Genomic DNA, 60,948 nt, shown 5'->3' with positions numbered 1-60,948 from the left:
ATTGTCAGGAGTGTAACACCATTTTAAGGTTAAGCCTACATTCCTGACAACATAACAACGCCAATGGGTTGTACAACAAATACTTTTTGACATTAGAAAATAATAAAACTAAATGTTTATAACATTAAATAGTCTATAGTAGTAACATGCATGACTAAAAGAAGCATGCCTTAAAAACTATGATGTTGGGATTTAGTGTCACATTCCGGCATTTTCGATCTTGATTCCAAGTGTGCTCAAATTAATCCGTCGCGACTTTCGGGACCGCACACCGATGCTGCAGCTTCTGTAACTGGTTTGATATGTTTCTCAACCGCCTGGGTGTGGCATGGATAATGAGCTAATTCCAGTATCTGTGTCTAATCTTCCCGGGTTATAGTTAACAGAGTGTCGTCATCAATATCGAATGTGACAGGTTCGAATTCTGTGATTGGTGTGTTCTACAAATCGATGATCTTTATGTGGTAGCTTCAAAGTTGAGCACTGGCACACTGAATGATCTCACTGTGTTGGTACCGTGCCACTTTCTTGTTTTAATGATGTGTCGCATAGCTAACTCGCGTAAACTGCTCTTTCATCAGTGAGCATCGCTAACAGTAAGTTTTCTGGATGGCTAAAGAAAGCGTTGCATTGAATTACAGGATCCACAACTTTCTTCAGCTCGTCTGTGAGGTAGCGTGAATTCTGAATTACACTGTAGACATGTCGAGAACCATCCTTACACGACGGAGCATTCTTTTGCAACATACAAGCGTAAGATACGAATTTGGTCGTTATCCATGCCACACCCAGGCGGTTGAGAGACATATCGAACTACTTACAGAAGCTTCAGCATCGAGCACTTTTGGTGTTACACTCCTGACAATCAACTTCATGCACAGTGAAGCAGACACATGTAACATAGCATGTCTGTTTCCATCATTATTAGTTTATTTGCACTAGATACAACAACAGAAAAATATGATTGCTCAATTTCATCTGCAATAACAAATCAAAATTTACGGTACAACCCATATAACCCTTCCCAACAATGGTCCAGGCAGTGTTGCGTTTTTATCCATTTTCGGACACTACTCCCTTATAATTGGTACATGGTAAACTGTCTGTGATTACATCTTTAGAATTAGCAGTGCAAGGTGGCCATATATACCAAATTTCAAAGTTCTAGGGTATGTACTTATGAATATAATAGCATCTCAACATGTGCTTTCGTGCCACGAACCACCCACATAATGGTTCAGGCAGGGTTTTCATCTATTTTTGGACACTTATCATTTACAGTTGGTACATGCTACACTGCCGCTGATTACAGCAATGGATTAAGCAGTTAAAGGTAGCCATATATACCAAATGTCATAGTTTTAGGGGGTGTACTTACGAATATATTAACATCTCACCATGCGCTTTCGTGCCGGGATGCGTAAATTTGGGTAATTTCGGTCATTTTTTCACATTTTCAGGTGCTTTGTGGAACCTCAAGATATGCTTCAAATTTTCCACTTTTTGCCAGGTTACTTATTTCATATGTAAGCAAGTTTTTATAACTATCCAAAAAAATTATCTCAATTTTTTGTTTTTTCACTCCACCCTAATGCACAAAGAAACAGCAAACCAAACAACTCCTATAACTTCCTGTCAATTAATTACTCCAAATTGTGTCTTTTTGTCTTTTTGTCTTTTCTGCCTTTTAGGCTACCCTTAGCTCATTATTAATATAAAGAAATGCAGTTTTTAGTTAATTGGCTAAAAACTGCCATCCTACTTGCCTTATACATGCACATTAATTTTATATTCATTCGCAATTTATACTTAATAATAATATAGCACATTATAAAATGTATAAAGACTGATATTGTTCAATTATAATAGGCCTACATGTATATAAATTATACCCATATCAAAAATAGGCCCTGAAATTGCATCGAATTTTTCCCGTTGAAAAGACAAAACTGATGTTTAAGATATAAATTATTTCATAAATGACATTTTGAGTCATTTTATCCATAAAACGATACAGATTATAGGATATTTTTACTTTGACTTTTACGTCCATAAAGGTTTTAATCATGTTATCAATACACTCACATCTCATGCTGTGCTGATCTCCAGGAGGTCTGCGAATGTAAATCTAAGAACGCCTGATAACAAGGATTCTATAATTTTCTTTCGTTGATATGCTGTGGAAACTATTATAGGCCTGGCATGAACTTTTAATGTCATATTTCCTTCAAACCATAACTTTTGAAATTCTCACTCGTTTTCATTCGTTGAAACGGCAAAACATACTTTCTTTTTTTACAAATCCAATAACAGGTCTATTATATATTTTCACCATAAAAAGTTCCGCAAAGTAATTCAAACCAATGCTAGTACCCCGTAATCTCTTTAGCAAACAAAGACGATCTCCGAATTAGATCATAGCCAGCTAACGCTGGCGAAAAAGCTCAATTTTGCGAAAGAAACAACGTCTTGAGTATACAGCCGCGTTAAATGTTCCTTTTTGCCCATACTATGAGACTGGTAAATCGTAAATAATTTAAATAAGATTTGTGTAATACCCATATTTTTCGGACATATATGTACAGGGCTTGAAAAAATGTTAATTTATCGGGAAGCAAGCTAAATTTCCCTCAATTTATAGCATGTTTTTATAAACAAAAAGACACAATTTCAATTTCCCTCCAAATATCAGAATTTCCCTCTAAACACCAACATTTCCCGGGAAGGAGTTTCCCAAATTCCCCACTTTTTCGAGCCATGTAGGCCCCTACATGTATTTTGCTACAATGTAGGCCGGGTAAAGTGGAACACGGGGCAAAACGAAACCCCCATTAACTTCTTTATATGCTGCCCTCAATCTCCAAGCTCATGTATTTAGAACACGGCATGGATCCAGCATTGTTTGTGATGGGGGGGGGGGCGTCAAGTGAGTCAGGTACGTGTTATTTTTACAGAAAATGTCTGTTTTTCATATGTTTAACCCGATAATTTATATATAGATATATTATTATCTGCCGAAGAACCATGCCATTGCATGGTAACAGGGCTAGCCGGCTCACATTAGCGTACAAGGTAGTGATGCATGTCGGGAGAAATCTCATATGGTCGGGGCAACGTGGACCGGGGCAAAGTGGAACACAGGAAACAGACTCCACTCAGAACTATGCAATAGAAATTTATCCGGCCATTGTATACTGATATACCAGGAGGTATAGCCCAGAGTGGTGTTGACAATGAAGACACACCTGAAGGGGATGCCCCGGGGGCAGCCCGGGGGGATGCATTTCTGTAATGCCCCTCCACGTTAAACTCTACCCCGGCCCAGATGAACATGGGGCAAACGACTCTTTTCAAGTCACACCATTTAATAAAACTGTATGTTTGAATTTGATCAACTTTATTAATGTCACTTGTTAGCTGCAGTTCTAAGGTAAGATTATAAACCTTTTTAAGTTTTGCCTTGCCTTGCTTCGTAATCCTGTTTGGGCTGGACAAAAAAAATTTTGGTCCACTTTGCCCCGGTTCCAGGCTACTATAGAGATGAATGCCTTTTCTAAGAGTTTCTTGTTTGTTGCAACACACACAGTATTTGATCATAGATTTTATGTAATAATTCATGAATTATCGTGACCTCGACCTAACTAAAAATAAACAAAGTTTGCCATTCATTCTGTTCACACAGCGTGTGCTGGCCGTGGTAAATATTAAGTGTGCATTACCGGATCTGTGATACGGTGACGACAGTGTTCCGACGTGAAATTCCGTGATTGTACTGAATTACCAAAGAATTTACAACCAGGTTTGCTTTCGACGCGGAACCACAAGTTGAATTAACATTTATCGATTTACTCTTTCCCCGGCCTCTTTCTGATTTGGTAAGTAGGCCTATCTTTAAAAACCTAATTTAGGCCTACTGGTATGGTGTCTGTGACAATAGGCCTATAATTAATATCAGCTATCACGATATAGGCCTATATGTAGTAGGCCCATGTTTTCCAGTGGCGGATCATAGGCCTAGTCTAGAACTTCTAGAGCAGTCAGGGCTTTGGGGCAATTTTAGAAACAAAAAATAGGCCTAAAGTGTGAAAATTGGGAGCGCCCATCGCGTCGCGCTTGCACGCCGCGGGGGCACACCCCCCTCAGAAATAAGAAACATTTGCAAAAAACGAAAACCCATTTTGTCACTGTTATTGTTTAAAATTTTAGTATGAAAAAGCCGACAATTTGCGAAATGGTCGACAGCCCAATTCCCGGGCTCAATTCAAGCCATTCGTGGACAAGTTTTGTATAAATTATTGCTTTAAACATTAAAGCATGGATCGATGTTGAAGTCAGCATGGGTATATTAATACTTGTTGTGTAAGTTTCTAGTAAACAAGTTGCATAAACATTCACACTTGTGAAGTATACTGCGCGCGCCAAAAAAGTATCCTTACACTTGGAAAAATAATCACAATTTCAAAACTGAACAATATTGGGGTAAATTTGTTTTTTCACTATCTAATCCGGTACATGACACCCCCATTGAATGTGACATAGACCCTGGAAGTCTATTTCCATGGTTTATGATTAGACGAAGTATTAAGGTGCAGTTTTAAAAGTGACAAACTGGTCTATTCAAAACTCCACGGGCTAGACATCTGGTTTCAAGTTGAGAGTGGTGAATGGCTAATTTGTTCATTCATGCCTTGATTTAAAACAAAAGGAACAAAAGAAAACTAAAACAAAAGAGCTGACAAATAAAATGAAAGATATGAAAAGTACAGAGAAGTAAACACTGAAATAAAAACTGCTTTAAATAACGCTTCATTGAAGAAACGGTGTTGTCTCTTTGTTGCCCTTGTTGGAATCTTTTTGCGCTTTGTATACAGTATAGGCCAGTTTGTCACTTTTAAAACTGGACCTTCGTCTATTTAATTGCTTGTATTGTAACTTTACTTCTTGAGGTCATATTCACTGTGGGTCACATTGGATTCAATGTGGTGTCATTATGATATAAAATTGGATCGATTGAGCCAATATTTATTGGTCGAGCTATGAGTTTTGAAATATTGGACTCGACATCCAATTTTATCATTATTAATTATGTGTTGGATCCAATATTTTCACACACTTGGATTCATCAAAACATAATAATGTGCAGGATTGGATAGTGCATCTATAAAAAAAAAATTTACCCCCGATGATGGTTCAGTTTTGAAATTGTGAGTATTTTTCCAAGTGTAAGGATACTTTTTTTGGTGCAGTATATAATTCCGGCCAGAAGTATTCAACATGTTCAAAATCATGTTGTATAGGCCTACTGGTGTGCAATGTAGGCCTACCGAAATTATTCTGGTATGGTACACTCTACACTTTAAAAAAAAACCGCAGATTCCATAATACCATTATTACAAAAATTTTATTGTGGTTTATCATTGGGGTGGGTTTGTCCAACAGGGAGTGAAATTGGCCAAAGGGGGTAATTACTAGTAATTGGTCCTGGGGGCTATAGGCCTACTGGTCAGTTTATATTACTATTTCCACATCTGTTATTTTTATGTGCGCCTTTAAGCCTTGTCCATGGTATAAGTGTCACAATATTAAGGTCAAAGTTTTAAAACCTGCAAAACAATTTATGGCGTGCACAATGTACTGGTGTTATTTTTATAAAATAAAATCGTGTATTGTATTGGGTCATTCCGTGTCAAATCACTCAATAAATGGAAGTTTACACCTGACCGCCTTCAAATTGTTGGGTCAGTCCAAGAGTCAGTCCAATGCCAAATCACCTGATGGTCCCTGTCTCATAGAGCGTGTTTTAGTGGCTGTATACGGAGGGATTATACTTGATTTAGAACTGAACTGAAACTGAAACTGATTTCGCAGTAATCAGGTAATTATACGGTACGCTAATATTAGCTGGCTCACTATAAACAGGCTCAAAGTCTTAGGCTAATTTTGGATATTAGGTGGGGATTTATAATGCCTTATTTTTGCGTGGCTCCTAAAAACAATAAAAAACAAAAGAAAAATGGGCTTGGTGGCCATTTTGTCATTAAAATAAAATTTGACCTTGTTACAGAGATATTGTCGTTTGGATATTGACGGGCACGCTCGTTTTGGCCAAAATTGCCCAAAAGATGTACCGAAGCGCGAAAACCGGTTTTTTTTTTGGGGAGGCTTAGAATATAACCCAGTTCGAGGTATGCACCTTTAAATTCCATTTCTTTCTTTTCTTAATAGGTTAACGTTAACGCCATGACAAGACCAAGGAGGTTCGGAAATTTTTTGTTAGCTCCAACATGCAAGTATTGTCATCAATGGTTTGGAAGTATTTCTTACTTTTTGTCTCACAAACGCAGACATGAACTACACATCAAACCATATTGGTACAGGAAGAATAAAAATTCCTTTAAAAGGGAGGAGCTTGGCAAAAAATTACAGCAACACACTGCGTTTCTTGCATCGAACTGTCATGACTACCCAGGAGCAGGACTTTGTTATAGAAACACATCATTTAGTCAACTGGGTACCAAGAAACGCGGCGAACTGACTCACACAGAGGACAAACCAGACGTCAAATCATCCACTAGTCCGTACAACCAAAACCTGCATCAAGTGACACACACAAGAGAAAACCCTCACAAGTGTAGCTTATCATTTACCCGACTTGGTAATAAGAAAGAGCATGAACTGACACACAGAGGGGAAACACCTCACAAGTGTTGCTACTGTGACAGATCATTTACCCAACTTGGTAACAAGAAAGAGCATGAAATGAAACACACAGGGGAAACATCATTTACCCAACTTGGTGACAAGAAAGAGCATGAAATGACACATACAATGGAAAGACCCCACAAGTGTTGCTACTGTAGCAAAACTTTCATTCTGCTGAGTAACAAGAAACAACATGAACTGACACACACAGGAGAAACACCTCACCAGTGTAGCTACTGTGACAGATCATTTACCCGACTTGGTGACAAGAAAGAGCACGAAATGACACACACAGGGGAAACACACCACAAGTGTTTCTACTGTAGCAAAACTTTCATTCTGCTGGGTGACAAGAAACAACATGAACTGACACACACAGGAGAAACACCTCACCAGTGTAGCTACTGTGACAGATCATTTACCCGACTTGGTGACAAGAAAGAGCATGAAATGACACACACAGGGGAAGCATCACACAAGTGTTTCTACTGCAGCAAAACTTTTATTCTGCTGGGAGACAAGAAACAACATGAACTAACGCACACAGGAGAAACACCTCACAAGTGTAGCTACTGTGACAGATCATTTACCCGACTTGGTAACAAGAAAAATCATGAAATGACACACACAAGGGAAAGACCCCACAAGTGTTACTACTGTGACAAATCATTTACCCAACTTGGTGACAAGAAACAACATGAAATGCCACACACAGGAGAAACACCTCACAAGTGTAGCTATTGTAACGAAACATTCAACCATCAAGCTAGCAAAAAAATACACGAACGGACACACACAGGAACGAAACCATATATGTGTGGCTACTGTAACGAGACGTTCATTCTACGAGCTAACAGGAAACAACATGAGCTGACGCATGCAGGAGAAACGCCTTACCAGTGTAGCTACTGTAGTAAATATTTCAGTCGACTTGATACCAAGAAACAGCATGAGCTAATACACACAGGTGAAAGACCCCACAAGTGTTTCTACTGTAGCAAAGCTTTCATTCAATTGGGTAATAAGAAACAACATGAATTGACGCATATAAAAGAAAAACCTTACAAGTGTAGCTACTGTACTAAAACATTCAGTCATCAGGTTGGGAAGAAACGTCATGAACGAACGCACACAGGAGATGCACCATACCAGTGTAGCTATTGTAGCAAAACATTCTTTCAATTGGGTAACAAGAAACACCATGAACTTACGCATACAGGGGAAAAGCCTCACAAGTGTTGCTACTGTGAGAGATCATTTACCCAACTTGGTAACAAGAAAAATCATGAAATGACACACACTGGAGAAAAACCTCACAAATGTTGCTACTGTGACAAAGCATTCAATCGTCAAAGTAGCAAGAGAGAACATGAAATGACACACACTAAACAAAACCTGCCGAAATGTTGCTTCTGTAGCAAAACATTCAACCATCAGGGTAGCAAGAGAGTACACGAACGGATGCACACAGGAACGAAACCATATACGTGTGGCTACTGTGACAAAACGTTTATTTTACTGAGTAACAAGAAACGTCATGAACGGGCGCACACAGGAGAAACACCTCACCAGTGTAGCTATTGTAGCAAATTGTTTACTCGAATGGATGCCAAGAGACACCATGAACTAACACACACCGGGGAAACACCCTATAAGTGTTGCTATTGTAGCAAAACTTTCATTCTATTGTGTAACAAGAAACAGCATGAGCTGACGCACACAGGGATAAAACCGTACAAGTGTTCTTACTGTGATAAATCATTCAACCATCAAGGCAGAAAGAAACGTCATGAACGAACACACACAGGAGAAAAACCTTACCAATGTAGCTACTGTAGCAAATTGTTCAGTCGGCTGGATACCAAGAAACATCACGAACTAACACATGCAGTGGAAACACCGATAAAACATTCAACCATAGAAAGAAACGTCATGAACGAACACACACAGGAGAAAAACCTTACCAATGTAGCTACTGTAGCAAATTGTTCAGTCGGCTGGATACCAAGAAACAGCACGAACTAACACATGCAGTGGAAACACCGATAAAACATTCAACCATAGAAAGAAACGCCATGAACGAACACACACAGGAGAAAAACCTTACCAATGTAGCTACTGTAGCAAATTGTTCAGTCGGCTGGATACCAAGAAACAGCACGAACTAACACATGCAGTGGAAACACCGATAAAACATTCAACCATAGAAAGAAACGCCATGAACGAACGCACACAGGAGAACACCCTCACTAGTCATGCCAGTGTAGCTGTAGCAAATTGCTCAGTCGGTTGGATACCAAGAAACAGCACGAACACATGCAGTGGAAACACCCCACAAGTGTTGCTACTTTAGCAAAACTTTCATTGTACTGGGTAACTAAAAACTACATGAAATGACACACATTGGAGAAAATCCTCATAGTATAATTGAAGACCGAATTAAAAAGACTAGTTTGCGTCTGACGTCAGGGCAACGGCGCGTTGTGATTGGTTGCTGTCCTGCGCAGTACGGCATTTTTGGTCTGGTTGACAGGACGTCAGACGCAAACTAGTCTTTTTAATTCGGTCTTCAATAATAGTACTGACTGCAACAAAACATTCAATCGTCAGAAAAGAAAGAAAGGGCATGAAATGACACATATAGGGGAAAACTTCACAAATGATAAATGTTGCTATTGTAATAAAGCATTCAACCGTCAGGGTAGCATACATGAACTGAAACGAAACCACAATATTTATATATACTGCTCCAAAAAACTATCATTACACTTGGAAAAATTTTAACACTCCCATATTTGGGTTTTTAAAAAAAATTGCATTGATCATTACATATCGAGTGTGTAGAAGAATTAAAATATCACAGATATACTTTTGTAGGTCCTGTGGTTCTTGAGTTTATACGTTGTCGAGGCTGAAACAACAACACTTTTGTAAAACGTACGTACATAACTCATTAACAACAATAAATTAAGCAAGTTTTCAAAGTATATGATTTGTAGAATGAACGTTTGCAAAAGATATAATGAAAATCGATTTTTTTTGTAGGATGACGTGGCACAAGGTGGTTTTTTATCACACAGCGGTAATTTGTTCGACGAACGCATTTTCAAAGAGTTTCTTGTTTGTTGTAAGCAATTGTAATGTGATACATCTTGACCGTGGTCGACCCAGACATTCTGCACCGACCTTGCTTCTTCACCATGTTCACTGCAGTCGGGACTGCAGTCTATGGTCCTACTCTGGGTCCTACATATGTAAATGCGTACTTGTGTATAAGAACGGTAGCTGGTACAGAGAAATACGTTCTGATAATATTTTGTATAGGCCTACAGAATTTTCATCCATTATAGATCTACAAATTGGTTTATTATTCTCCGATCTGGTAAGTTCTATTATATCATATTATTATTTAATAACTTGTTATAGGTCTTTTCACTCTTTTGATTACTTTGGTTTTTGCAGTTGCACTAAAACATCTGACCCCATCTCCTTCATCCTGTGTAGGCCTATTACATAGCAAGTTCGTTTTGCCAGTGTTCCAATACTAATAGTATCTGAGGTTTTGCATGCCTTCATACTGAATATTTTTAGAGTTTCTTAGTGGCGAGTTATAAGCATGAAATGTTGCAGAGTTTAACACAGCCCCAAATTTTTTGGGCCCCCAAAATTGCCCTGTGCAGTGTGCATCTTCCAATTTAGCCAAAAAACACCATGTTTTGGGCCAAAGTAGGGTACACAAATTGCACATCACGATTCACGCACAAATGTCCTAGTCAAATCTAAAAACTTGGCGACTTGAGTGCACATGCCTTCCTCATGGTGCGTTTGGGGGCCTCCAAATTTTAGCCTGGCCCAGGGCCCCCAAAAAGGTAAATCCGGCCCTGAGTGTTTTAGAGATGTGGCAGTGGCGTAGCCAGTGGGGGGCAGGGGGCTAGTCCCCCCGCTCATGATGGCCGTCGGTTCATGTGAGGCCGTCGGTGGACGGTGTTGGCCGGTGGAAAAAAAATGGGTGATCAACATACTATTTTTTTACTTTGCTTATACACAGTGGCGAAAGAAAAAGGGGAAAATTGTAAAAATGTGTTAATTGAATTATACATCCAATTACTAGTTTTTGGTTGCTAATGCCTGTTATCTTTTTTTTTTTTTTTTTTTTTTTTGTTCTTCACTTTTTCAAACCATCAAAAAAAGTTTGGGCCAACAATTCACAACTTCCGTCGGCAAAAAATATTTATATCCTAATCCATAATCCCCTCGAAGTTGTAAAAAATACGCTTAAGCTCACTTTGGACCCCTACATTTCACCCTGACCCCAACCCTACAATAAATTTAGTAACTCTCCAGAAGAGAATGAATGCTCTGTATACTCTTGCTAAATGTTTGTATTGAATATGTAATGTTTTAACCTTTTTTTTTATTTAGGGTGATCTTACCCAACCATATGGGCGAACCTGCCCCAACATGGGGCAAGGTCGCCACTTTGCAAAAAAAAAAAAAAATTGTTTGCTCTATCCTGTCCCAGTGGGCACAGGTTAGTATTTCGACGTTGTATCAACGTTGATACGTCGAAATCTAACCTAACCAGATTTCAACCTGATTTCAACCTAGAGATTGGTTGAAATCAGGTTGAAATTTCAACGTCGATACAACGTTGAAATTTCAACCTGATTTCAACCAATTTTCAATGCAAAAAATTAAGAAGGTTGAAATCAGGTTGAACTTCAACGTTGATACAACGTTGAAATTTCAACCTGATTTCAACCAATGTTTCAACACACAACTTAATGGCCTTTTTAATACATAGGGGGCCTAAAATATTATTAGGACGAAATAGGCCTATGCTTAGTATATTAATATGATTAAAGTAAATTATATCCATGCCGCATGATCTCCCGATTTATACCGTACTTCCGTTTCTCTTCTTCAAAAGTGGCCCGCCGCGGCGTTCACTGCCTCCAACAAGCATCTAATGACTTACGCGAAAACACCGGGTGGTATGGGGTATGCTATACGGCCCCGTCGCCGTTCAATTGGCGGGCTGATGTTGATATGGGAATTTCTACAACTTGGTGGAAGCTGGTGCGACAAACACTTGTTGGGGGATGCAAAAAACAGGGGGGGGTGGGGGCTTAAAAGTTTTGACCCTTCTGGGGGGGGGGGTGGCCTTGAAAAAATAAACTAAAAATGTTCCTGTGAACATTGAGTTTACATGATTTTCGATGGGATTGACCCATAATTTTTATGTCAAAAAGGGGACCCTGAACTATTTGAGAACTGTTAATTTTTTTTTTTTTTTTTTACCCCTAACAAGTGTTTTTGAACGGTCCCTAATAGGCCTATTGTTATTTTGCATAATCTTTTAACCATTTTACTAACACGTGATATCGCCCCGGGGTAATACCCCGGGTATCGCCGCCGGAGTAGCCGGCGTCAGAGGTGCAGAGGTCGGCACCCATACGCGGGAGGTAACCGGGTGTGGAGTGAGTGGGCCGTACGCAGCGGTCATGTAGTCGGGCCCCTAGCCCCTGATTGGAGCCGGCCGCATCATAGGCCTCTATGTTGTCGATCATAGTCGGCGAAAGCAGGGGGGGGAACGCACTCTCTCAATTTTTTTCATGGGACGGCAAGTGTTTATAGGTAGGCCTATACATGCACGTTTGGCAAGCTATTGTAGGTGGGTGCACCCCGGGGGTGCACATTGCCGGTAGGCCCTACACACACGCGTTCGCAAGTGTTGGTGAGTACGCACGCGGGTTCGCAAATGTTTGTGAACACGCACTCACGTTTGCAAGTTTTCATGCGTACGCTTGCGAACATTGCCGGTATGCACACACGTTCGCAAGTGTTTGCAAGTACGCACGCGCGTGCACAAGTGTTTGCAAGTACGTATGCGCAATCTCAACTGGTTATATGATATTGCGGTTTATGGGTAGGGTTAGGGTTAACCCTAACCCTACGCATGCACATGCTCAAGTGTTATGGGTACGCACATGCGTTCGCGAGTTATTGCGGGTACGCACGCGCGTACACAAGTACTTGCAAGTACAAACGTACGTTCGCAAGTGTTTATGGGCACGCATTTGGCATGCGAGTTCGCAAGTGTTTTCGTGTTTGCATGTGCGTTCGCAAGTGTTTATGAGTACTCGCGTGCGTGCGCAGGTTATTTGCATGTGCGCATGCCCATTCGCAAGTGTTTGCGAGTACGCAAACACGTTCGCAAGTATTTGAAAGTACGCACACGTGTGCGTAAGTGTTTGCATGTACACACTCGTTCGCAAGTGTTTATGCGTACGCATGTACGTTCGCAAGTGTTTGCAAGTACGCAAGCGTGTGCGCAAGTGTTTATGGGTACGCACGCACATGTGCAAGTGTTTATGGATACGCACCTGCGTTCAAAAGTTATTTCGGCTACGCACGTGCGTGCGCAGGTGTTTGCAAGTACGTATCGCTTTCGCCCAACACTATGGGATATTGCCCAATGTACAGCAGTGTAAGTAAATGGAGTTACACGCGTACGAGAGCTAGACGTACATGAACTTGAGGCCTAAATTTGCAAATTAAACAGGTTAGTAAACATTTAAATTTTCTTTAAAAGTCTACTTGAATTTTGGACATATTGCAGCATGTATATTTCAACTTGTTTTTCCATTTTGTATCATCAGGATATGTTAAAATAGTTAAGCTTACTAAGCAGTTAATACATGCCTGTTGTTCATGTTGTTCGAGCATATTCTCTAACATGTCTAACGCAATGCGAGGGTATCCGTGAGCAAATTCGTTGCTAGTGTTTTTCGAGCAACATGCCTGCTGCATGCTGTATATACGATGAATGCACCATTAGACAGACACGATACAGTCATGACAGTGCCTTGACTTGTACTTTGTAGAAGACTCGGTCAGTTTGGAATATTTGCTGGGGCAATGCAAATGTAATTAACAAACTAGGCATGCTAGGCCCCCAGCCCTAGTCATATCGTACAGTAAAATGTCTTGCTTGGTTCTGCTGGGAGCATAATATATAGGTGAACCCTAGGCCCTAGACTACGTCCCAGTCATGTTCATGTCATGTGCATGTGCATGATGTGCTATACTAAAATGCAGAAAACCTTTGACGAGCGCGTATTGTAAGGATACATCGCGTATTTACTGCGTTGCACGCATTTGTCTCTGATTGGCTGCTAAGGCGATATGTTGTTGCTGAGTGGAAATTTATGAATGAACTGTGCGCCGTACGCGTTGTTAGCGCCGAATTTGCAACATCACGGAAGTCGCGCTCGTAAAAGGTTTGCTGCATTTGAGTATAGGTCGTGTATTAAATGATTTTATATTTAGACATTACGTTACCGGTAGGGGAGTCTAGGTTGTAACTCCGTCAAGTTTTTTGATGATTTAACATAAGGCCGTATAAAATTAATGTTTTGGTTCTCGTCCAGAGGATTTTCATGAATTGATGAGGGAGGGAGGGTTTTTGTTTTTTTTGTTTTGTTTCAATGTAAAATTAGCACTGTCAGTAGTTTTCGGTCTTCTCCAACAGTGCTCGAGGAAACGATGATGCCCTTTTTTTTTTTTTCAAATGTGAGATTCTGAGAGATAAAACCAATAAAGTAAAAAAAAAAGACTTGGAAGTGATGCTTGTTCTCTAATAAACTTATTTATATGTATGAAGATTTCATAAATCATTCCAAAGTCTAAAAAATTGAAAAATCTAAAAAAAAAAAAAAATCTGACAAATCCCAGAAATTGAGGAGGGAGGGACGAGAACCAAAATATTAATTTTACACGGCCTAAATTTCAATGTCAATAACAATGATTTATGAAGAAAAAGATACAGGCCCCCTGGGCCTATAAATATGGCTAGGCGTATTAGTAGTACCAATAATATTTAGTTAGTAATGTTAGGTCTAGGCTAGTGGAATTTGTTGAATAAAGTTCTTTTCAAATAAATAGGGCTTTGGGCTCGGATAGCGACGTTTTCACGTAGGCCCCCTATTTTGTGTGGGACCTGAGAGCACATCAGACATCTAATTGCATTTTGAATAACAGGAATGTCCTTCTAATATCAAATAATTTTTATTTTGTGAAATTCGATATACTATTTTTTTTAATGTATAATATTTTATGGCAAATGATTATCATTAAAAATTGATATTTTTGAAACAGTCCTCGAAGTAAATTGTATAAATCTAATGATATGTGGGGAAAATCTATATCTTCAATATGAAAGGTCAAAACTTTCAATTGATGGTCGGCTTTTCATCCATCCCAGGTACATACACTTAAATTAGGATTTCGTGATCCTATCATCCTCTTTTATGATATTTATCAATAGTTAATAATCCACGAAAAAAGCGTATTCCCAAAATTTCAGTTGATTCCGATTTTGCGTTAGCGAGTTATGCATGATTATGTGTATTATACTGGTCTATGTAGGCAATTGTTGTAATTTCGTTCTGGACATACCAGAACGAAATTTAAATTTGACGATATTTTTGCTAAACAAAATAATCTGCAAGAAAATTTTGGTACATATACAGTACGGTATGTAGCCAGAGGTTTCCAGTGGTATAAAAATCTCAACTTTTTTCGGAGAAAAGTGGGGGGATGACCGGATGAGGCTTTGGATCACGAAATGCCCTTTTAAATACATGTCATTCGATTTATTAAGTTTACTTTGAGGACTGTTAAATGTCAAAAGTTGCCATTTTTAATAATTTGCCCTAAATTTTTTATTGTATAGCGAATTTCAAAAAATCGAATTTATAAATAGGCCTATCAGAAGGACATCCCCCGTATTCAAAATTTTCGATATGTCTGATGTGCTTTCATCAATTTCAGGTCCCACAAAAAATCTGTGCAAAGGTATAGAGCCATTTGAACAGAGGCCATTTTGTATACAAAGTGTAGGAAAATTAGTAGGCCTATTGTGCAACCGGAAGAAGACCTTAAAAACCTATTCTATATGGCCTATATTACTGAGATGTCAAACAGGTTTATACCGGCCGGATTGATCCCGGTTCCTAAGCTAAAAACGTTTGGAATTTTAACTTTTCACGTAATCTCTGTATCAATTAAGGACTGAAATTTCATTTGAGTTTCAATTTTGGGGAACTTTACAGATTCAGTTTTTTATTAAAAAATGTTGAAAGGCGACACCGCTATTTCAACGGCAAAACTAGCATTAAAACTTGTTCCGTTAGCAGTAATTCTATTTTAGTCATTAATAGGTTAGCATCTTTCATTTAAATCAGAACATGCCGACCTCACGAAGAACATGGTCCATAATAGACCCTCCCTCGGGTCCGTGGAGAACGACTGGTAATGTAGATTACATAGCATTAAAAATCAACCCAGCGCTCAATGGACTTTCGCGTTCACTTATAATACGAGTATATTTCTAGGCCTATATTGCTGCATGGTTGACTGTGGTGGGTGTAATTAGTGGCGTCGATTTGTGGATGAAGAGGAATGGGTTTTTGGCATTGAAGAAAATAAGGGGGGGGGGGGAGTTGGCATTTTTTTCATAAGGCATTACGTAATTATTTATTGTTACATTATCCAGAGATGGAACCGAACCGAGACTGGGGGCCAGTCTAGGTCCATAAGGACATCACGTAGCCATATACTTTTAACCGGAACTCATCACAATTGCACCTTTCGCGCAGTGATTTGGTGTAATGCGCCCTTAGTCTGACTTGCCATTCAATGTAAGGCCGTATAAAATTAATGTTTTGGTTCTCGTCCAGAGGATTTTCATGAATTGATGAGGGAGGGAGGTGTTTGTTTTTTTTTGTTTTTTTTTTCCAATGTAAAATTAGCATTGTCAGTAGTTTTCGGTCTTCTCCAACAGTGCTTGAGGAAACGATGAGGCCCTTTTTTTTTTTTTTTCAAATGTGAGATTCTGAGGATAAACCCCAGAGTACCACAAAAAGACTTGGAAGTGATGCTTGTTCTCTAATAAACTTATTTATATGTATGAAGATTTCATAAACCATTCCAAAGTCTAAAAAATTGAAAAATCTAAAAAAAAAAAAAAAAAATCTGACAAATCCCAGAAATTGAGGAGGGAGGGACGAGAACCAAAATATTAATTTTACACGGCCTAAATCAGCTCAGCGAACTCAGTTTTGTTTTTAAACATACATGTATAGAAACTAGAGCAAAAATAAGTTACAATTTCCCTCTTTTTGGTCCGAAGAATGGCCCTAAGAAATGTATAGCAGAATGACCCTATAAACAGTCAGGAGTAACTGGTCTACCTTCAGTAGGGCTATCTTACATTACGCATATTTAATCATACTGCATATCTATGCCAAATATAATGTTTCTGTGTAAATTATGGAAATAGTTGTGTTTTTATTTTAAATGATAATCCCTAAATTGTTATTTTTGTCGTTACAGCTGACGTGTCGTTGCGCCACATGATAAAGGAATCAAAACAAGATCAGTGAAGATTGGCCATGCAATAGACAAACTATAGTCCATGACAATGTACAATGTATAAAACATCAAGAAAATTGACTTAAGGCCAGAGTAATGGAAGACACATTCGTCCACGACCGAATTTGAGATTTTTTGATATTTATCAACACTAAGATGTATTCTTTCACTTGAAACTGATAAACTACAACTTGCTAATATTTATTCGTATTTTTGCTTGATTTATTTCACTCTTTTCAACTCTAAAAAGTCACATGGCTCAAGACAGCTTAGTAAATTGGCGGGAAATAATGAGTCAGAAATGCGCGAATGCGAAATATTGTGATTACGCGTGCGATTCGCGTCGCTTGACGCGGCGCAACTCTGCGCGTATGTCCAACGCAGTCAAGGCGCATTCGGTATGTTGTTAACGCCAGCAAATGTGGTGTAAACAAAAACAAAAAATTGCAGTCAAAATGCCACTTAGATTTTTTAATTATTTTGAATTTTGGCGCACTGAAAGCAGACATTATAGATTCATTGGTGCAAAAAGATGCATATTTAGACCATGCACCAGATACAGCTTTTACAAGTGTGAAAGTCTTACCGTTTTAAAATTTAAGGACGTTTTGTGCATAATTTTGATGTTTTTTTACTAAAACGTCGATTTCTCAGAGTTCACTTTTGACAACATTGCGCGATTTTTGTGACAAGGTAACTCGAAAAATATGCAAGCAAAGGGTAAACTTTTTGCACTATCCTTTAGAGTACATCAAAGTCTAGGGAAGGTTTTTTCATTTTTTCAAAATATTTGTTTTAAACAAAAATATACACCATTATGTGCAATTTTAGATTAATAGAGTGACAAAATGGCTTTTTTCACATGTTTTTTCAATATTTCGAAAAAGAGACGAATTTCAAAAAAATAAAAAAACTTCCCTAAGTTCATGTCTCTTCTTCATGAAAAGCTAACTGAATTTTTTTTACTCCGAACAGATTTTTTCTAAGTTGTCACAAAAAAATTGGGGTAAAAAAGTGAATTTTTGTGATTTTTTCAAAAACATGAGATTTTTGAACAAATCTGACGTCACCATGGGATTCATTGACTCATTTCCTTTCCAAAAATGTATAGTTTTATATACTTTGGACATAAAATTCAGAAATAATGAAGCTCGAAAAGGTCCATGTTCTCTCCCATTACTCTGCCCTTAACATCAGAAAGGTTAGATGCAGCCAAAGATTTCGGATGAACTGGCCACTTGAGAGAGCCATAATTTTAAAAGAATAGCATGGAGCAACTCCTAGATCAACCCTCCTTCCTGCAAATTCTGCCTTTGGGTCCATCGTAGAGCAGTTAGTGCCACGTACTACTCATCAGTTCAAGTTCTAACCTTGTTAGTCATGAAGGGTCAAAGGGTCCTTCATTCCATCTATATCCCGCAGATGGAATGTACTCCCGCCTCAAATTCCAGGAATTGTGAAACGGACCAGCTTCAAAACGGAGGTTAACAGCTATCTATGCGCCAACCCATCAGCTTAATGATAACAGCTGTTATTGCCTTGATATGTGTCTTAACATACAAAGAAAGAAGGTGAACAACTAAGCAAGCAATACAGATTCTGGTCTAGATTTTCTTGATATTGGTAGTGATGACATCATCAATGCGAAATAAGCCTACTGATAGGGTTGACGTTTTCGATGCCTATCTCCTTCAGCTAAAACTGAGCACGACAAGGATCCTTTGAACATGTGTTGAAGGGTGGAGTGGCAGGAGTGCAAGCGCAGACCAGTTCCAAAACTATTGATCACATTCTCTGTATGATCTGATCATCAGTCTAAGAAAGTTAGTGTGAAGTTCTTCCATGAGAAAAATAAAAGTATTTAGTTGTATAATCTGTCAACAATTTCCAGTTTAGTTAGCGTATCAAAAGTCAAGACTTAGAAACCATATGTTAAAGATACCTTGCATGGTATCAGAAGTTTTAAGTAAGTTGTAACGTGAAAAGAAGATTTTTACGCGTTTTCTTCAAGTTAATATTGAATGTATATTCCAAATGCACAAGCCAGGGAAACCCCTTATTAACATTAAATACGAGGTTCATTCAAAAAGTTCTACCACCATCGTCACCTCTCTATCTTACGTGTCAGGCAATTGAAATTAAACATCCCAGCAAACACAAAATGTTTTCGAGATCATTCGCAAAAGGTTATAAAAGGTTGTCAGAAAACGTTTAAATGTCGGGTTATATAAAGGTTATATTAAGGGTATAAAACAATTTCATAACATTAAAAAACTTTTTTTGATAATCTTCTGCCCAGCAAACACAAAATGTATTACAGAAACGTTAAATGTCGGGTGATATAAAGGGTATAAAAACGTTTTAATAACATTCCAAAAACATTTTTGAAAACTTGATACAAAACATTTTGAACAGAATGTTATTTTGGGGTTGAAAAAATATTTTGCGAAAAATGCTTGGCTAAAATATTTGCAATAACGTTTTAAAAACGTTTTCATGACATTTATATAACCCGACATTTAAATGTTATTAAAACGTTTTGGAAAAAAAAACCCCAACATTTTAAGAACATTTCTGTGTTTGCTGGATGCAAATATTTTAACATAATTAGTTATTTTAAAAGTGTTGACAAAATATTTGGCAAAAATGTTTGCATTGATAGTTTACAATAGCATTTTGAAAACATTGTTAAAATATTGTTGTAGTGCGTTTTTATACAAAACGTTTTAAAACGTTTTCATGACCTTTATATAACCCGACATTTTAATGTTATAAATACGTTTTTACCTAAGCCAAAATATAACTTATCTAAAACGTTTTTAAAACGTTTTTGTGTTTGCTGGGATGATTATATCCTTACATCTTGGCTACAAAATAAAAGTTAGTAAATGTAATGTTTGGTTTTTAAGATGTGTTTGTTGAAGCGAATACAGATTTGGTGCGCCGGAAACGGTCTGAAAAAAAGGCGAGTTTGATTTAAAAGGTGGCCTACATCTATGTGGAAGTCATTACAGATTTATTTCTGAAAATAATTAAATTGTTGTATTTTTGTTCAAATCTTTAACTTTAATCAATATCTAATGCTTGCATGTAGTGCAATTTAACTGGTATAGTGTATTTTGCCCCCTCAATTCAGCATGATCAGTGCTTTAATTAGAGCCTATGTGAGCTGATAAATTTGGCGGCCATTTAGGATTTGAAGGTTAAAAGTAGGTCCAGTCATCAAATTGAGGCTTATTACGGTAAACTGATTTGAAAAGGTGAGAAATTAGCACAAGGTTGCAGGTTTACTCAGTGGTGGCCATCTTGAAAAAACAAATTGGTCAAAAATTTGATTTTTGGACAAAATGTGATTTTTGGTCAAAAATGAGATTTTTGGTCAAAAATGAGATTTTTGGTAAAAAGATTTTTGGTCAAAATGAAATTTTTGGTCAAAATGAAATTTTTGGTCAAAATGAGATTTTTGGTCAAAATGAGATTTTTGGTCAAAATGAGATTTTTGAGATTTTTGGTCAAAATTTTTGAGATTTTTGGTCAAAATTGGGAATTTTCGTCAAAAATGTGATTTTTGGTCAAAAAATGTGATTTTTGGTCAAAAATGAGATTTTTGGTCAAAAATGAGATTTTTGGTCAAATATGAGATTTTTGGTCAAAATTGTGAATTTTCGTCAAAATGTGAATTTTCGTCAAAAATGTGAATTTTGGTCAAAAAATGAGATTTTAGGTCAAAAATTAGATTTTTGGTCAAAAATGTGATTTTTAGTCAAAAATGTGATTTTTGGTCAAAAATGTGACCGCTGCACACGGCACTCCACACCCAGTTGCCTGCCGCGTATGGGTGCCTACTGCACGGGGCCCTCTGCACCGACCACAATGCATGACCGCTGCGCACGACCTACCAACTCAACACCGGGTTGCCTCCCCGGGTTGCCTCCCTTCTGCACCGACTACGATGCGGGCGATATACCCGTGGCAATTCCCCAGGGCGATACCAGGCCTATAATCATGATATAATACACCAGCCGGCCGATTGTGAAACTCTACACGGGTAAGTATCAATTTATTACTATTATTTAGTAATTAGGCCCTATATTTGAATGATAATTTACAAAATCGGGTTAAAATCGGGTTATAAATCAGGTTGAAATCGGGTTGAAATCGGGTTGAAATCAGGTTGAAATCAGGTTGAATTTCGACGTTGATACAACGTCGATACAACGTTGTATCAAGGTTGATGCCCATTTGCAAATACAACGTGATTTCAACCTTATTTCAACGTCGAAATCGGACGTTGATACAACGTCGATACAACGTCAGAAACTGACCCGTGTGCCCACTGGAGTTGCTATTGTAAGGCGCAGTTTTGAGATTGTGGTCGTATATAGCCAAGGCATATGGCTTTCACATCATCCCTAACCTTAAAATTGACATCGCTAGGATGGTCAGAAAAAAATAGGGCGAACACTCCCCGCTCTCCCCTACACAGCTTAAACACAGAAGTGCCAGTCGTGTGGTGATTGGATAATTCAATCGTCTCACAATCATAAAACAGACTGGTGATCTGATTACGCGTCAAGGCGTTGGTCGGCGTAAAGCAGGGCTCATGAAGGGACTGAACTTAAAATTCTATGTATGTCGATGTCGCTCATTAACAGGGTGCTCGCGTTGATCAGAGTAGGCCTACATGTATTAGAGCCGAGTGTGACCTTCTTTTCTGAAAAACAATATTGTTTATTCCCTTGCAACGTTTATGACTTTCTAATATGGAAAATTCTCTTGATTACGTCCGAATTAGCACATTTTAAATGCCCTATTCATCATGTTCATTTTGTTTCAGATTAACGTTAACGTCCTGACAATACCAATGAGGCGCGGAAGCATGATGTTAGCTCTAGAATGCAAGTATTGTCTTCAATGGTTTGGAAGTATCATTCGCTATCTATCACACAAACGCAACCATGAACTTAACATCAAACCATACTGGTATAAAAACCGCAATGCGTCACCAAAATACCGTGGATCAGAACTTATTGTCAGTTACTGTAACAGATCCTTCAGTCAACAGGGCACCACGATATGTTCTGACCGAACTCGCACAGGGAGGAAACTTCAGTGGATTAAGGCATTTGATCAACGAGGATATATGGACCCTAATGGCGTGTCACATACTGGAACAAAACCGCATAAATGCAAGTACTGCAACAAATCATTCCGTCATCTCCGTGTCAAGAATGTGCATGAGATGACACACACGGGAGAAAAACCCTACCACTGTAGTTACTGCAAGAAATCGTTCCGCCAACTGGGTCATAAGAAACGCCATGAGCTGATACATACAAGAGCAAAACTTCACAAGTGTAGCTACTGTGACAAATCATTCAGTCTACTGCAAGAACAGATATATCATGAAATGTCACACACAGGAGCAAAACCACATAAATGTAACTACTGCACTAAGTCATTCAGTCACCTTTGTGTAAAGAATATGCATGAATTGACACACACGGGAGAAAAACCCCATCATTGCAGTTACTGCAACAAATCTTTCCGCCAACTGGGTCATAAGAAACGCCATGAGCTGACACATACAGGTGCAAAAACTCACAAGTGTCGCTACTGTGATAAATCATTCACCCGCTTGGAATACAAAAAACAACATGAACTGAAACACACGGGAGAAAAGGCTCACAAGTGTCGCTTCTGTGACAAATCATTCAACCTACTGCAAGAAAGGAAACGGCATGAAATGACACACACCGGTGTAAAAACCGGGGTAAAAACGTACCTGTGTAATTACTGTGACAAATCTTTTAAGTTACTACGCGAAAAGAAACGGCATGAAATGACACACACTGGTATTCCATGTATCTAGTAATAAGAAACGACATGAATTGGTCCATTCCGGATTTAGCCAGAAATCCGGTATGGACCGGTAAGAAATCTTTCAGGCATGTGGGTCACAAGAGACTACATGACATAATACACACTGAAGGAAAACCTCATTCATTAGGATGCACAACATGCTCATCTATCAGGGGAACAGTTCTTAAACCCCAATACATTTTGTACATTCATTGAATGACCTTTGACGGTTTGGGTACAAAAACTCATACTCTGCAACTTGAGGTCAAATTTTGCACTATGATTATGTAATTGAGGTTATTGGACTATGCCATAGAGTACCGAAGTGATGACGTCACAAAATTTTTTGCATTTCAGCATTTTCATGACCATATTTCAGTAGAACATGATGAAAAACATCCACAGTCCAAATTTGGTGGGAATCGGATCACGAGGGCCGAGATATGGCCGCATGAATATTAGTTAGCTTATTGAAATCAATGTAAATTGGCCTGGTTCCAAACAGTTATGAACCAGGCCAATTTACACTGATTTCAATGGGGCTAATTAGGTATTCATGTGGCCATATCTCGGGCCCTCATGATCCGATTCCCACCAAATTTGGTATGTGGATGTTTTTCATCATGTTCTACTGAAATATGGTCATGAAAATGCTGAAATGCAAAAAAGAAAATTTTATGACGTCACACTTCGGTACTCTATTGGGATGAGGCTTTTGTGGTCCATAGTGATGTTATTATGTTCAGTCAAAAAGTAGGGGAGACCGGGGAATGCGCGTCCTATTTTTTTCTGGCTAGCCTAGCAAAGACAGTTTTAAGGTTAGAAGGGACCTGATTGGCTCATGTCTTGTCTACATACGACCCAATAGCAACAGAGTATAGCAAACAGGGGCATGTTAACTCCTCACTGCGCATCCTCCAAGTGTTTCTATAGAATGCTGTTAGAATAAGAAAATGTTTACCTTTTTGAAATAGCCGGCCGGGTGGAAGGCTATTTCATGCTGAAACAACAACAGTTTTGTAAAACGTACATAACTCATACACAACAATAAATCAAGCTTTCAAAGTATATGATTTGTAGAATGATTTTTGTTACGGCGTTATGACGGTTCATGAACGCGACTAATTTTCACCGCGAAAAGGTATCATTTTGAAAATGAAGTTATGAAAATACATGTAGTGGTCCTTAATCTACAGATATATTAGGGTTTTTTGTAATCATAATATTCGGTAAACACTGAAAAACAATCCACACATGTATAAATGTGCGTATAAACGTACGTATCAACGTGCGTTTAAACGCACGGTCCACGTGGCGATAAGGAACATCGCAATCTCTCTAATATCTCTCTTCATAATAATGCGAACGTCTAACCAGTTAGTATATTCTCCTCCGCCGTCACTGTGTGATTCCACTCACTCCACATAGTGATCACCTGCATGACTGACGTGTAACGAATGCGGAGGAGACTAAAAGGTATAGACGAATCCAACGAGCCAAGTGATGGTCAGAATTCAGTCGGCCATTATTGGTTCCCGTCTGCACCAAACTGGTGTTGTTACTGCCCAATAATTGGGTGGAATAAATCCGCTTAAAAATCGATGCTGAATTGTATTGTGTTGTAAACTTTCATCATTCTTTTGTCTACGTGTAACACGGGTGATGGAATGCAGTTTAATATCCCCGCCAAATAGACCTAAGGGGGGACCAAACTATGGATGCCATTGAGGTGTAGGAATGCGTGAAAATAGATTCGTCTACAGGCCTAGTTGACCAAAATCCCAAAAAACGGGTTTTTTGGCCCACTTCTTTTTCGTTAAACATGAGCATTTTGGCCTCACAGATGAATTTATCAAGTCATTGCCATTCTACATATGTATACTTTTATATACTTTAGACCAACAATTTAGCCGTTATGAGGCCCGAAAGTTTCCATAATTCCTGGGTTAAGACCAACCTTAAGGGACTGTGCAATAATTATGAGCCCTGGTGGGAGGGTAAAATTGAGGGGCAAGAAATTTAAGACGAGCCAAAAGGGGGTGGAAGCAAGTTTTGGCAATCCGGGGGGGGGGGCACAAGCGATTGGTGGCACACATTCATAGGATGCCTTTTAATAAAAAGCTCTGCTCGCACCCTCCTGGTATGGCCCACTATATACCGTATCGAATACTACGTCACTCGTCTTCATTTAAATAAAAGTCTGCCCTCCAAGAGGCCTCAGCGGGGCAATTCGCATGATAATACAATAATAGAGTCGATACGCATGAATGTTTGGAATCGAACTAGAGACCTGTCCCTCTGACACTTAGAACTTAGAACCTAGAACCAGAGAAGATGTAACATGTCTGTCATTTCAATTATTATACCTCTCCTCCGGTTGAGTTGATTCAGTAGAAAACTGCAAAATCAAGTGTATATCTTTATACAAATTACAACAAAAACAAGAATCTTCAGGGTGTACAATACTAATAAATTTCCCTATACTTTGTGTACAGAATGGCCTCTATTCAAATGGGTCTATACCTACCATACGAAGGGACTCAATTTTTCGAAGTAATATTTTCCTGAAAGACAAACAATGGACCCCAATGGAAATAAGCCTCAATAAGGACCCCAATGGAAATAAGCCTCAATTTTATTGAGGCTTTTTGGGCTATCCTTGGTACTCGTCTGGTGTTTACTCCATAATCCATACATTTCGTTGCTATATCTGGGTTTTCATGCAATTGACCACATCTTGTATGTGTTTATAATGTATCTTTTTATCATATGTGCTGTAATATTTTTTATGCGAGTACTGAATAAATATGAATGATGATGAATGAATGAAACAAGCAAGCAAGTAAACAAACAAAAAGAAATATATTGGTGACCATTGAATTTTCGAACTACTACCCAGCAAACACAAAACGTTTTCGACATCATTCGCAAAAGGTTATAAAAGGTTGTCAGAAAACGTTTAAATGTCGGGTTATATAAAGGGCATATTAAGGGTATAAAACGTTTTCATAACATTGAAAATCATTTTTGATAATCTACTGCTCAGCAAACAAAAATGTTTTACAGAAAACGTTTAAATGTCGCGTTATATAAAGGGTATAAAAACGTTTTAATAACATTCCAAAAACATTTTTGAAAACTTGATACAAAACATTCTAAACAAAATGTTATTTTGGGGTTGAAAAAATATTTTGCGAAAAATGTTTGCCCAAAATATTTGCAAGAACGTTTTGAAAACGTTTTCATGACCTTTATATAACCCGACATTTAAATGTTATTAAAACGTTTTGAAAAAAACATTTTAAGAACATTTTTGTGTTTGCTGGATGCAAATATTTTAACATAATGTTATTTAAGTGTTGACAAAATATTTGGCAAAAAATGTTTGCAAAAATAGTTTACAATAACATTTTTGAAAACATTTTAAAAATATTGTTGTAGTGTGTTTTCATACAAAACATTAAACGTTTTCATGACCTTTATATAACCCGACATTTTAATGTTATTAAAACGTTTTTATATAAACCAAGAACCAAAATATAACTTATTAAAAACGTTTTTAAAACGTTTTTGTGTTTGCTGGGTAGACAGCGTCGGACTATCAAGTTTGCTCATCCCATTTTCAGAATAGCGTCACTTGTGATTTTACCTAGAAACCGACATATTGATAAATACATTAAAAATCTGAATAAAAACACAGAGTCTTTTTAAATTTTGTCAGATGCTTGGATTCAAGCCTACATTAATACCTGGCACAAGTTTTTTTTGATATTGATTTATTGTTAGTCAACATTTACCGAAATGTAAAAACACTGCATTATTGGGTCATGTGAAATCTTCAAACATACGTGACATTTTGAAGCAAAAAATTACGAACTGACTTTTTGACATTTTTTTTTTGGGGGGTTATGTCGAGCATTTCTAGGTATTAAACAGCTAAAATCTAGGGGATAACGCTGACGAATCTTCGGCCAGGCAAAAGTGACCTGGCAGACGAAGGCCGTCGCCGTAGATTTTTACAGGACAGCCAAGTGTAGCCAACAGTCGGGCTTGTTCCCCTGATCGGAACCGACTGTATAACGAGGTCTTTTATCATGGGTCATCTCCGGGGGTCATCTGCCCCGCCTTTACCATATAAGCCACGGGGAGAGCGGATAATATTTTTTTTGTCATGCGGGAATTGGCACCCGGGACCTCTCGCACCCGTATTATATTTGTATTATATTGCACCGAAAAAATATTGATAAACTATTAATGTCCAGTATAAATTCATTGTTTCAGATCAACGCCATGGCAAGACCAAGAACGCTCAGAAATGTGTTGTCAGCACCAGAATGCAAATATTGTCATCAATGGTTTGGAAGTATTTCTCGCTATCTTTCACATAAACGTCGTCATGAAATACGCATTAAATCATACTGGTACAGAACTCAAAGCTTTGAAACTAAAATTACCTCATCGCACATGCCTGATGAATACAACAACTTTGAGGCCATGCCTAATTCATATACTCTTTTTCATGTTGAACACGGGAGAATGGACAAGGGGCAAGTTAATCAGGACAGAATAGCTTGTATTTTTTGTGGGAAGCAGTTTCAACATTTTTCTTCAAAAAAACGACATGAGCTAGCCCATACCGGGGTAAAAAAACCGGAGTTAAAACATCGTAAGTGTAGTTACTGCGACAAGTCATTCAGTCGTCTTAGTCACCAGAAACGTCATGAAATGACACACACCGGTGAAACCCCTTACAAGTGTAGTTACTGCCATAAATCATTCAGTCAAGTGAGTAACAAGAAACTACATGAAATGACGCACACAGGAGAAAAACCTTCTTCAAAAAAACGACATGAAATAACCCATACCGGGGTAAAATACGTGAGAATTAACAAGGGCAAGTTAATCAAGACAGAATAGCTTGTATTTTTTGTGGGAAGCGGTTTCAACATTTTTCTTCAAAAAAACGACATGAGCTAGCCCATACCGGGATAAAAACCCCGGAGATAAAACATCGTAAGTGTAGTTACTGCGACAAGTCATTCAGTCGTCTTAGTCACCAGAAACGTCATGAAATGACACACACCGGTGAAACCCCTTACAAGTGTAGTTACTGCCATAAATCATTCAGTCAAGTGAGTAACAAGAAACTACATGAGCTGACGCACACAGGAGAAAAACCTCATAAGTGCAGTTATTGCGTTAAGTCATTTAATCATCCAAGTCATAAGAAACGTCATGAGCTGACGCATACAAGAGGACAAACCTCACTAGAATAGTGACAATATAATATCTATTCAACTGGATCACAAGAGACTCTGAGTATGAACATGAACAGGAGGGAGAGAGTTCATTATGACCATCTTGTCGGGTGATCCAGTTCACTAGCTGTTTCTCACTTCTCTTCGGGCATACAGGCCAGTATGCTTATAATAGGCTTTTTAGCCTGGCTTGAGCATTTTGTTTGAGCCTGGTTCCATCAGGACCCAAGCGTGTCTCCACACGGAGCGACCGTTCTAAGTGCTGGGAAGATATGATATACCGTATAGGCCTACCACCAATGGCCACTGCCATTTTGTTCACTCTAACGTTTCTATACTCTGTATGCCTTCCTCGAGGCAGCAGGGATTAATTCATTAACGGGACATTCGACTAGAAAAGGTCGCAAGTGGTACCTCATCCGGGACCTCATCTCTATGACTTGAATTGACAAAGGTCACTTAGGTCAGTATCCTTCCCGGCATGCTTTAAAGAATTCACTATAATTATTCTGTGTTAACAAAATTGAGCATGCTAAAATATTAATCTAAAGACTTCCCTCTTTTAATTTCCATTATAAATTTTGCACCTGTGATAAACATTTCTAGGCAAAAACTCATAGTAAACATGGCAGATTCCTTGCATTTTTCCTCATATGTATTCAAAATGCCAAGACCCCTTAAAAGAAAGTATTGTTTTGTATTGTTCTCCTCTGTTTTCCCCTCCAAACAGAGGAACTTTCTAGCCTAAATCGTGCCGTATAGTATAATTATTTTAATTAAATAATAAATGTTAAAACAGTTATAAATATACATAAATATTAAAAAGAAAACAAATACAAAAATAGAAAACAAAGAAAATTAAAGTAATAAATAAATATTAATTAATTAATTAACAAATAAACAAACAAACATGGCAATTTGCCGAATATACACGTTTACTACCTGGGCACTTCCGTAGTTGTGGACGTACATTCAGAAGACTTTGAGGACCCAGAACTTCTAAATTATTGAGGCTTTTGGATTTTGAACTCTGATATTTGAAGTATCTCAGAAGTGAAAAACCTGAAAATTTAATTCCAATCCCATTCTCCGTTGGCATGACAAGTCACAAAAACAACCACATTGCGCATGCGAACGTATTCACCGAAAGTGAACTTTTTGAGTCAGTTACAATTGCTCTGTAGTGTTCAGATCTTTGAATGGAAACTGATAAAGTTTTGTTTGCAAGAGGGACAAAGCTATAGAAAACCAGCAAACAAAAAAAATATGAGTCTTTATCTTTTGGTCAAAACACCAAAGAAGACTTTCAACAAGGAGGTTAAAGATGACAGTTTTAGGAACGTCCACGCCCGCGTCCACGTCCGCAAACAGCCTGCAAACTAAGAGACCGTCAATTTTTGGTACAGGGTAAAAATAAACTTGCTCTGATTTTCTTGAAATTGGCTGTAAGTTATTCATCTATTCGTGGGGATTCAGAAAAAGAATATTTTGCACTATCTGCAATGTCAAGTTACTGAGCTATGTGTGATGAAAAACGCGGAAAAACGAGTTTCAATTTTTGACCATTTTAGTTGAACTGCTGTACAATAATGTGCAAAGGCACCGCTTTTTAATAGAGTTTCTTGTTCCAACTCCTCATGGGCGCACAACACCAAAGCATTGTTGTTTACCTGGTTCAACTGGTGAGACGGAGATGGATTACATCATAGATACTAAAAAGTATCTATGTTAAAAGTATGGATTTCCAATCACGACTGAACAAAAAGTCTGGATATCCGAACTCCTCGGGGGGAGGGGGGAGGGTGCATCTTTTTTCTGGAATGGCCAATTGTACCCAAAGAAAATAGGCCTACAGCACACAAAAAAATTCGGATTTAAAAAATAATTATCCTGTTTTGCCAAATGAAACCATAGTATCCATGATGAAAAATAGCTACAATCCTAGTTCTAACTAGCAATAAAAGTGAAATTTTAATATTTGGACAATTTTTGGAAATAAAGGGCCAAAACATGTGTTTTTCACATCATGCTGTGACAATCAAGCCCAAAGACTTGTACTGAGTTTATGCATTCTAACCAATTTCAACCAACCATTAGGCTAAAAGTAACACAAAAAAAGTGAAATTAGAGCAAAATTTTGGCATAGGCCTAGGCCTATTATAGGCCTATTCAAGATTTTGAATGCTTAGACTTGCTCCAAGTCTGTGATTTTTGTGACTCGATTGTCAGAAAACGTGCCGAAAATGCATGTTTTTGGCTCTTTTTTCAAGAAATTAGTAAAATAGTGATTTTTTTTTTTTTTCAGGCTCCAGGGCTAAACGAATATGATTGAGCTACGGTATGTTTCATTTGGTAGAACTTGATAATATTTTTTTAATCCAAAAAATAGTGCTGTATTTTTGAGGAGTAGACCTACATGTATACAAAGGAAAGTTTGATGGAGCCACGATTTTTCTTTCAGAAACATTTTTGCTTTTATATTTCGTGTTAAATTATGAAAAACAGACAAAAAAAATCTAAATTTACAAAAAAAGATGCCCGAGCGTTTTTGAATTTTGATCTAGATATCAAAGGAATCCAAAAGAAACTCAAAATATTAATTTGGACACCGTCACACCATAAATCTGAGAAGAATATAGGCACAATTCTAGGAAAACCCCGGAAAAACGAGGAGGCTAAACTAGAGGCAAATGGTGGTCATAGACCACAAACCTAGCTGGGGCATGTTGGTGTTGTGGAGGTATCTGACCCCTGCAAAATGTTCCAAAAATGTTCCCCTGTCATGAGGCTTGTTGTCACCGAGTTTTGAGTCCGGTACTCCTCACAGATGTCCAGAAAATGCAATTCTAAGATTTGACCCAGATGACCTTTGACCAGACCCCTGCAAGATGTTCCATAATTCACCCCTGGTCATGAGTTGTCACCGAGTTTGAGCCCTGTACCTCTAAAGCTGAATTTATACTCAATCGCTTTTGAAGAAAAGCGATTTTCACGCATGCTCAGTGTTTACTTACATTTCCAGAGCGTCAAGCCGATCAATCGATTCAAATCGCTGAGGCAAAAACGACGTCGCTTTTGCAAGTTGAAGAAATCTCAACTTCCCAGCGATATCGCTTGACACGTGAATGCGTCAACCAATCATATACAACCAACTGGATCTATTATTTTGCTAATTAATTTACCTTTCTCGATTTTTAACTTTTGGTGATGAATTAATTCAAAGCAATAATTATTGACAGCAACTGATGTTTTAAAATGTATTTTGTGGCATTTAGAATATTTTATTTGTCGTCTGCAATCGCTATCGCCGTGATAAGTATAAATGCAAAAGCGACGGGCGATGCATCGCAAAATTCGGCGATTGCAAATCGCTTTTTCAAAAGCGATTAATCGCATCGCTCGGCGATCGAGTATAAATTCAGCTTTACAGATGTCCAGATAACGCAATTCTAAGATTTGGCCCCAGAATGATGTCTTTTGAGCTGACCCGTGCAAAATGTTCCAATATGTTCCACAGGTCATGAGGTTGTCACCGAGATTGAGCCCCGTACCCCTTACAGATGTCCAGATATTGAAATTCGAAGATTTGACCCCAGCTGACCTTTGACCTGCCCCCCTGCAAAATGTTCCAACATGTTCCCCTGGTCATGAGGTTGTCGCCGAGATTGAGCCCCGTACCCTTACAGATGTCCAGATATTGAAATTCGAAGATTTGACCCCAGCTGACCTTTGACCTGATCCATGCAAAATATTCCAAAATGTTACTCTTCTCATCAAGTTTATTGTCACTGAGGTAGAAGTCCGTACCCCCTACATATTGCCATTTTCTGGGGCAATTCTAAGATTTGACATTGTTGATGTCCAAACGATTTTCGGGAAAAAAGCGTCATGACATCAAAAGTGTTCGGAAACCGATTTCGGACACTTTTGATTTCCAAACAATTTTCGGGGAAAAAGCGTCTTGACATCGAAAGTGTTCGGACACCGATTCGGACACTTTTGATGTCCAAACGATTTTCGGGAAAAAAGCGTCTTGACATCAAAAGTGTTCGGAAACCGATAATTTCGGAAAAAAAAATTTCAACAAAAAAAAATAAATAAAAAAAATTCGGGAAAAAAAAATTTCGGAAAAAAAAAAATTTGAAAAAAAATTTCGGAAAAAAAAAAAATTCGGGAAAAAAAATTTCGGAAAAAAAAAAATTTCACAAAAAAAAAAAAATTTCGGAAAAAAAATTTCGGAAAAAAAAAATTCGGAAAAAAATAATTTCGGAAAAAACAATTTCAAAAAAAAAAAATTTCCGAAAAAAAAAGAACAACAAATTTCTATTTCCCTTCATTCTCTTAAAAAAAAATCCCAATTTCCCTTAATTCTCTTCAATTTCCCTTAACTTCCCTCAATTTCCCCTCATTTTCCCAAATTTCGGGACGAAACTCTTTTCCAGTATGGGGCCGGTATAGGCCCTCCCCTCACCAAGTATCATAGCCATGCGACAAACAATGTAGACGTAACAGCATTTTTTAGCGTTTGTTACTAACGGACTAACGGACGGACTAACAGACGGAGAGACATGGTGACTTATAGAGCTGCTACCCGCAGCTAACACCCGCAGCTAAAAACAATGATTCCAAAAGGCCAAACCATATCTTCACAAGTCAAATAATTCTTACATAGCATCAAGTCAGGGTTTCATACTCAAAGGGTAACAGTACGGGAAGATTACAGTGGTTTGTTTCCAGCGGAAGAACCCGAACGATTACAATACCTAGCTGGGGGTGTAACCCCCCAGCTAGGTAAAAAACATGTGCAATTTCACTTAGTTGCCAGCGGAAGAAAACGGGAAGATTACAGTGGTTTGTTGCCAGCGGAAGAACCCGAACGATTACAATACCTAGCTGGGGGGTGTAAACCCCCCAGCTAGGTAAAAAACCACTGTGTGCTCGACTGCTCGTGGATTGGGTCGACGGAAGGTTTATTTAGTGGTGTGCACCCTATACCATATGACCTCTCACGAGTCGGGTCACACAGCTTTGTTGTGTTTTGCACAAATCACAATCGATGACTGTGACCAAACAATGCATGAATGTTCACTTCCTCTTCTCAACATGGTTTGCAGGCATGATGATGATATTGGTAATTGATGAATAACATTTCTCATCTTCGATCCATTGACTTCGTTTCCATTCTGGATTCGTCCTACACATGTATGCACCTGTCGGTACAAATTTACTGGGCACAAACTGTATGAAAGTTGTACAGTACTGACATGACCATCTCATAATGCAGTGAATGGAGTACTAGTCTAGGGCCTATGTAATTACATGTATATCACTGCATTTAAAGGTAAGTGGGACTATTATGGTTACCATAAAGGCTAAGGCAAAGTAAAATATAAAACATGTTTCTCGTCCAAGTTTTGGAAAAAAAGGAGGTATGGGGCTTTTTATTTTTATTTTTTTATTGAAAAATGCCCTATAAATTGCCCTATTTAGATGCTTTTTATCCTTTTAGCGTAGAAGCTGAAAAACGTGAAGAGGCTCTTTTTATTTTGTTGTTTTGAGATGTCAACCCCTCCGGTCATCACAAAACACTTCACAAATGCTTCTAATATACTATTGTAAAGGCTTATAAGAAGAAGTTGCAACTTCTCTAGTGTCTTTACAAAAAGTTATGACAGGAAAGATTGCAAAATAAAAATGCAAAATATTCAAAAAAGGAAGCGGGAGGGGACAAGAAACATGTTTTTTTACTTGGCCTAATGAAATGAAATATTTAGTTTCCCGTCACATATTTTTTCAGTGACTGAAATATGAGGTCATGATTTAATTTTTCATTTTATTTTGGAAAATTTATTATTGTCAAAACTTTCATTTATATGGCTATTACCTATATTGTTGATGAAACTGAAAGACCATGACATTTTGTAACAGATTGAGAAAAGATTTGAATTTGTTTTTATAAAATGAAAAGAAATTTGCAATTTTTGCAATCACTAGAAACATGAGGTAGGTCTTAAATTTACCACATCCTCTACCCCTAAAATGTACAAGTAAGAAAAACTGCTGATTTATGATCAGCAGGGGATGTCAGACATTTCAATTTTGATTATTTCCATCTCAATTTTCAGATAAATTGACTTTTTTTATGAAAATAATGAGTTTTGGTCAAATTGAAAAGGTGATGTGGGCGGGTGACAGGAAACTAATAATTTCATTAATAGGCCTTTAAGGCATTAACAGATTGAAACTGTCAAATAAAAATCTAATAATTAAATGTTTTGCAATTCTCAATTCTCAATTTTGGATGCAGGAGGGAAACAGTAGGCCTAAACTCAAAATCAATTGTGAAAGGCCTTATTATCCGACTTAGAAATGTGGGGGGGCAGGGCAGGGGTGTTTCTTGGATTATTTTTTGATGGGGATGTGCAGCCCAAGCTTCCGAACACATGAGTCATTCCATATCAAATCACCTAATTTTCAGAAAAGGTTGGCTGGTCACCCTCTCAGATTTTCTTTAAAATCACTTATATCATAGCCCTATGGGTCAAATGAACACATTTCAAATACTAAAGTATTAGGTCTCAACTCCTTGTCGTTTCTGAGTTATGGCTCGTTGAATATTTGATGTTTTTGACACAATTTGTCCACTTCTCATTGAAATACACACAAAATTGTCCTAAATACCAACCCAAATTTTAATATGTGGAAATGAGCCACCATAATCAAACTCACACATATTCAAAATACTTCTATGATGTTCCTCTGTACCAGAAATCAAAGTGGTGTCAAGCCATCTTCATGGTTAAATGACTGTTTGGAGATCGCATTGAAATACACAGTAATGTTCTAATTCCCAGAATGCAAAGTTCATCAATTTACTGTGTATTTCAATGAGAGATTCAAACACTATTTTAACCATGAAGATGGCTTGACGCCACTAAGATTTTTGGTACAGAGGAACATCATGCAAGTATTTTGAATTTGTGTGAGTTTGGTTATGGTGAATTATTTCCCACGAGGTCAAATGGGGTCACGAACGGGGGGTCTTTTGGCTGAGGCATCTTTGAGCCCCTGTGAATTTTTTATTAAGCCAATAAGTGGTCTACCCTGCTATAGGGGGTCACACCTGAACCTATATTGCCTACTAAAGGCAAAATAGATGATGTCTCACATCTGGTATGAAGAGGAGGGGGGTCAAAAACAGGAATATGTCATGTGCGTCAGCACGAACATGCATTTTTATATGTCTATATCAGCAAATGGGGGCGAGCTACATTGTTTATGAGTCCGGAATCTGGTTATTTGGGTCAAAGACACCCTAGATTCCAATTTGTAGCCCTGTAGCTTACCCCTAGGGTAAGATAGGATGTCTAAACTCGGAAGAAAATTAATGTCGCGACACGCGTGCCCAAAAAGGGGGGGTCTGACCCAATTTTCAATAGGCTGGTTCTCGGAAACGACAAGGAGTAGAGACCTACCGTTTGAAATGTGTTCATTTGGCACATAGGACTATGATATAAGTGATTTTAAACAAAATCTGAGAGGGTGACCAGCCAACCCATTAGGTGATTTGAGATGGACTGCCCCACATACCCATTTCTAAGGGTAATTTTACTGAAAATAGCGACAAGGGACCCATATCTAAAGATTTTCAGGAAGGACCCATATCTACGGATTTGAGGTTGAAAATACCGTAGTATAAAAGCAACATGTTTTCCCACATAGCATGGAAAATCTAAAAGGGAGACCCATGTCTAAGGATTTTTTTCTTCAAAACATAGACCCATGTCCAAGGATTTTTAGTGGAAAACCTACCCATTCCGGGAATGGGCGCACCTCCCCGTACGTTGAGGTGTCAAAATGTGCAGAAATATATTCTGCTTCCAATACACTTTACAGATTTGTAATACAATTTTAAAAATACGTTCTTGAATAATGGCCATTATTTAAAGGGGGCAATTACTTTTTTTGAGATGTTTATATTAAATACATGTACGCATTCATTGTTATTGAAATAATTATATTAGTATTTTGATATGCTGAAACTTAAAAAGTGTATAACAATAATGTATATTTTTTTATTTTCAGACCAACATCATGACAAGACTAAAGAAGCAATGGAAATTGTCTGCTCTAGAATGCAAGTATTGTAATCAATGGTTTGAAAGTATCTCTCGCTATCTGTCTCATAAACACAGACATGAACAACGCATTAGAGCATACTGGTACAGAAAATCATGTGATCAGATACTACCAAACACTGATCATGACAAAAACCAAAATATACAGCCACAGTATGCAGCATGTGACGACTTGACTGCCATCCGTTATGGTGACCCCAAGGGAACGACCCTCACGCACAATATCCAACACGACAAGTTCACTTGTCAATATTGCGGAAAGAGGTTTGAAAATTTAACTTCGAAATATGGCCATGAAATGATCCACACAGGTGTGAACCCTTTCTTCTATAACCCATACAGCCATTTCGGTAGAGTCAAATGGCAGGAAGTGTACACTGGACAGATTACACACCAGTGCGGTTACTGCGACAGACAATTTGATAATGACTATAAAAAGAAACGCCATGAATTGACCCACACCAGAGGGAAACCTCACAAATGTAGCTATTGCAGTCAGTCCTTTTTGAAACTGGAAACAAAGAAACGGCATGAATCAAAACACGGACAAAAACCTGCCGTCAAATGGCAGGAAGTGTACACTGGACAGATTACACACCAGTGTGGTTATTGCGACAAAAAATTCGATAATGACTATAAAAAGAAACGACATGAATTGACACACACCCGAGGAAAACCTCACAAATGTAGCTATTGCAGTCAGTCCTTTTTGAAACTGGAAACAAAGAAACGGCATGAATCGAAACACGGACAAAAACCTCACAAGTGTATTTACTGCGAGAAATCATTCAGTAACCTGGGTGGTAAGAAACTACATGAAATGACACACACAGGTGAAAAACCGGTTAAATGTAGCTACTGCGATAAAGCGTTCCGGCAACTGGTTAATAAGAAACAGCACGAGCTGATACACACAGGTGAGAAACCTCATAAGTGTGGTTACTGTGACAAATCATTTAATCATCCTGGTCTGAAGAAACGACATGAAATGGTACATACAGGTGAAAAACCTCACACGTGTTGCTATTGTGATAAAATATTCTATCAATTGAGTCACAAGAAAGAGCATGAATTGACACACACAGGAGAAAAAACGTATAAATGTAGCTACTGCGACAAGTCATTCCCTAATTTGAGTATGAAGAAACGACATGAAAAGATACATCAAGAGAAACATCACCAGTGTAGCTACTGCAACAAATCATTCAATCGTATGTACGCCAAGAAACAGCATGAAATGACACATACCGGAGACAAACCTCACAAGTGTAGCTACTGTGACAAATCCTTTGGACAACTTGGTAACAAGAAGCTTCATGAAATGACACATACCGGAGAAAAACCTCACTTGTGTAGCTTTTGTGGCAAATCATTTAGTCATCCGAGGAGCTTGAAACGTCATGAAATTTTATGTACACACACATGAATCTTGTACTTGTATGCAACTGGGACCCAGTCATGCTACATTTTGCAACCATATCAGCCCTCAATGCCACCTGTCCGTATGCACAAAAGAGTTAGACTGGTTCTAAAGTGAGACCAGGTCTAAGTGGAATTTAGTTCCAGGAGAAAGGACATTTTTCTTAAAGGGGTACTACACCTCGATAAATTTAGTGTCTATTTTGCATTTTCTCAAAACTAATAACACAGTGGTAACAAAGTTACGTTTATAGGGGCAAGGAATCCAATTACTACACTGGAATTTCAGTGACCCAAGACAAGCGGTTCGTTATTTATGATAAGAAAAGAGGTACCGCTAGAATGTACCTCATTTTCTTTCATATAAACTGAAGCGCTTGTCTTTGGTCACTGAAATTTCAGTGTAGTAATTAGATTCCTTGCCCCAATAATATAACCTTTGTTACCAATGTGTTATTATTTTTTGAGAAAAATGCAAAAATAGTCACAAATTTACCACAGGGGTGTAGTACCCCCTTAACATTTGCTTTACATGTATGTTATTTTCTATTATTTTTGTACTTTGCATATTGCATTTAAATCTTTAGAATTTGCTAGCTACTCTAGAGGAAATATTAAAGAGTACAAATGTAAAGGACCAGTCCTGATGGAACTTAATTCCACTTTAATAGACCAGGTCTAACTTTAGACTAGGTCTAACTCTTTTGTGCATACGGACCATACGGCTAAGTTTAGGGTAGGCGTATTGCAGCCCATTATCGTTGCAAAAGATAATGATGCGATCCACACAGGGGTAATCCCGCAGCCCGCACAATGTAACCAAGACAAAACAAAACCCATTATAAATGCATCAAAAAAAGTAACTACCTTTGTACAAGGAGATTTTTGTGGGACATGAGAACACATCAGACACATGAAATTGCATTCTGAATACAAGGAATATCAAATAATTTTGATATTTTTTTATATGGACATTTACATTTTTGGCATTTAACAGTCCTCAAAGTAAACTTTATCAATCTAATGAAAATGTACTTCAAGTGTATGTAGCTGGGAGGAAAAGCCCGGGGAAAAGCCATCCATCATTTGAAAATTTTGACCTTTCATATTGAAGATACATTTTTCCCAAAAAAAGACCTAAAAATGGTCGCAATATATGATATTCAATAAGTTGTTACTTAAGATGGGTGACCTGATCAACAGCCTGCCCCCCCCCACCCCCAAGATTTCCTATCAAAATGGAGATTTTGGAATAAGAAGAAAGCTCATATTTTTCTTATAATCCAAGTGAAATTTTAGGCCCAAATTACATTCTGTTTAGATGTTCAGGAATGAAAAAGTGATAGCCTCATCCCCAAATGTGGAATACCACACATACCATTGTATTGGTCATTGTGAAGCACATTTATACTTCTGATATCAAAACAGCTAGTGCAATTTACCTCAAAACTTGGGAATTTGATTATTTTGGTACAGGCCTCAATTTGAGGTACAAAACACAAAACGACAAAATCTGACCACCTTAATGTCAAATTGAAACATGAAAATCTCAATATTTATTTTACCAACAAGGTCCTACAAACAATTGCAGTGGTAAAGTTAGATTCAAAATGTCCAGTGTGGTAGGTAATACCAACAGATGGGCACAAAAATTAATTACTGTACAGGTTGGATTTAGGCCTTTGATTTGCATACATGCATGTGCAAAATCAAATGCTTGTTTTCAAAGTTGTATATATGTGACACGATCTGGTCCACGGGGGCCAAAGGTGGCAAATTTGAAATTGAGATAAAGGAAAAAAATGTGGAGTAAAAAAACAATAAAATACATAAGAAATTAGACATCACGAAACTTCCATCCAAGTATTCTTCCATTATATGAAAGCCTAATGCTTGTATAAGGTAATAGTTATAGTAACTCAATTTTCAAAAATACCTCCTTTGGCCCAATGGACCAGATCATGTCACATATAATATATCCAATATCATTAGGTTTGCTATCTATTCCATAACATTTTGCTACTGGTTATCAAAATGTTTATTATTTATGCATTGTATAATTTTGTATAATTTTACATAATTTATTTTATCTTGTGATGTTTCTACAAGGCTTATTTTTGTTTTGTTTTTGTTTTTCTAAATGTATTCATTTGTTTTGTGTTACTTTTTATTATTTATAATTGAATACCTGAGTGGAAGAAGGGCCCAACTCCAAATTTTTACAAAAATGAGTTAGACCCAGCATTTTATTGCCAGCAGACTGTTCTTCCTTGTGTGTGAAAGATGAGCCAAAATTCACTCTCTAAATAGTCTTCCACATAAACTTAATCATGGTTTTCATGGAAGAAAGGCCCAACTCCATGGAGTTGGGCCCTTCTTCCACAAATATTGGATTAAAGAGGAATTTTGTTCATCCATGAAATCTGCTTTTCACTACAATAAACTTTCTTGTTAACATATTACATGCTTCTACTTGAGCAATTAATGGATAATTACCTAATTTCTGTAGCTATTTATAACACATCTGCTTATGGAACTGCCACTTGCAAGTATATTAGTGGAAGTCTAAGGGCCCAACTCCAGCTCGAATTAAGACCTGTACCGTTGCCAGTGTTGTAGGTCTCGAGACCAGGTCTCGGTCTCGAGACCATCTCGAGACCTGATTTTGCAGGTCTCGGGTCTCGGATGTCAAGGTCTCGGTCTCGGTCTGGTCTCGGTCTCGGTCTCGGACATCAAAAGTCTCGGTCTCGGATGATTTTAAGTTCGAGACCTGTCGAGACCTGAAGAAAAAGTATTAATTTTCTGTTGTTCTTTATAACTTATTTTGTACCAAAATTTCATTGAATGTTGAAAATAATCATTGTATTGAAATACACTCAACTTTAATATGTAGGCCCTACTGTTCATGTTTATAGGCCTACTGCCAATTTTTTAAAATTTTTGACTGCATATTAAATACAAATAGTTTAAATTATGAGAGAGTAATCATGCGTAAAATTGGCAAAAACATGTTTGCCCTAAAATAATAATATTATCATTTCCTGTTTTTTAAATTAATTAGTGAGAGTTAATAGGCCTATACTGCATTATTTTGCCATTTTACATAATTATATTATATATGTAAAATGGCAAAATAATGCAGTATAGGCCCCATTTTACATTTAATTATATTATATGTAAAATAGCAAAATAATGCAGTATAATAGGCCTATATGTAAAATGGCAAGATAATGCAGTATAGGCCTATTAACTTTCACTAATTAATTTTTAAAAATAGGAAATGATTAAATATTAGTACACTGATAAATAGTTTATAATTTTAATTACACATGGACACTGACAGTGGACACCCCTCTGGCTAATGCCTTGAATGCAAAACAGTTTGTCACTTTCGTTGTTGCTTTTAGTGATTTAAAATAAAATCTACTATAGGTTCAACTTCAGATTGAATCAGAGAATGTCTGGGGCTGATTTCTACGTGGAAGTTGAGTTTCATAAAGAGTAAACATAATTGTTAAGAATAAAGATACAGAAATCATATGATAATAACATGTATGATGAGTTAACAATAAATGGACCAATAAAGTGGTCATGTTCAGGATCAGATGCGAGCTTCCGATATCAGTTCATGATTAAACAAAGGTCTCGGTCTCGGTCTCGAACTTAGAGGTCTCGGTCTCGGAAGGGATGGTCTTGGTCTCGGAAGGTTTGGTCTCGGTCTCGGATGGGCAGGTCTCGGTCTCGGACATAGAGGTCTTGACTACAACACTGACCGTTGCCATGGAAACATCATATGTAATTTCGAATGTATGTAGTATTGTATGTTCATGTATTAAAGGTCCTCTGAAGATGAAAACATTCTGTCTATAGAACTTTTCCAAACATTTTTAAGTTTTTTCTTAATATCTCAAAAACAGTTTTGATGGAGTTGGGCCCTTCTTCCACTCAGGTATTCAATTGAAACCTTGTGTATAGGATGCCACAATATCACGCTGTGCGTTTAGTGGCATCCTCAATTTCTTCATCCACTGCTCCTCATATTTCAGTCATACCGTATTTTAAAAATGTTCCTCACTATTTTGTATAATATAATATTTTTATGATTTGTAATTGAATGGATTGATGAAATAAACTGAAACTGAGATGTAGTCCATAGTCGTCCACTGCTTGTGATCTTTTTGGTCACAGAAAACATTGAACTTGTCATGTTTCAATATGGGATTTAGGAATCGATGACCACTGATGTGAATAATGACAATTTTGTTGATGATCACATGTTTTGATCTTCAAATTCACGAAACAAAAAGAATAATCAGGTGAGAGCAGAACACATTCTTTCCAATACTGAACAGCAGATCTTGGGTTACATTCATTTAAATGTACGCTATTGGAACCATTGCAACAAATGAGGTGTCATAATGTGTAGAAATAAATTCTGCTTCAAATGCATGTCCCAAAATTTGGGGGTTTCTTACTTTGTTGATGTGTTTATTTAAGAAATAAAGGGTAATACATTATTCCAGAGGATGATTTAAGTACTACCCAACACCCCACTGAATTAACTGTGCAGCAACAGAGCAGTGCGAGTAATAGGACACCACTGCTCTGCTATACTGCATAGAGTGCATGGTTAAATTTGAATTTGTTCAGGTATATTTACAATAAGAACTCTGTGAATATGCTGGTCGATCTCATATTTTATGTTATCTACAGAAAGTGTGAATTATCCTTTATACACATATCACTTTTATTCCGAAATCGACCAAGTACTAGTGACACACACACACAATTTTAAAACAACATCTTTTGCACAGAATTCAATGGGATTTGAAAAGTAAAGTGGCAGTTGAAACTCTGGTGATAACACTTTTACAGTGCATGATGGGTAGTCCTTAAATCATCCTCTGGCATTATCCTTTACACCCAAATAATGTGCATGAGGCAGTAAAAACGTAAGTAATAGGTGAGGCACAGTCGCACCCATTATTTAAAGGTTTTTACTGCCGAGGTGTCAACCCGAACACTACATGTATAGACAAGGGGTAGAATTATTGAAAACCGATCAATAAAATTAACCCTTAACTGACCTCATTTTCTAGCTAGCAAACCAGCGCGCGGGATAAGCCAGGATTTGTCACGTTTGCGTTCATAACCGTGAGTTTAATTCCTGCCCCCCCGGGACCCGGGGATAGCGGGGACGTAATTTTGGAAACGTGTTACAAACTGGCTAAGTTCCGGCAGGGTGGGGCAATATTTTCTTATACATCCTGGACAAGTCTCTGCCCTGGCCTAACCCCTCAACTGCAAAGTTAAGAGTACTCTTTTATAACGTCCTGGGTAGATCCCCCGCCCTATAGAGATGCATTACATCCCTGTATAAGCCCCGGCTATGTCCCAGCCGTGCGGGGACCCAATGAGCTGTTACATTCCAGGCCAAGTCCCGGCTAAGTCCCCGCTATTGCTGGGGTTCCAGGGGCGGGGACTGCAATCGACAGGTGCATTAGTGTCACAACTGAAAAACCCACCCATCGACACACCAAAATTCGCTGAAAAGGTATCTACCACAAAACTCTGGCACATCCCTGTATACCTCAACCAGGAAGACACACCCCACCCCACTCGGATCTAGGAACTTTTACGTAGTCCTTTTGTGAGACTGGGAACATTTTGGGTCACAATATAAAAAAAGTTGACAAATATTTGATACAAAAGTTTCAAAAAGTTATCAAAATTTGAATTTTTTCAAGAAAAAATGGGGTAATTCCAAGGTGAGATCAAAAAATTTTTCTTAAAAGGTATATTTTGGTGATAGGAAAACAAACTTGAGGTGTTCATTTGGTTAATGACAGTTCAGTAAAATAAAAAAGGGGTCATTGGGTGATAGGGAGTTGGAAAAATGGGGCTCAATGTGCCTCCCTGGCATACAGGCTGGCTTTCATATAGGGACTACTACTGTGCAAAGTATCCTGCCAGGTGTATAAAGAGGAGAGGAGAGCAAAAGGGAGGAAGAAAGTACTGGCATAAAAGGGGCAAGAGGCATTTATAATGAGAAGCCTCCTTTTGTTCTTGCATACATTTGTAAGTGAACAATGAACATTTTACTATATAAAATTTTAAAAATCCCTTTAAAAAGGGATGTGCCAAGACAAAAACATGTATGACTCCCAATGAGGTGTAACCTTAACCTATTTCATTTGATATAATCCTATCGATGTTATTATTTGTGTCAGTAAACATAAAGAAGGCAGTATAAGGCCAAAAAAAATTGTTTGTTTGTCCTCCACAGCTTTGAAAGAGGATGTGCAGGCGGGCGGATTTAAAAAAAAAAAAAAAATTTTATCGGATTTGGCATATTCCTGGACCTAGCTAGAGCTAAATGCTACAATCATTCATGATGACTTAAAAAAACCAACATTTTGTTTCTTTAATATGCAGTTTAAGTTATACAATGTAATTTGTGTTCATGTCTTAGTCTTTTAATGATTTCAAATCCAATGTATTTTGAAGTCACTAAAAATAATAGACTATGAAATGAACACAAGTTATAACTTTGCATATTGAAGACACAAAATGTTTTTGGGGGGCTTTTTTTTATTTTCAACCATGAAAGATCTTAGTATTTAGCTCTAGCTAGCTCCAGAGATACTCCAAATCTGAAAAAAAAAATTGAATTTTACTTCAAAATTGAAAAAAAAAAATATTGGTCAGGCCTTAATCTGAGGAGCGGGCGGTGGAGGACAAACAAACAACTTTTTTTTTTTTGGCCTAAAGAATATCAAAATGACAAAATAAACAATGAACTGTGTAAAGTCGTGGCATTTTACTCAAAAAAATATTCACACTATTTATAACAAAAGGAAGTACATAGTCCTACATGATAGATTAAAGTTAACACTGAGAATTTGCATTTTAAATAACTTAATGGAATAGCCTTTAGGTAAAAGTGGACGGTTGTGCAAATTGATATATTATATGAAAATAGCAAGTTAATGATGTAAGTTGCTTACACATTTATACACAAGTACCGGGTATACATTGTTGTAAATAATGACAAATATTTAAAAATAAACAAAGTTGATGAGAGATAATTGACAACATACTAATCCTACTCCCTATTCTTGAAAATACAGCACTAATTTTTTGGGATTAAAAAAATGTTATCCTCTTTAAAGGGACATTTCGTGATCCACAGCCTCATCCCCCACTTTTTTTCAATAAAAGTTGAGATTTTTATACCACTGGAAACCTCTGGATACATAATGTTTATGTACAAAAAATTTCTTGCAGATTAATTCGTTTAGCAAAAATATCGTCAAATTTGAATTTCGTTCTGGTATACCAGAACGAAATTACACACAGTGGCCTATGGAGCAGTGTAATACACATTATCATGCGTAACTCGCAAATGCAAAATCGGAATCAACTAAAAATTTGGGAATAAGCTTTTTTCGTGAATGTCTACTGAAAAATGGCATAAAAAGAGGATGCTAGGATCACGAAATCCTCATTTAAGTGAAACACATCTTTATACATAAATCTACATAAATTATAGGCCAACATTAAAAGTTTGCTAAGCACACACACAGGTAAATGTTTATGAGGCACAAGGTATAAGTTGATCTTGTTAATATGTTACGGTGATCTTGCCTATGTACTGTATATATGACTACACATTGTATTCATTATAATGCAATATGAGTTAAAGCTGGGATTTTTGAACTGTCCTCCAGCCCATCACCTCAGTGGCGTCCACAGGTTTACAAAAGTGTGGGGGGGTCTCGATTCCCCCAACAATTAAACAAATTTGTCTTGCTTCGATCGCTGTAATAAGTGAATCACAAATTTTCACTCGACTGGGTGCATTTCCCCCACTTACCAGCAATAGTGCCCCCTTTGCACACGCCACTGCTTTTTTTCCATGCTTCAAAAACTATTTTCAGGCAAAGATTCACCAAATGCCCAAAACTATTAGTTCAAGATTCACAAAAAAGTTATTCGGTCAGGATTCACCTTAAGTGTATGTGTAAAGCATAAACTATGTAATGTATGCGACTAATGTGAGGACAAAGACAATGAAAGATTTATAGTCCAAGATCCACCTACAATACGATTATTTATACTTTAGCCTTACACTGTATATTTATGTGTCTCTCTTGATGTGAGTGAGAGCTTCCTTTGTGCAAATCTGATACTCACTACTTGAAATACTGGTGAGCCAAAATCTTCAAGCGCTATTCGTTCCTGCGGGGTTTTAAATCTATGGCCCCTCCTCAATTTTTATGGGCTCCAACTAATATCACATTGGTCCATATAGAGGTTATCCACTTAACTCATGGGTGACTTCTAACAAAAAGCGCTGATTCCCGTATTATTCCTCATTCAAACCAATTCAATGCACGACCTCAGAGTTACCTGTATGACTTTGGCGGGCTATTTTGAAGCAGTCATGGTTGCACATGCATGCAGGTACTTCTTTTGAAAGTCCTAAACAAGGTATAGCAGTCGCTGATAGGATATGCAACTTATAGAACACATATAACCTCTATTCTGCCACTTTATAAGACTCACTATTTGGAAGTCTTTCATTTTTAATATGCCTAAAGGTGTCATGAAATTCATGGTCAACTCTTTTCTGGACACCCTCCCAACAAAAAATAACCTCAGCCGTTGGGGCAAGAAATTGTCCACAAACTGTAATTTATGTTTTAAAAAAGAAACTCTTCACCATGTTTTAAACCACTGCCAGATTATGCTCGAACAAGGCAGGTATACTTGGCGCCATGACTCTGTCCTTCAGATCATCCATGACACTCTTCAGGAAATAGCTGCCCCATCATGGACCTTCTATTGTGACCTAGCTGGTACAACCAAAGTTGCGGGACCACTATCCCTCCTGATATTTTGGCAACTCAACAGAGACCAGACCTGGTCCTCGTCAACCGCGACTCAAAAAGATCATTGTCTTCGAACTAACTATTCCGTTCGAACAAAACATCAGAAATTCTCACGACCGCAAGGTAAACAAATACTCAAGTTTGATCATGGATCTTCAGGGACAGAGTTATGACGCCAAGTTATTTTGTATTGAAATTGGCAGCAGAGGCCTCATTACTGACAACAATAAGTGCAATATTCAAAACATTTTCACCTCTGTTTCATTGGGTAATAAACCCCACAAAATACTGTGCAAGAAATTTCAAGCCAACCTCAGTAAACGTGCAATACTGGCTTCATATGCAATCTTTTACTCCAAATATGACCAGGACTGGTCAATCTCCTAGGTGCTTTTGTAATCTGTACATATCTTGAAATGTTTATTGTTTTTAATATATTTTGTTTACTGTCTTTCATCCATTTTACTCCTGCAGAGATATGGCAACTGAATTCTTTCTGATGCCATACTCTTGTCTGGATTTGTATGTCTGCTTTTCGATCTGTTTTGATGTAATTGTATATAATAAAGATTGAAATGAATAAATTAAATATACCACAATGAAACTCATCCTGATGGCATTGTACAATAACCTCAATTAAAAGGGCATTTCGTGATCCACAGCCTGGTACTGAAAAAAAAGTTGAGATTTTTATACCACTGGAAACCTCTGGCTACATAATGTTTATGTACAAAAAATTTCTTGCAGATTAATTCGTTTGGCAAAAATATCGTCAAATTTGAATTTCTTTCTGGTACATACCAGAACGAAATTACAACAGTGTCCTATGGAGCAGTGTAATACACATACTGTAATCATGCATAACTCGCAAACGCAAAATCGGAATCACCTGGAATTTTGGGAACAAGCTTTTTTCATGGATATCTACTGAAAAATGTCATAAAAAGAGGATGCTAGGATCACAAAATACTCCTTTAAACAATCAGTATAAAATTTGACTTCAACTTGCAGAGTATGAGTTTTTGTACCCAAATTTTCAAAGGTCATTCAATGAATGTATTGAGGTTAAAGAATTGTGGCCTTATAGACAGTCAGAATTAATAGGTAAATTTTCACGGGAAAATTTTCTGGACATGTGACACCCATGGGCGCAGACATATTAGCATTATGGAATGTGACCCCGAGCACAGCGGTGTTCTTCCAATGTATTTGAATAGGAAGAATTCTTCCTTTGAGGCAAAATAAGTTACTTATCGCAAGTTAATAATGTCATGGTAAGAGTTTCCGTAGATAAATATTTTTTCCGCAGATAGATATTTTTGAAATTACATTTTGATGATATTGTGAAAAAATTAGGATAACATAATATTCAATAAATTTGCAATGCACAAATTTCTATCAAAAGTGCGGTCAAAAAAACTATTCCAATTCAAAATTACTAAGACTTGAATAGCGAGGTCATCGCCGGGGGTCAGAGATCAGGCTCGAGGTTACACTCACATTGATACGCATTGGTCACATGTCCAGAAATTTTTCCCGTGAAAATTTACCCATTAATGTTGACTGTATAGATGAGCATGTTGTGAATCCTTGTGATTGGCAAATCAACAACATGCATTGGATCTGCATTGAGTTACTGACATTGACATGTTTGGTGTCAAAATTTGACATGCAGCATATAGCAAATCGGTGGGCCCATAGAGATTTTCACTGGCTTTTGAGCCATGCTGTTGTCTCTCAAGCACAGCTGATACAATAGCCACACATGTGTAATGCGTCTGTCAGTTGCAGTCCCTGCCCCCCCCCCCCCGGAACCCGGAGACTTAGGCGGGCACGTAATGTTACAAACATGTTAAAGTCCTGGCTAAGTCCTAGCGGGGCAGGGCAATATTTTCTTGTACATCTCAACCAAGTCCCTGTCACGTCCCTGCTATTGCCAGGATCCCGGGGGTGGGGACTGCAATTGACAGGCGCATAAAACTTTGGTTTACATTTCTTGGGGTAAAATGAACATGTGTAAAATCACAGAGCAAAATTGTTCAGTCTTAAGATAACTTCCCTTTTTTCACCGACTCCACGTTGTCACCTGCTTTTTTTGGCATCATGCTTGGCAGTACCTTCTTCCCCACCACTACCCTTGTGAATCAGCAGAAGTCCCAAGATGATAAGGGATGCCCCACACCACCATTTCATTGATAGCATCTCACCAAATAAGAACCGGCCAAACAATGCCTGTGTAAAAAGAGAAATCATATGATTAGGAATTTATTCAGACGGTTATTTTTGAATTTGTTGATTTTGCCAGAAATGCACTTGTCCCCCTCAATGCCCCTCCCCTGCAAAAAAATTCCTGGTGCCGCCACTGCATGTAACTAGATGAGAATCGAAATTGATTCCCCCAAAGCTACAACAAAATTGCATACCAGTTCTTAATAGTGTTCAATCAGCAAATACTACACTTACTTAAAATATCAAATGGATTTCCTTGGTTTTTTTTTCTGTTTTCATGGTGCTGACCTATTTTTCCATTTGATCTGTCACCCAAAGACCCTTATTTTTCAATTTGAACAACATATATTTATCACTGATTGTGTTACTTATTTTGAAAAAACAAAATGTTTGAGGTTTCTGTGGCAGGCTCTCACCCAAAGTTTCCATTTTAAAAGAAAAAGGTCATGTTCTCAGTTCTCACCTAATCAGGGCCGTTCCTAGGGATTTTGCCGCCCTAGGCAAAGCCTCTCCTGCCTTTTATCCGCCCTCATTTTTTTCCCTTTTCTTTCTTTCTCCGTTCCCGTTTTTTTCTGTTTTTCGCCTTTTTTATGCCTCTCTGCGTTTGCCGCCCTAGGCGACCGCCTTCCCTGGCCTAATGGTCGGAACGGCCCTGCACCTAATGACCCCATACTTTTTACATTTTGCTCTCACCGAATGCCCCTTACTGAGAAAGTGTCAGCCCTACATCTATATCTATTTCATATTGAAGTCCCCCCCCCCCCCGCGGGCCAAAATAATCACCAGTACCCACAGATTCTTCCAATCATAAAGCTTTAACCCAATCGAATTTCACATTGCAGTTGCAGATAAAGCACTAATTATCTACTTAGCCACATCTCAATATAAAGTCTGCACAAAAAGTAACTCGGCTGTTATACATACGCCTATAGATTCAGAACTAATAATTGTTTTCACAATATTTCAGCATAGAGAGAAGCATGACTTATTTACACGCATTTTGATACCCCATTCGTCAAATGTCGTTCAATATTAAAAAATACCCGAATTTAAAAGTTGCAGTTTACAGCGATCAATGGTTATAATGCCAGCACTGTAAACACGTAAAGCCCGCCATTATCTTCGCGCTTACTTAAAATCAATGCAAATAACTGCAACTTTTAAATTGGGGTATTTTTCTTTCAAAACACTGCTGTAGGCCTATTGTCAATATTGAACAAAATTGGACAAATGGGGTATCAAAATGCGCGTAAATAATCCATCCTTCTTTTTATGTTGAAATATTGTGAAAACAATTATTAGTTCTGAATCTATAGGCGTATTTATAAAAGCTGAGTTACTTTTTGTGCAGACTTTATAGCAAATTGAATTTGGACCAGGTGGTCAAACACTGAGATACATGTATTGTACAAATGTAAGGCCTTCTGCATTTTCTTATAATTTTTGCTTGCCTGTAAAATCAAGAAATCAATTGGATATGGATTTGTGAATAGCTATACTTACCGTAAAAAAGAAATTGGCTGAACTATTTGTGATGGTTGCTTGAACAGAAGATTGGCAATATTGGAGAGACTTGACGAACAAAGTCCACATGAGACCATTGAAAAGAAACATGGAGAGGAATGAGATAGCTCTCAGTACATAGGATATCTGAAATAAATAAATTAAAAACAAGAAACAATATGTTTCTTTAAAAATTATTTTCTTCAACACTAGAGATCAAGAGAAAACTGACCATTATAGGTGACAAAAAAAAACAGAACCAGATTTTGAATTTTGGGACAATTTTTTGTTGCTAAAATCATGCAAAATCAGCCAATTTTTGGCCAAAATTTATTGATTTTATTTTGAAAAGTTTTGAAAAAAAAAGTCATCACATTTTTGCCAAATTTCCAAGCATTGGTGATATTTTAGGGTCATTTTAGCCTCTAGAAGAAAAAAATGGATATTTGAATACAAGGCAAAATATGAAATACTTGCAACTTTATGTTTGTTTCACAGAATTTGCATATTGTCCTGAAACCCGGACAAACTAAATTGAGAGTGAACACAAAGGGCTCAGCCAGGTCTGTAACCAGGGGTGCCCCCATCCCAAAATGCCCCTTTTTTGACACAAAAAATCCCATTTGCCAGCGTATGAGCGTAGCGAGCAAAAAAATTTGAAAAAAAGGTCCACTTTTTCAAAATCAGCCCCCCCCCCCAAATTAATCCTGGTTACGGGCCTGGGCTCAGCAGGGATGGATTGATTGCTCACTCGATTACCAGTCGTGACCTGTTGAGAACAAAACATGTCATTCTACAAATCGAGTACGGTACCAGGAATGTGTGCAGTCAGTTACGGTACATTTATAATAAGGCCCATGAAAGTCAATTCCGAGTTTATCTTCACTTTTTTTTCCAGGTTGGTGAGGTGACTTTTTCATTTTTCATTATTTCATCAGATTTCATTATTGACCTAAAAAGCGTGTTGATTTAAAGCCAAACTCATACATGTGATTTATAAACATGTTTTTTATTATGGGTAAGGACTAGAAAAGTTAGAAAAGAGCCTGGTTTTGCTTCCAAGCTATGAATATATGTTTTACAAACAAAAATATATGTTTCCAATTGCTAAAACTGGTGAAAACACCAATACTTTGAAAATAATGAATTATTTTGGCATTTTTGAAAATTTGACGTGGGTATTTTTGGTTTCCAAAAAGTGACGCGGGCGGGGGACGATAAACTCGGAATCGACTTTCACACGCCTAATGCTGGTTTTCAAGCTTTGCGGGTCATACCAAGTGCAAATAAATGATGAATTAATGGACATACATACATGTGTACCTCATATTGATGTAGGTATCCTAGATGAATTCAAATTTGCCATCAAAATGCATCATTTTATATATCAAATTAAAGCCCTTGAGTAAACAAAGCCAAAACTGAAAACCTTTTTTTCATAGCACTTTCCGTAGCAAAGTTACATCTTGTCAAAGATTGACTTTCATCAAAAGATTCAGCTACAATGTAGCAAAATTCCCCAAAACAGCATTTTGGGGGTGTTTCTAGATCTTAGTCTCATTATGACAGTAATTTTTTTTAATGGAACTGCTATCAAAATCCCTCTAAAATTCCATGTGCGATTGTCTTATCACCATAAAAAATCATATATATTTGGGTCAAGTGAAGTATAGAAAACATATTTATGTAGGTTTCCTTCTTCGGCCAGTTGTTTTAAATTTCTATGTAAATATGCATTGACATTGTCAGCGAATTTTGCTGACAAGCAAATGTGTTAACTAAGGTTTGCCTGGGAGGTATGTTCATAAAATTTTGAAGTTCAATATTTTTAGCTGAAAGTTCTTTCATTTGAAAGAGAATCAAATTACCTAAACAATAAGGGGTCAATCATGTTTCTAGTGCATATACTTATGAAGTTACAGACAAAAATAGTGTCACCAAATTGTCCAAAATTTTGTGTGTGAAATTGTGACAGCAGGCACATGTACAATGTACACTACTGTATGTGACCCCAGATGACCTCCTATTCTTTACTGTAAGAAAGCTGTTTTGGATGGTCTTGATTTACACACAAATTGCTTTTGAGCTAAATCGAGTGTCGACTTGGTGGAACATGGATTGCACTATGTGATAGTTTATGAATCCATTATTATCCCAGTACCAACATAAGTCAACATCACTTAGGTTTTGGTTGTCAAAATTAATTTTTAGTAATTTTTTCCATTGAGCCCCACAGTAAAGCCATTTTTGGACCGTACAGGCACATTCCACTTCCCTATGGACGAATAGCGCCACCTATAGTGTGAGATGTGAGCCTGGCTACCAGCCTGGGATACCTAATTGATGCCTGCATGCGCATAAAAGCATTCTTCTGATGAAAAAAAAATCTTTTATAGCTGTTAAACTAAGAGTAGGGAGGGTGAGGATGTTCATATTCATCTGGTCACACACTAAACAGTTTTTAAAAGACCATTCCAATTTACGGTACATGTTTCCTTACCTTTGTGCAGTCCCATAGCAACAGCAGGTCATTTTGTATTATTTCTTGACACATAGACTGTATTTCTTCCCCTGACATGGCTAACTTTGCAACACATGACGCCAATGCTGCACACAGTCCTGCACAAATTGACAGCGTAAAACCGGCACTTAGCAACATTGTTCATGAAAATGACTGTGTAGCTAGAATGAATGAAGGACCAGAATGCACTAGTCTATTCAGAGTCAATATCCCATATGGCATACTGTAGGCGGATCTCGATGTACAAGCTCCTAGATGTCGACACAGACAATGTCACACTCTCAGAGTAGACCAAGCCCGGTCCCCGCACTCCGTTCATCCGCGGGTATTCATGCTCGTCGAAAATTTCGCGAAATAGGGTGTGTTTAGAGATGAAAAACGCGATTCGCGAAACACACAAAAAAGGGGTGTTTTTTCAAACCACGTGTTCGCGAAATTGAAAAAAAGGGTATTTTCATCGAGCAGCCTACGCGTTTCTGCAGAAAAGGGTATATTCGAAATATCGTTCGCGTTTTAGCGAAAATAGGGGTATTGTCGAAGGGTAAATAATTCGCGAAATCGCTAAAAAAAGGGGGTGTTTTTCCCTTAAAACTTCGCGAAATGAGATGCAAAAGGGGGTGTTTTTAAAGTTCACCGACAAGCATGAATACCCGCAGATGCACGGAGTGCAGGGACCGGGAGACCAAGTCAGCTACAGGCAGGGGTACCAAATAATATGTTGTCTCATGAATCTCATCTCATAGTTAATAATAAATGTATGAACTTCTAACGTGTGTAGTACCGGCTATCTAGTTGTAGGCCTACTACAGTAATTGTTATTCTAATTGTAAACAGGAATAGTCCCATGAATCCCAAAAGCTGGACATCATACAGTAATAGAAATTAGTTCACCACGTAAACTTGTATGGCTCAAAATTCGGACCGCTCGCCATTAAGTTTACTGCTTTCTGTGTTTTTAAATTTGTTGACGTTTTAACAATCCCCGATTCCCAGTCGATTATTTTAGCTGTGTCACGTCACATGCATGACGCTGGTGGGTACCAACCAAACTTCAGAAAAAAAAAACCTTGATCGCCGATAACGATGTGATATGGGACTTACATAGGATTACACAGAGATATTTTTTGCCAAAATTTGACCATTTCTAGGCAAGTTGGCCCTACTTTGCGTTATGTGAAAAAGGACAGTCTTAAGTTAAGACTTACTTTTTTTTAAGTAAGTATTTGTGCAACGCTTTTAATGTTTTGATGTTTCGGGAGACTGGGAGGGATCATAATAAAAAAAATGATGGAGCCTATTCTTGACTGTGTAATATTCCTTCACCACATTGCCGTACGGTAACAGTCTTATACTGATAGTATCAGTTTGTGAATGAGGACATCGTATAAGTTCCTTGTACTAAATAGAAATGCTGCAGGCGTAGGGGATATCCGGGGAGTCAGTAAGCTTACCGAGTCCGAGGATCATTTGCAATTGCAAATGTCACAAACTGTCACCTGTAGGATTATTATCATTATTTATTAATCGCGATTGTTTAATATTACAAAATAGACGATACTGAAGTTGATTTCTTTATTTTAAACACAAAATTAGGCAGAAAAATATTGAACAAGAAATGTCTTTAAAAAGACAACGCCATGGATGAAGATCATGTTTCATAATTTTGCATTGCAAGTAGGCCTACTTGGAAAGCTAGTAAATTTGAATGTTTGGCACAACTAACCGGGTGCGAAATATTGGCATTTATTGGTAAATACCACCAATGACATACTAGGAAATACTCAAAATTTTCATGTCGAAAGCTGAATTGGAAAATGTGTGCTAAATTGGTCTACATTTAATTCATACTTGTAACAAACGGCTCAATTATTGAAATCACATCCTCTGAGTTTTGCAACAATCCAACAATCTATATTCAGATAACCTTAAGAATGTTTGCTTCATATCAACCACATTTCATGACAATCCAATTATCTATTATCAGTAACTAACTGTTAACCTTGATATTGAAGCATGATAATTAATTTTAGATATATTTATTCGCAATGTATAGTTAAGTTTACTGGTAGTTACAATCACATCATAAGGCCACTAACAGTCAATTTTGAGTTTCCCGTCACATAATTTCTGAAAACAAGTGAGGTAACTTTTTCATTATTCATTATTTTTCTGCCTTTCGTTATATGACTAACACGAATGTAAAATGTGTTGTTATTTGCCACTCACTCACTTGAAGATGGATGTTTAGCCCTAATGAGATTCAAAAGTATATTAAAATAGTCACAATAATGAATTCAAATGAGGGTCAGAAAATGAAGTGAGGGCGGTGACGGAAACTCAAAATCGACTTTCATTGGCCTAATCAAAAGACTGATTACTCAATCCCAGGGATTCCCGGTTGCTCTACACGTACCAAAAATGTATAAAACCAAAGCCACTATCTACCCCAATTACTGGTATCTCTCCCCCCCCCCCTCGACGACTAGTGTCACTCCCAACATCAATTAGTGTTGGTAGTACATGTAGTGCACTATTTATACCCAGCTCTGGTCAGATCAGGGAATGGTCAGATAATGCTCATTATTATTGTTTAATTAGTGGTCACACTTTACTTGTCAATGCTTGTTGACAGCTTATCAGTAGTCAGATCAGCAGGGGTGCAATTGTATCCTTTTTCATAGAGCAAAATTGTTCAAAATGTTCTAAAAACCTTATTTGTAAACGGATTTTAATCGTTAACAAAGCAAAATGTATGTTTAATATATTAATTATTTCATTAATAGCAATTTCCTAAGTTTCCATCCATAAATAACCACAGAGCATTATCTGTTTACAAAATAAGTGTTTATTTTCAATTAGCCATCTTATCAGTAAAACTGATAGGAGGCCAAATTATAGTCAAATCAATTAGCCATCTTATCAGTAAAACTGATAGGAAGCCAAATTATAGTCAAAAAACAGATTCTTTGTCTGGTAGTCCCGGCAACCCAGTCTATATGTGGCTCAGTTGTAAACATACACAACACAAACCGACTGTGAAGGAGCCTATATGCACGTAAACAACTTTCTAGTACATGTATAATAAAATCCGTTTTTGAGTATAATAAAGAAAGTCATGCATTGGCAACATGAAGGAAATACCTATTGCTAACTTGGTAAAATGCATACTCGTAGCCCAATCTTGTACATCATAGCACCCAGTTTTGGTTTGTAGTTTCGAAATGTTGCAATTAAACATTAGTTCTTTCAAATATGAAACGCTAAAACACAAATCTAAAACAAACAATCATTAAATTTAGAAAGATATAGCAAACTTTCCATGATAGAGATTGGACCCAAGACAAGTACACCCAAATTAGGTGACAATTCGGAATTAAGCCATGGCTGGAAAAAAAAAATCTGCGCACTGATCGTTATTTGCAGCTCGTAACCATTCGTTTGTTCAAAAGTATTGTACAAACTCCAGTAAGTACAATACCAAGACAAAAGGCAGAAGATTTTTGTCAATGTTTTACCTGAGACTATTTTACCTATAGGGCCTAGTCTCAGGTTTTACAACTTACTCGTTTCTTTGGGTGTTTATTTGCTTATACCGGTAGCTATTAATAATATACGCATGTCCTTTCTCTCTTCATTTATTCATCTTCTTTAGGCCTACGCTATTATGTGGTCCAGCATGTTCAGCGGTCTTTCCATATTTTTATAATGGGACACGCATTGTTTCTAATAAGTCATAAGCAGGCTGCCATATGGAAATAAAACTGACAAGTAGAGTGGAATAACTGGTCCATTTAAGCCTAAAAATGTCTATATAGAAGCTTGGAAAGTCTTTTGCTTTTATTACCGTTGATGGTAAAGAACATTTTAGCACATAGTTTCAAATCATTGCTAATTAGAAATTAATCAATTAAACATTGACTTTCAAATGGACCACTTACCCCATGCCCGGGGTAAGTGGTCCGCGCATCAATCTATATAAATTTGTCAATGTGCGTTTGTTTGTTTTTTGGGCGAGAAATGCGTCTCGCGCTATTGCGATGGGTTTTGGTCTACTTATTTCCTCACAGCGTTGCAGAATAAAAATAAAATAATCGTGCTGTCTATGCAATCAGGAAACTACAGAGGCGATAGTGTACATTTAAATTTGTCATTACTACTTCATATTGATATACAAACAGTGCTATAAAGTTGTTTTACCAAGGAATGTGTTTGTATTAAAAGAAATAATTGTTTTACAACTTGGATGAACTAGAATTACTTTTATACAAATCCGAAAATTGCAACAGATATTTTCATTTCTTTAAGATTTAGCGGTATTGCCAGATTTTACATACAGTTGGGCTACATTAATAGCTTGCTTGTATAGTTGGCTTTTGCTATGAAAAAGGTGATAAATCCAGGCCCAGTTACTGATAATTACCCCCTTTGGTCAATTACACTTCCAGCTAGACAAGCCCACCCCAATGATAAACCACAGCAGACAATCCAAAAGATAGGAAATTGTTATGTAATAATGTTATTATGATACCTGTTGGCACACTTTTTGATAGTTCTCTAATGGGAAATCAGCAGGAGCTAATTGGAGGGATTAGTGGTTTTGATTTTTATTCCTTTTTCATAGAGCAACCAGAGTATATGTGCTTGCTGTTCTACTATAGCGTATAAAATCTCTTAATGATACTATATTAAACCACACAGTCAATTAAGTTATGTCAACAATCAACATGTCCTTTTCTGGGATCGCATGCAAACACTGAACAATGACATCTCATTTACATAATAATGAACTCATGTTTGTGAGCCCATTTTAGTCGCCATTATCTTATTTACATAATGGTTTTGACCTCGAGTCATGAGTGGTGATTCATTGTTTAATTGGCATACTCCTCTCCGGGACTCCTCTAAATATCAGGAGGTGGCCGCATTGCATTCTATGATTCAGTAAATTTTCATCGTCAACCGTGTAATTGAATGGGATTATTTTGAAATTTTAAAACGCTTGAAATATCACAAACAAATAGCCTATGTTGATATATAATATAAATACAAGCTAAAACCGTTGGGGTTCGATAATGAACCCCAAAATTCTTTCCCGACCCACCTTCCTACCCCCCGCCCCTCAGTATCAAATGGTGCGTCCCTTAGTTCAATTCTTTCAATCAAAATTTCACTCCTCTGCTAATGATGTCAAGTGAAAATCGAAGTAATACTGCATTATGCCAAATAAAAAAATAAACATGTTTCACGTCCCCTCCCGCTTCCTTTTTGGAGGTTTCTTCAATTATATTTTACCACTTACTGGTCCAGGTGACGAAACAAATAGTCATTTGACTAATTAACCTGAAAAATATTTTATTCACATTATTTTTTTCTCACTAGTCCACTTTCTCGTAAACAAAGTGGGTATATGATACCATTTTCCCGAGTTTCCTATCACAAAAATGTTAAATTATTTACACATAAAAATTTGAGATCTGCTTGGAATGTGTTTCCGGAACAGTGGCGTAGATTTCTTTTTGATGTGGAGAGATGGGGTTGGAAAAATTGTCTTGAAGTATAGTGAATCCAGCACCTTTTTGCGACAAAAAAGTTTATGGTAGAAATGCGCGCGAAAAGTTTTGCATGTTGAAGCTAAACTGGTGACATAATGGTACAAAAGTGGAATAAAATTGTTTGTTTTTTTAGGTTAAAATGACCAAATATGAGGTTAATTAATAACTCTCAGAAGTACTAATGCCTACTTTTTCATGGGGGGGGGGTAGGGTTTCAAATCCCCCGCCCTTCCCCCTGCCCCATCCCCCTAGTTACGCCACTGTTTAAATATGCCCAACCATAGAAGCCCATAGATCGTCAAAAAACAAGCCATAGATCGTCTTTGAAACCAGGGTGAAACTGAAAACATGTTTAGCGCCATCTAAATTACATAATTCCAGTCAAACGATGAGAAGAGGGCGTTTTTCTGAAATTGAAATCAATTTACATTTTAGCAGAAAAATCAATGTTTGTTCGGTCACAATACTTGTTAAGGTTTGACACTATTTTAAAGTGTTGCGATTTGGTAGTCTATTAGGCCAGTAAAATCAGCTGAAAAGGTCAAAAAAATTGCAACATGGATTTTTTTTGCGGAAAACATTTCTATTAGGTGCCCTTATTAACATACTAAAAGTCTACCAAAATTAACCTCTGCGAAATATGGATATATCGAATTTTTTCAAAATGGCCTCCAAAATGATTAAAATGATGGACAAAATATAGAAAACAGATTCACTATGTCACTTATTAGTAATAGTAACACGATTCGTATGTCTCAAGCCATGCTTAGAGGGTCTGAAATAAGATGCATAATTTTTCTCACTTGTAATGTTTCAAAATGGCCGCCAAAATAGCTAGAACGGTCATTATTCCATCACTAAATATGGAATTAAATAATTAGCACTTGTAAACACAAAATGATAGTTTGGGACCACAAGAAACCCCATGTACCACAGAAAAAGGTTTTGACACCCCCAGAGGAACGGGGATGCCCAGTATCACAAAACCCTAACAACATATCGCCCCCACCAACGCACGTTTCTTGTGACCCTCTTGAGGGGTGGAACGCCTAAATCGCGGGTCAGTATCAGGTCGTGAGAGGTAAGTATTGTGCGCTTGTGTGTCTCCCTCTCACTTATGACTGGGGGAAAACACTGAGCATCCTCTACTCCCACGATCTCCTTGATACGCGCAAGGTACCCTCTGAGGGCCCTAACTGGACACGTCGGTTTCGTCGCATATACCCGCAATGAGAACCAGATCAGGGAGGCACATCGGGTAAGGAGTAAAGGACAGGCATGGTCTGGTTCTTGTCCAGGAACCCAGCCCAAGGAAGGATAGAGACTACCCCGGTGGTGAAGCGCAGGTGGTGCTCGTCTATAGACAGAGCATGTACATAACTGGACAACGTCGACCGCAGGCCACTGCCATCAAGAACAGTCTTGAGTGTCAAGTCCTGTATAGCGAGAGGTCCTCCGTGGGTTCGAAGGCCTTTGGTAGATACTGCAACACCAACAGGAGGTCCCATTCCGGAACCAGGGAGCGAACTGGGGATCTTTCAGCCACCATGCTCTTAATGAGGTCTGAAAGTGTTGGACTCGATAAGACCGTCATAGACCCCCCCCCCCCAAGCCATGATGAACCGCTACAATGGCAGTCCTGTAGGCTTAAGCGGTACGAGGCATACAGTCCCCGTGGTAAGGAAATCTGTGACTTGTAGAATTGGCGAAGTCGCGAATCGTAATTCTGTCTAGTTGACTGTTGCCTTGCCTTTCAGCAAGCGCACCAACCGAATATTAATGGCCCGCTGTCTGGACGAACTGGCGGAAATACGCCAAACAGTCAGGTGGAGGTTGTTGATCACCTCCATCTGTACCTGGTGCTGGTGGCGTGGCGGTACTGTGAGAAGATCTACGCGGCATAGACGACTGACTGGTTCTCCCACGAGAAGGTCCAGGAGGCGGGAATCCCGGGTGAAGTAAGTCTGAAGCTGATGTTTCTGATGGGACGATCTAACCTCTGAATGATGGACCGACATATACATACTGCTGAGTGAGGTGCCACTCTATTAGACAAGAGAGAGTAGGACTGACCCCCCCCGACAAGGAATTGACGAGTCAATCCCGAACAGAAGCTGCGAACCACCTCCATTGACACCACAGAAGGAGGGACATTGTCTCCCTGCAAATGCTGGTAGCTGAGACTTCTGGTGCCCCCTCTCTGTTGATGTAAAACGCAACGGTCATGCTGTCACAATGAGTTGATTTATCCACCAGGAGAGGCAGGAGTGGAGCTACCGAGGGACCGGAATTATGAGGCTCTGAGGATGCCGCCACGCCTGGAACTGCCCGAGGAAGTATAGCTGTATCTCCCTCGTACGCAAGTGGCAGCTCCGAACGCTGGCCACCAGCCCTAATAGGCGAAGCCACACCCGAGCCTGAACCGATGCCGCC

At 37.9% G+C, this 60,948-nt stretch overlaps 4 protein-coding genes across 4 annotated transcripts; 3 read left to right on the top strand and 1 right to left on the bottom strand.

Annotated features, from left to right (window-relative positions):
• Positions 1–3,722: 3,722 nt before the first annotated feature.
• On the top strand, positions 3,723–9,608 carry LOC140146322 (uncharacterized). The gene is made up of 2 exons (XM_072168123.1): positions 3,723–3,875; positions 6,226–9,608. The coding sequence occupies exon 2, from the start codon at positions 6,241–6,243 to the stop codon at positions 8,725–8,727; it is 2,487 nt and encodes an 828-aa protein (XP_072024224.1). The 5' UTR covers positions 3,723–3,875; positions 6,226–6,240; the 3' UTR covers positions 8,728–9,608.
• Positions 9,609–9,962: 354 nt separating this feature from the next.
• On the top strand, positions 9,963–23,411 carry LOC140146321 (uncharacterized). The gene is made up of 2 exons (XM_072168121.1): positions 9,963–10,084; positions 21,977–23,411. The coding sequence occupies exon 2, from the start codon at positions 22,004–22,006 to the stop codon at positions 23,009–23,011; it is 1,008 nt and encodes a 335-aa protein (XP_072024222.1). The 5' UTR covers positions 9,963–10,084; positions 21,977–22,003; the 3' UTR covers positions 23,012–23,411.
• Positions 23,412–33,323: 9,912 nt separating this feature from the next.
• Positions 33,324–37,891, top strand: LOC140146320 (uncharacterized). Its single transcript, XM_072168120.1, has 2 exons — positions 33,324–33,600; positions 36,345–37,891. The coding sequence occupies exon 2, from the start codon at positions 36,354–36,356 to the stop codon at positions 37,821–37,823; it is 1,470 nt and encodes a 489-aa protein (XP_072024221.1). The 5' UTR covers positions 33,324–33,600; positions 36,345–36,353; the 3' UTR covers positions 37,824–37,891.
• A 10,155-nt stretch (positions 37,892–48,046) lies between these two features.
• LOC140146319 (transmembrane protein 42-like) lies at positions 48,047–53,256 on the bottom strand. Its single transcript, XM_072168119.1, has 3 exons — positions 52,943–53,256; positions 50,443–50,589; positions 48,047–48,942 (listed from the first exon to the last, which is right to left on the bottom strand). The coding sequence occupies exons 1-3, from the start codon at positions 53,099–53,101 to the stop codon at positions 48,793–48,795; spliced, it is 456 nt and encodes a 151-aa protein (XP_072024220.1). The 5' UTR covers positions 53,102–53,256; the 3' UTR covers positions 48,047–48,792.
• Between the last annotated feature and the right edge of the window lie 7,692 nt (positions 53,257–60,948).

Source organism: Amphiura filiformis, chromosome 2 (genome assembly GCF_039555335.1).
Source record: "Amphiura filiformis chromosome 2, Afil_fr2py, whole genome shotgun sequence".
Taxonomy (NCBI): Eukaryota; Metazoa; Echinodermata; class Ophiuroidea; order Amphilepidida; family Amphiuridae; genus Amphiura; species Amphiura filiformis.
Note: the sequence above shows the minus strand (reverse complement) of the source record. Positions and strands in the feature narration are given on the sequence as shown.

Bases quoted from the DNA above. Each gene is read 5' to 3' on its own strand.
- LOC140146322 (XM_072168123.1), top strand. From the start codon at position 6,241: ATGACAAGACCAAGGAGGTTCGGAAATTTTTTGTTAGCTCCAACATGC.
- LOC140146321 (XM_072168121.1), top strand. From the start codon at position 22,004: ATGAGGCGCGGAAGCATGATGTTAGCTCTAGAATGCAAGTATTGTCTT.
- LOC140146320 (XM_072168120.1), top strand. From the start codon at position 36,354: ATGACAAGACTAAAGAAGCAATGGAAATTGTCTGCTCTAGAATGCAAG.
- LOC140146319 (XM_072168119.1), bottom strand. From the start codon at position 53,101: ATGTTGCTAAGTGCCGGTTTTACGCTGTCAATTTGTGCAGGACTGTGT. The intron at 50,590-52,942 runs GTAAGGAAACAT...TATTTATTTCAG, and splicing joins TGCTATGGGACTGCACAAAG to ATATCCTATGTACTGAGAGC. The intron at 48,943-50,442 runs GTAAGTATAGCT...CTTTTTACACAG, and splicing joins CAGCCAATTTCTTTTTTACG to GCATTGTTTGGCCGGTTCTT.